At 38.3% G+C, this 70,579-nt stretch overlaps 6 protein-coding genes across 6 annotated transcripts; 3 read left to right on the forward strand and 3 right to left on the reverse strand.

The window, feature by feature from the left end:
• The first annotated feature begins 3,179 nt into the window (after nucleotides 1–3,179).
• LOC104243973 (vacuolar protein sorting-associated protein 35A-like) lies at nucleotides 3,180–24,001 on the forward strand. Its single transcript, XM_009799260.2, has 22 exons — nucleotides 3,180–3,367; nucleotides 3,448–3,544; nucleotides 3,647–3,770; nucleotides 12,333–12,518; nucleotides 12,689–12,776; nucleotides 12,975–13,031; nucleotides 13,131–13,220; nucleotides 13,314–13,436; nucleotides 13,921–13,995; nucleotides 14,070–14,129; nucleotides 14,805–14,921; nucleotides 15,197–15,436; nucleotides 15,522–15,587; nucleotides 15,734–15,823; nucleotides 21,694–21,783; nucleotides 22,069–22,158; nucleotides 22,333–22,401; nucleotides 22,481–22,561; nucleotides 22,672–22,779; nucleotides 22,871–22,974; nucleotides 23,112–23,225; nucleotides 23,317–24,001. Exons 1-22 carry the CDS (start codon nucleotides 3,275–3,277, stop codon nucleotides 23,540–23,542), a joined length of 2,388 nt encoding a protein of 795 aa, XP_009797562.1. The 5' UTR covers nucleotides 3,180–3,274; the 3' UTR covers nucleotides 23,543–24,001.
• LOC138886510 (uncharacterized mitochondrial protein AtMg00820-like) lies at nucleotides 15,830–21,649 on the forward strand. The gene is made up of 2 exons (XM_070167997.1): nucleotides 15,830–18,364; nucleotides 19,984–21,649. Exons 1-2 carry the CDS (start codon nucleotides 18,169–18,171, stop codon nucleotides 20,292–20,294), a joined length of 507 nt encoding a protein of 168 aa, XP_070024098.1. The 5' UTR covers nucleotides 15,830–18,168; the 3' UTR covers nucleotides 20,295–21,649.
• A 2,820-nt stretch (nucleotides 24,002–26,821) lies between the features above and the next one.
• LOC104243972 (ubiquitin-conjugating enzyme E2 10-like) lies at nucleotides 26,822–28,366 on the reverse strand. The gene is made up of 4 exons (XM_009799259.2): nucleotides 28,176–28,366; nucleotides 27,733–27,860; nucleotides 27,517–27,621; nucleotides 26,822–27,226 (listed from the first exon to the last, which is right to left on the reverse strand). The coding sequence occupies exons 1-4, from the start codon at nucleotides 28,243–28,245 to the stop codon at nucleotides 27,083–27,085; spliced, it is 447 nt and encodes a 148-aa protein (XP_009797561.1). The 5' UTR covers nucleotides 28,246–28,366; the 3' UTR covers nucleotides 26,822–27,082.
• A 4,316-nt stretch (nucleotides 28,367–32,682) lies between these two features.
• LOC104243970 (rac-like GTP-binding protein RHO1) lies at nucleotides 32,683–35,629 on the reverse strand. The gene is made up of 7 exons (XM_009799258.2): nucleotides 35,071–35,629; nucleotides 34,289–34,376; nucleotides 34,032–34,141; nucleotides 33,886–33,949; nucleotides 33,324–33,388; nucleotides 33,155–33,220; nucleotides 32,683–33,063 (listed from the first exon to the last, which is right to left on the reverse strand). The coding sequence occupies exons 1-7, from the start codon at nucleotides 35,167–35,169 to the stop codon at nucleotides 32,962–32,964; spliced, it is 594 nt and encodes a 197-aa protein (XP_009797560.1). The 5' UTR covers nucleotides 35,170–35,629; the 3' UTR covers nucleotides 32,683–32,961.
• Nucleotides 35,630–47,634: 12,005 nt separating this feature from the next.
• Nucleotides 47,635–53,168, reverse strand: LOC104236824 (3-dehydroquinate synthase, chloroplastic). Its single transcript, XM_009790839.2, has 8 exons — nucleotides 52,739–53,168; nucleotides 50,387–50,537; nucleotides 50,130–50,297; nucleotides 49,616–49,842; nucleotides 48,986–49,109; nucleotides 48,544–48,606; nucleotides 48,246–48,389; nucleotides 47,635–48,165 (listed from the first exon to the last, which is right to left on the reverse strand). Exons 1-8 carry the CDS (start codon nucleotides 53,056–53,058, stop codon nucleotides 48,034–48,036), a joined length of 1,329 nt encoding a protein of 442 aa, XP_009789141.1. The 5' UTR covers nucleotides 53,059–53,168; the 3' UTR covers nucleotides 47,635–48,033.
• Nucleotides 53,169–59,415: 6,247 nt separating this feature from the next.
• Nucleotides 59,416–62,340, forward strand: LOC138885085 (uncharacterized). Its single transcript, XM_070165982.1, has 6 exons — nucleotides 59,416–59,659; nucleotides 60,255–60,612; nucleotides 60,698–60,863; nucleotides 60,948–61,142; nucleotides 61,252–61,437; nucleotides 61,630–62,340. The coding sequence occupies exons 1-6, from the start codon at nucleotides 59,416–59,418 to the stop codon at nucleotides 62,338–62,340; spliced, it is 1,860 nt and encodes a 619-aa protein (XP_070022083.1).
• The last annotated feature ends 8,239 nt before the right edge of the window (nucleotides 62,341–70,579 follow it).

A 70,579-nucleotide genomic window follows, 5' to 3' on the forward strand; every position in this document is an offset into this window, starting at 1 on the left:
TCAACTAAAAGCATCAACATGTCTTAAAATATTATCCAAACTTGCTCCAAACGTCAAAACACCTCAACTAACGCCAAAATCATCAAATTATATCGAATTCAAGCCTAAGTTCTTTTAAAACTTCTAAAACACACATTCGATAAAAAACCCGACCAAACGATGTCCGAATGACCTGAAATTTTGCACACATATCCCAAATGACACAATGAAGCTACAACAACTCTCGGAATTTTATTCCGACACCCGGATCAAAATCTCACCTATCAACCGGAATTCGCCAAAATACTAACTTCGCCAATTCAAGCCTAATTCAACACCGAACCTCCAAAATTACTTCCGGTCCTGCTCCTAAGTCACAAATCACCTCCCGGAACTAACCGAACCGTCGAAATTCACATCCGATCCCTCTAACTCATAAGTCAACGTCCGGTTGACTTTTCCAACTTAAACCTTCTTAAAAGAGACTAAATGTCTCATTTCTTATCAAAATCGCTCCAAATAAATTCTAATGCACCCAATACCGATAATGAAACATGAGGAAGCAGAAAATGGGACGAACGAGACAGTAACTCATGAGACGACGGGTCGGGTCGTCACAGGTTTTTAATGAGGCAGCAAGCAATGCATATTATAAATAACTATGTACATCCCAATATTTTTTTGTAAGTTTTTAATGAGGCACATTATCTTACATGGACATCCAAGGGGGAGTGTTATGAATAGTTTGTACATTGGATACTACTTTGGATACTACATTGAATGCTACATTGGATGCCCATGTTGTGAATAACTTAAAAATTAAATTTCCTACTTTATGTCCATCATCTTTACTTTTTATGCCTATAAAAGGCCATGTAATTGCAATGGAAAAATACACCAAAGTGAAAGAAGAAAACACTTCTCCCTTCTTTCTATCTCTTCTTATTTACATTTTACTGCATTACTTTTATTTTATTACAATAGAATATTTTTTTGGACTAAAAAAATGGAGTAATGGTTGGAGTAACTTTACTCCATTTTGGAGGAGAAAATGGAGGCAAGGGTTGGAGATGAACTTAGAGCCTCAAAAACCAAAGCGACTAATTACAAAATCTTTGCAGTAAAGAACTACACCTACGTGCTCTTTTTGAGCTCTTACTAAGTTCTATCCTTTCCTGAAGTTCCTTTTATATATGTGTGCTCGTGACCTCTATCTTTACAGTTGTCGCCTTAAAATATTTTCAGTTTCTAGCTTTTCACACATGATATATCTCAGCTCCAAGAATTGCTGCTGCTGTCTCTTTTTTGAATTACCTCTAATGTCTTCTTTTGATCCACCGTATTGATTGCAGTACTTCTTTCCCTTGTATTTTGACGCCTAACCATGTTTCCATCTTGTCTTTCAGCTCTATTGTCCATCCATATTCATAGAACCAATGTCTCTGTATTTCCTCCTGCAAATCATCACATAATTCACATATTGTGAAGTCTAATTGTATCTGCAATCTGCTCAACCTTTCCTTCGTTAGTAATCTTTTGTGACTTGCTAACCACAAAATGAGCTTGTGTCTAGGCAGCATCTATGAGCTCCATATCATATTTGCCTCGTTCCATCATGTACATTGTTCAGTAATGCTTGATAGTTAGTTGACATTGAATAATAAATGGATTTAGAGAATTGTTTCAACAAAATTAAAATAAGGGAGGTATGTGTAATATCGTAAACCTCAAGGGAAGTGACCTTAACGAGGCCAAACCCGAGGAGATGTCTTTAAAATTAACCCAATTCTTTAAATATTTTTGCTAATGCACCTTCATTTGATCCTGATCCTCATGTGTGGATCGAATGGTAGACTAGACTAGACTAACAGTTGCGTGACCACATACAATGAAGGTTGATAAGTTAAACATCCTTCATCAAAAAATTATACCGTGTATATAAAAAATTATACTAAGTATATAAATCAAAAAATTACTTTTTACACATGTATATAGGGATGTACATGGACTGGGTTGATTCGATTTTTTATCAAAATCAAACCAAACCACCTATATCAGTTTGGATTGGTTCGATTTTGTCGGGTTTTCGGATTTTTTTATTCTGTAAATATTATTTCAATCTTATTTTTGTTAAATTTTTTTATAAGTAAATATATGTTTAGTAAAAATTGAAAAAAATGACAAATATATGATCTATTAGAACATTCTTATTGAAGAATTTTCATAGTAACACATGATAGTTATTTTTTAGTCATCTAACAATAATTTTACGTTGATGTACACTTTCAAGGTTAGCCGAATTTAATAGTACATAAAAATAAATATGAACCTATATAATGATATGTTCTATTTAATTTTAAATTATCTAAATAACATTTCAAACTCGAAAAAGATATAAGAATTTAATAGATCTTAACATATAAATATGGAAGAACAAAGATATTGACTCATTTCACTAACACTTGATAAGAAAGTGATCATACAACCTATTATTTAAAGTTCCTTCATATTTAACTAAATATTACATCCCATAAGAGAATCACAAATATTTCTAGATATTTTTGAAGAAAAACTCTATAAAAAAGCTTAAAAGTATATATAAAAATTATACATTTATATGTCGGTTTGGTTTGGATTTTTTTACTCAATACCAAACCAAATCAAACCAAACCTGATTGAGTTTTTTAATCGATTTAATTTAACTTTTCGTTTTGGTGCGATTTTTCGGTTCGGTTTGTACACCCCTACATGTATATATTAAATCTTGAACACTCTTTGCGAAATTTCTGACTTCGCCATTTACTTTAAATATGTATCTCGATTATTTAGATCGACTATGAGTGGATGTCATTTCAAAGTGTAATGGAAGCCATCAACTTAAGCAACAGATCTAATTCATAGCATCGACCCTCTAGATAATTATAGTTTTGTATCTAAACTTAGGCATGGACAAATAAATTGACTATTACTAAAGTGTACAAATTTACTTTGTGATATCGAGAAACTAATACTTCTTCAATCCCTTTTATCTTATATATTATTTGACATTATTACTATTTAAAGAATTAAACAATATTTTTTCTATGTATTTTACAGACTTATAAATATCTTTATTTTCAAAATTAATACTTTGATGTAATTTTGCTTTTGACCCCTGACCCGGTGGAAGGGAAAATTGGAAATGGGATTTTAACGTTTAATAGAGTTCCAATCAACTTCGAATTGCACGACCACTCCAAAAAAAGAGAAGGAAACAAACACGAAGGTCCCCCAAATTTGCTAGGAACAATCCAATATGATACCTAACGGAGTTGAAGACGAAGAGAAGTGGCTTGCCGCTGGGATCGCCGGCCTTCAGCAGAACGCTTTTTACATGCATCGCGCTCTTGTATTTCCCCCAAGCCTCTATTTTTTACTTGTAAAATTTGAGCTTTTTGATATTCAAAACCCCTAATTTGGAGTTTCCAGGACTCGAGCAATCTGAAAGATGCATTGAAATACTCGGCTCAGATGCTCTCGGAGCTCCGAACTTCCAAGCTTTCTCCTCACAAATACTACGAGCTATGTAAGTGATTTTCACTGATCTAGATGCATATTTTGCCTCTTAGTGTGTAAGTTAGAATTTGAAGATCCTTTAACCAGCAGTATTGGAATTGTGCTTTGTTAGATATGCGGGCATTTGATGAATTGAGGAAGCTAGAGATTTTCTTCAAGGAGGAGAGTAAGCGTGGTTGCTCTATTGTTGACTTGTATGAGCTCGTGCAGCACGCTGGCAACATTTTGCCCAGATTGTAAGTTGTTATGGCGATCCAGTCCTTATTCTGAATCCTTAATTGTGTTAACTGGAGTATGCAAATAAGGCTGAACTTTGTAAGATACTATAGAGTCCTTATTAAGACAGGCTAAGATATATCAATTTTCTGTTTCTGCTTTTTAATCCTATTGTAAATATTACATAGTGCTGTTTGGTCGTTAATGGCATATTAGTTTACTGATAAGAAAAGCATTTGCTCAAACTTTGCAGTCTTATTCTGTTTAAATATTTCAAATGCTAAATACTCAAATAAGTAGTAAAGCACACACTATCTGATAACTCTAAAATGGGTTAGATCCAATTGGGCTTCACCCTATATGAATCAAGGAAAAGGCTACCAGTTGGATTTTTGGGTCTTACAAACTCAGTGTCTAATTAGAATAGCAGGAAAAGCCTAGTCCACAAACAACACTTCCACAATTAGCAAAGAAGTTACCACATTTGACTAAACCTCTTAAGGTGTTTGTCACAAGGAGGACCTGGTCAAGTGATTGCTTCACCACAACTTGGGAAGCAAGCACCGTTGGCTAAGTAATACTAATCATGTGCTCGCGAACGTGCACTACCCCACCTATACTTGATCATGCCCAAGTTATTGGGATAAAATTTGGAGCAACAACAACAATAACATACCTAGTGTATTTCCACAAGTGGGGTTTGAGAGGGTAGGGTGTAGGCGGCCTAACCCTACCTGAAGCAGGTAGAGAGGCTGTTTCCGGTAGACTTTCAGTTTATGGCACGCATAATCAAAGCAGTAAGAAGGAAATATAGTAGTGAAAAATTCATGAAAAAGAACAGGAACAACAGCAAGATAGCAACAAATCATAATTTGGAGCATATCAGATAATAATTTGGGAATAGGAAAGGTCCAACCTTTCTTGTATTACTAGCACACCCTTGTACAATGATGGATATAATCCATTTTACACGCAATAGTCAATCCAATCCAATTCACTTCACTTCCATGTTCTCTTTATTAATTTAGCCATTATAAGATTTATTTACAGCACCTTCAGCTGAAGCTGCAGTGACATGTGCTTTGACTTGGGAAATGTGCCGCCTATATTTTTTCGTTTCTAACTTTTTTCCGATGATTCTTTTCACCGGTGATTTTTCTTCTTACCACGGGAAGGAAATCTTTTTTCATAGTTGGCAATAAATCTTTCGAACTTATTGAAGAATGTGAGGGACTTGACAGATGGTATGTTTGGATTGAGCGTGGCCATAGATTCACTAGTCAGATTAAGATCGATGAAAACAATTTGAGATGGGTATGCGAACAAATGCAGCATGCTTCACGGGGCTATAGTAATCTTTACAGAAGATGGGGGAGGAAGATTCAAGCGTACATCTACAGAGTCTATCAAAACTATAACATTCATGACATATATCTTAGAATTGAAACATGGGTTGGGGAAAGGAAAAAATCAATCATCATACCGGAAGCTGATTACAATAAGGGTTGGGGTGACATAGCAGGGAAGTTATTACAATTTTTGGGGAAGCGTCAAACTACAAATACAAGGAAATTACAGACCTGCGAAAAAGATCCTTCTTGACGGCTGCAACAATCACAAAATGGCCTACACAGCAAGAAGATGGTGAAACCTCCTATAAAGCTACTGTAGAGAGCTCCCAATTTCTAGCAAAATGCTTGGTTGGCTGTTTCAACGATCCTTTCCACTCCAGCCCTATTCCTGACGTCATCCAGAAATGGTTCATCACAAGATGGCAGGTGACGACAGGTCTTAGAATCACTCCTATAGCACACAATCAATTCCTCTTTGAGCTCCCATCCAGTCAAGAGGCAGCCAGAGTTAAAGTAGGGGATTGGTATTGGAATGGTAGGCAGTTATCTTTAGAGTGGTGGTCACCGGAGGCAGGGTCGTCTTCGGCGAAGAATGAAGCTGATCAGAAATGGGGTGAAGGCATTTGGTATTCCATTGCATGGATGCACAATGAACACCTTTCGTTACATCGGTGACCTATGTGGTGGCTTTGTTGGGATAGATGAAGATACAAAGCACGGATCTAATCTTTTTGGGCCCGAATCTGTGTCCATGGCAGGGAAGTTGACCCCCCAAAGGAATTGGATCTGGTGATTGACAAATTGAAATACAGAATATCATTTCTAGAGGACCAAACAACCAAGATAATCCAAGATGAAACAAAATTGTTGGGGTGGAGAAAAGGAAGACGGCGGAGATATGGCAGAATGAGTCGTTGGTAGAGGCTTCTTCGAGCTTCTCGAAGATGACATGGGAAAACCCTCTGATCAATAGTATAGTGCACAGACGTCAGAGTCACTTTAATTCAAATGTAATTAATGTGACCCAAATCAAAACGGGTGGCCCGCCACGTATGAATCTCCCAAATCTTAATAATAGACGTGGTAAAGAAGTGGAAAAGAAATTGGGCCGCAATCTGGACCAGTCATACTATACAAAAGGCCCAAAGGGTAAACAACAAAGGAAAGGCAGCTTCTATAGACAAAAATGGCTGGCTATTGGGCCACTCTTTGACCCATGTTCTAAACGTAATAGCCTTCTCCCACAGTCAAATAGATTTGACCCTCTCTTTGTTGAAATAGAAGCAGCAAAAGACCAGATAACAGAGCAGCAGATTCCGCCCTTTGCATGCGATTCTCCATTGGATGCAGATGACGAGGCAGAACCAATGAATCAGATTATTCCAAGACCTCCGTTGATGAAGCAATTTGAAACTGTAAGCAGCTCTGAAGCCGATATTTCTTCTTGAGATCTCTATCTCTTCCATGGTATGGTATGGGTCATTCGGATTCGCAAGATATCGGTGCACCAACAGTTATTGAAACCTCAAGATGGACCAAGTCGGTGATGCTCAAAGCTTGCAAGGTTTTTGGGGTAAATGTTGTGAGGTTCGAACATGAAATATTTGCCATGGTCCTTCGAATGGAACAAAAAAGACAAGAGCATATTCAGAACCAGAAAACATCAATCAAGGCCATCACAAAAGGGAAGAAGAAGCGGTCATTAGAATTGGAATGGTTGAGATAGGGAATGAATTATGATGGTAAGAAGCAATGTTATTAAAAGCGCTCGCTTTTTGGTTTAAGCGCTGAAGCGACGCGGCGCAGGGCTATCGCTTTTCTGCTACAAAAGTGACTCACATTTAAAAAGCGCTCGATTCTCGCGCTTAAGCGAGAAGCCCCTCAATGGAAAAGCGATAAAAAGGCGTGCTTAAGCGAGCAAAAGGCATCTGCTAGGGTTTTTTTAAAATTTTTTGGCAAATAAGCCATCTGTTAACAAATAAACATACGCTCTTCAACGACTTCTTCTCCAGCGAACTCCAGCGACGTCGAAGGTTTCTTCAACTTCTTCTTCTTCTTCTTCTGTTTTTGTTCTTCTTCTTCTGTTCTTCTTCTCTTCTTCTTTTTTGGTTCTTCTTTCAATTTTTTTCACTTTTTAAGCGCTGATTTTGTGCCCTAAACGACTTCTTCTTCTTCTATTCTACTTTGTGCTCTGTTTTCTGCTTTATCATCTGCTTTATGCTCTGTTTTCTGGTTCGTGTGAATTAACTGTTGTTTTTTTTTTGGTTGTTGATTGTAGTATCTATTATTTACTTCTTGATTCAAGAATTGAAACATTTGCTTAATATGTTATTTTTAATGAGTTCTTAGCCAGTTATCTATGCCTATTTTTTTTTATTTATGTGTTAAATTGCGCTTCACATGAAAAAAAAGCGCGCTTTGCTTCTCGCTTCGGTGAAGCGAGGCGTCGTCGCTTTTTTGCACTTAACGCTTTCCAAAACACTGGTAAGAAGACGGGGGAAAGGGACAGGCACTACAAAGCCTTTTCTGGATGAAGATCAAAATCCTAACCTGGAATGTACGGGGTCTAAATGAAGCGGAAAAAAGCACAATAAAATCATTGATTCATAAATGGAAAGCAGATATAGTTTGCCTCCAAGAAACAAAAATAGAAGAGTGGTCACCATACTGGATTAGGCAAGTTTGGGGCAATAGATGGATCGACCGGGCAGAACTCAATTCAATTGGAAGAAGTGGTGGTATCATTGTTCTTTAGGACAAAAGACAGTGGCTTAACAGAGGGGTACATCAAGGCTCTTATACAATTTCATGCATGTTTGAAAGCACCCAAGAGAACTTTAGATGGTGCTTCACAGGGGTTTATGGGCCTCACACTAACCCAGAGAGAGAGAGACTCTGGCATGAGCTTGCAGCCATCAGAGGAACATGGGAAGATCAATGGGTCATAGGGGGTGACTTTAATGTTTGTAGGTATGAGAGTGAAAGATATAATTCTATAAGGAGATCCAGGGCCATGAAATCCTTCACTGACACCATACAAGATCTGGGTATCATAGATTTGCCTCTTTAGAGGGCTCATTACACTTGGTTTAGAGGTGAAGAGTCTTTGCAGGCATCCAGAATAGATAGGTTCCTCATTATCCCCAAGTGGAATGACAACTTTAAAGCAATCAAGCAACTAGCCCTTCCTAGAGTTGTCTCAGATCACAGACCTTGTTATTAGAATGTGGTGATTGGGCAGCCAACCCCTCATATTTTAAGTTTGAAAATATGTGGCTTCAGGCTGAAGGCTTCATGGACAAGGTTAAGGAATGATGGCTTAGTTATGCAGTTGATGGTAATCCAGACTTCATTCTACTGTAGAAACTAAGATGTCCGAAAAAAGACATCACAGGATGGAATAAGGAGTCCTTTGGTCAGCTGGAAGCAAGGAAGACTACCGGAAGATCTAGCTCTACTGGAACTAGCAACTGAAAACAAACCGATGACACAAGCAGGAAAAGAGGAATCAATGCACATGAAGCTTGAGCTATAGCAGATGGCAAAGGCAGAAGAGGTTTCATGGAGGCAAAAGTCTAGGTGTCTATGGCTCAAAGAAGGAGACAGAAACACCAAATTTTTTCAGAAAATGGTCAACTCTCATAGAAGAAATAACTGCATAGACAAACTGATGATTAGGGAGGAAATTAGTGAAGATAGTGAGGAAATTAAAGCTGAAATCCTGACTTTCTATCAAGATTTGTACACTGAAAATGAAGCATGGAAGCCTAATGCTAACTTTGAAAATCTAGCTACCTTAACAACAGACGAGAAGGTATGGCTAGAAAGAGCATTTGAAGAAGAGGAGGTGAAGGCAACAATTAACTCTTGTGCACCGGACAAAAGTCCAGGTCCTGATGGATACACAATGGCTTTCTATCAAGGAGCTTGGGATATAATTAAAACTAACATAATGGGTGCTCTTAACCACTTTCACCAGCATTGCTACATGGTCAGATCTAGTAATGCTTCTTTTATCACACTAGTCCTCAAAAAGAAAGGTGCAATTGAACTCAGAGACTTCAGGCCCATTAGTCTCATTGAAAGTGTATACAAGATCATAGCTAAACTCTTAGCAGAAAGGTTGAAGTCAGTCATTTGGAAGTTGGTCTCAAAAGAACAAAATGCATTTCTGAAAAAAAGTAAACATATCACAGATGCTTCACTTGTAGCAAATGAGTTGCTGGATGGGAGATTAAAGAATGGGGCCCAGGCATTCTCCGCAAGCTTGATGTAGAGAAAGCATTTGATAAAGTCAATTGGTCATACTTACTCTCTATGTTGAAAGATATGGGATTTGGTGATAGATGGATTAGATAGATTAAATTTAGCCTGTCGACTGTTAAATACTCCATTCTAGTCAACAGAACTCCAGTTGGTTTTTTCTCTCCACAAAAAGGGATAAGGCAAGGAGATCCCCTATCTTCCTTTTTATCATCTTAGCCATGGAGAGATTGAGCAGATTGACAAGGCAAAACAAAGGCAGTGGATTGAAGGGTTCAAGGTGCGCAACAGTGCATCTACCTCAGTCATAGTATCTCATTTACTGTATGCAGATGACACTATAATATTTTGTGGGGCAGAGAAGCTACAAGTTCAATATCTAAACCTGACACTACTTTTTGAAGCCATCTCAGGGCTGCACATTGATATGGAGAAAAGTTTAATTTACCCGGTGAATGAGGTGCCTAATCTGGAGGAATTGGCTGGAATTATGGGTTGTGGCATCTGCTCTTTCCCAACAACATATCTAGGCCTTCCTTTAGGAGCAAAGTACAAAGCAACTGAATTTTGGAATGGAGTCATTGAAAAGGTAGAGAAAAGACTGACAACATGGAAAATGCAGTATTTGTCAATGGGAGGGAGATTGACACTGATCAATAGTGTTCTGGAAGTTCAAAAGCAACTGGACAAAATTAGAAGATCTTTTCTATGGGAGGGCAACAATGAAGGACATAAATTCCACCTGGTTAAGTGGTCCAAAGCAATCATGCCAATGAACTAAGGTGGACTGGGTATTAGAGATTTACAAAAGCACAACAAGAGCCTTCTATTGAAGTGGTGATGGAGGTATGCACAAGAAACCACGAGCATATGGAAGAAGGTGGTAACAACAAAGTATGGGAAGCTGGACACTTGGAGCACAAAGCAAAGCAGAGCTCCATATGGAGTAGGGCCATGGAAACATATTAACAATCTGAAAGAGGAATTCTTTCAAGAGGTATCTTTCAGAGTAGGGATTGACAGCTCTGTCAATTCTGGAAGGATAGGTGGCTCCAAAATCAACCTCTAAAAGCCTTACACCCTGGCATATATCAGTAACTAGTATATTTTGATATATGGAGATGTCTGTTTATTGATGTCCTGGGGAAGGGGAGTAATGAAATCTCGTAAACCATCTCTTCTAGTTGAAATGTGCTTCTGTTTACTTATGCAGAATCAGTAAACCATCTCTTCTTGCACTGTCCAGTGGCAACAGATATATGGAATATTTTTTTAGCAGTTTTTGGTCTCAGTTAGTCTATTCCTCAGGATATCAAGGAAGCAGTTGAAGGCTGGTGCTCGTGGAAAGTTGGCAAAACCATCAAGAAGACCTGACAAATAATCCCAACATGTATCTGTTGGTGTATTTGGACAGAGAGGAACACCAGATGTTTTGATGGCATTTCAACTTCCATCAACCTATTGAAATCTAAGTGTCTAATGAACCTGTTTAGTTGGAGTAACCTTTCCCCTGTAAATGATGTTATTCCCTTCTTAGATTTCGTTAGCTCTCTTACTATGGTTTAATAGTGATACTTTTGGTTCTTGGTCTTGGTCAACTCCCAGCTTTATAGGTTTTTGTATTAGGAGTTAACCAAGGGCTTTCACTTTGTACTTTTTCTGCATCTTCTTAATGCCTTTAATGAAAAACTTTACTTCATAAAAAAAAAAGATTTATTTACAGCTTTCCCAGTCTAAATTTTATCAAATGCTAGTGTAGATACAAAGTTCCACATAAAGCTTCAGCACTTGACTTGTACAATTATGATGCTTTCGTTACTAAGACTGAGAGCCTATAGAGGAGAAGCATTGTCCCCCCTTCACCGTGATAAATTATCTGATCACAAACTTGGAATCATGTGGTAGTGAAAATTGGGTTACTTTTTAGTCCGGTCCTGGATGGTCTGTCTCTTTTGGGGAGAAGATTTTCTATCCCGCCTGCCTATGAAGAACTACAAGACTATTGACAATAAAATCTGTCACCTGTAATACTGTTGAATCAGAATGTTTGGATGCTGTTCCATTTGACCTGTAACACTAAAGTTCTTTTAAAATTTTGTTCATATTCTCTTAAACTGCTCACTGACATCACTCTCCATGTTTTGTTTAGCACTCAGTTGAATAAACCTTTTAACTCACGTGAATGCAAGTTTCACAGTTCTAGCAGTTTGGAAACTGGGAATCTGCTGACATTGCATTTAGAGTATTTGAAGCAGGAAAATGTCCAATATAGATATGTGAATTTATAGGAAAGCAAAGCCATCCTGGGTAATTAGCAATAGGCCGGTATCCTTTTATGAAGTGAACTTCCCAAATCTTTTGTGAACTGGTGATTGCTTTTCAAACAGGGAGGGATTGTCACAAGTATAGCTGAAGCTCAAAGTTCCTATCCAGGAATGCTGAGATACCAAGTTCAATTTGTCTCAGATTTGCATTAACTAGTATACTAGTATATTTTGATAAGGTAATGATTTATTGATGTCCTGGGGAAGGGGAGTAATGAAATCTCGTACACAAATTGTGTGTCAAAAGTAGGGAACCTTGTACACACAACGCTGAATGGTGGAACAGTTATAAGGACTCTTGATTCCATTGTTCCTTTGCTCTTCAGTTATGTCCCTTTTGATAAGAAAACAAAATTAATAGTCTTCGGTTATGTACCTTGAGTAAAAAGAAATGTTAATGCTGTTATAACGTACCTGATTTCATTTTCCTCTGCCCTTCAGTAATGTACCTTATACTAAAAAGAAATGCTAATACGGTTATAAGGACACTTGATTTCATTTTCAGTCAAGAGAAATGTAATGCATTCAGATTTCTATTACTAGTATATAAGCCACTGATTGCCTTCTTAAGCATATGCTAATTCTGCTCTTATATCAATTGCATGTCAGTATCTTCATGGTTTTTATCCCTTCTTTTTCTTAGGTATCTCCTTTGTACAGTGGGATCGGTGTACATCAAATCAAAGGAGGCTCCTGCCAAGGATATTCTCAAAGATCTGGTGGAAATGTGCCGTAGCATACAGCATCCGTTACGTGGGCTCTTCCTAAGGAGTTACCTTTCCCAAGTCAGTAGGGATAAACTGCCTGATATAGGATCTGAATATGAAGGGTAAGGGCATCACCTAGCTGCATTACCAGCGATTTAGGTACATTATTGTGTCAGATGCCCAAATTAGCTGGGTTACCTTAGCAATGGTCTAATTGCAAGGTTTACGCACACTGGAAGAAAATTTACAAAATGAACGTTTAGTTGGATACCCTGACATGCTGTTCCCACAGGGATGCTGACACTGCCATGGATGCTGTAGAATTCGTGCTCCAAAATTTCACAGAAATGAACAAACTTTGGGTGCGAATGCAACATCAGGTTGGTTCAATTGTCTGTGAATGCTGTAACTGCTCTCGTACTTTGACATGAATAATGCCACAACACCTGCATGTCATGAAGGTAAAAGAAATCATGAGGACATACTTTGTGGTCATGCAGGTGTTTTAATGCTTCTGAATGATACATACTCTTTGCTGATCATGAGTTGAGGGTTGCGTCGGGCTTTCTGGTCTGCAGGGACCTGCACGGGAAAAGGAAAAACGTGAAAAAGAAAGGAGCGAGCTTCGCGATCTTGTAATGAGCTGTTACTTAGGCATGATTACTAGCAATTGAAATATGCCACGGATGTGCACACTTATGTGAGGATTTTCGTTTTGCTCTTATTATTGGTAGGTGGGGAAAAACCTGCATGTTCTAAGTCAAATTGAGGGCATTGACCTTGATTTGTACAAAGATATGGTGCTTCCAAGAGTTCTAGAGCAGGTAATTTGCCTCTGGTGGCCTTCCCTATCGTAATTATTTAAGCCAAAATCTTTACAATATTCTCACTCATAGTGTACCGCATGTTATGTTTAGGTTGTCAACTGTAAAGATGAGATTGCACAGGGATATTTGATGGATTGCATCATCCAAGTCTTCCCTGATGAGTACCACTTACAAACTCTTGAAACATTACTAGATGCTTGCCCCCAGTTTCAGGTATGTCAGTATTGTTCAATCATAGATTGGGATTTTCTTTAACTGCAATAGCAAAATGTAGAAGCAAAACTGTCATACCTGGTGGGACACCACGGGCGTGAGGTTGATTTACTGTCTGCAAGAATGTTTAAGATAAACTCGGCGTTATAAATTCAAAAATTAGGTTATGGAGGCCAATGAATAATGCAGTTCGTGTCTAATGCTAGAAGATAGGCTGGGAAACTTAAGAGATTAGGTATGCTTTTGTTCGATAATTTTTATACCTGATCAAAAAAAATCTTGGACCAAATCTACATCACTTATGAAGTCATTGTTGTAAAGTAAATTCTTGCCACTTGTTTGTTTTAAACTATCTCTTTGACAGTTCTAGACAGTGGACAATCAGTGGTCCTTTTTTATCAGAACTTAACTTACCAAGCATTATTTGCTATGTCATTTGTGTTTTTAGATCATTTGCTATGTCATTTATGTCTTGTGTCTTCAGCCATCTGTTGATATCAAGACAGTGCTTGCTCGTCTGATGGAAAGGCTTTCAAACTATGCTGCTTTAAGTGCAGAAGTTAGTAACAAATTCAATCTTCTTCAGAATTAGAGATTTACACCTTGCAGTTTCTGAATAATTTCTTCCTGCAGGTCTTACCTGAGTTTTTCCAGGTTGAAGCTTTCACAAAACTAAACAATGCCATAGGCAAGGTAATTGAGATTACTGTTCTTAAATATATTAAAACTGCTATATGGATTCTAGAATGCTTTGGGGAGAAACCTTTTTTATATCCTGGATTTCTACCTCAACCGAGTAGGGATTTAGTGGATATTGCTGATGTTTTGGAATTTCATAAAGAGATACTTATTGACCAGCAATTTTTGTGTTTGTTGGAGATTCAGATAAATCTTAGAAATAAAGTAGCAGAAAGATTCATTCAGGGTGATTATCGCTTGTGAAAATATAGATGGTAACATTGTACTGTAATCATGACCTGATGATTCTGATCTGTTCTCCATTTGAGAAATTGGACCAGAAAACTTTCCAAGATGTTCTTGGTTGTTTCGTTTCCTAGAATAAACAACAATTACTGTTGTTTTCTGGAAAGGAATTATTTTGGTTTTCGAAAAAATAAACCTTAACGAAAAGGCTGTTAGTAATCCACAGTAAACCGATACTTGCAGAATCATATCGAATGACAGGTATTTTTCCAGAGAAAACAAAACAAAAGCAAACAAAACAGACATCCCAAAAATGAACCAAATAACACGACTTTAAAATCCTTGCACTACGGTTTTTTCCTGATCAGTAATGAATTTTAGTTATGTATACTTTCTTTGATTATGATGATGCGCTTCGTTATGCATGTCTCTCTGTTGATGCAGGTGATAGAGACTCAAGAAGACATGCCTATTGCTGGAGTGGTGACTTTGTATGCATCTCTTTTGACATTTACTCTTCATGTCCACCCTGATCGCCTTGATTATGTAGATCAGATTCTGGTAGGTTCTGTTTCTCTCTCTCAATAAGTAGTTGCCATACACACTACGGTTCTAGGTTTTATGTTTCTGGGTAAGTTTATTAGTCTGTTGTGTTTTCTGGATATATAATGAACATGTGAAATTTGTAGAACAGAAACACAATAAGTTGAACGCAAAAACAAGATAAGTTGAACGTGAAACTTTTCAAACTTTGAAGGCTATGTCAATTTAGACGGCTTTCTGGCCTGCCTGGTTTGCGTGGAGCCTGTAATGATCACACTCTTTTTCACATGCAGGGTGCATGTGTTCAGAAACTTTCTGGGAAAGGAAAGCTCAAAGACAATAAAGCAACAAAACAGATTGTGGCCCTACTAAGTGCTCCCCTGGAGAAGTACAAGGATATAGATACTGTGCTAAAGCTGTCAAATTATCCTCATCTTATGGAGTATCTTGATGATGCAACTAGTAAAGTGATGGCTAATGTTTTGGTTCAAAATATTCTGAAAAATAAGACTTGCATTTCAACTGCTGAAAAGGTTTGATGTTAGTTAATTGTGTGTACTTGAATTTATTGCTTACAAGTGTTTCCCATTTGTTACTTGAAATTGCTGGTCTTGTCAGGTTGAGGCACTTTTTGAGTTAATGAAAGCACTGATTAGAGATTTGGGTGAGGATGTTAATGATGAGGTGGACTGGAAACTCTACTTGCTTTAACATTTACCTTAGTTCTTAATCTTATATTTCCCTTGTATCCTCACTGGCATCTATTTTTAAATTAGTTTGTCAATGCAGTATGCAATTGTGTCTTAGTTTCTTCATCCTCCAATTTTCAGCTTGATGAAGATGATTTCAAGGAAGAGCAGAATTCTGTTGCACGGCTTATTCAAATGCTTCACAATGATGATCCTGAAGAGATGCTGAAGGTAATTATGATTTACTTTCTTTTAAATTACTTATATACTCCTTTGAGGGACAGCCTCTGTACTTGTTATTGCTGAAAAATCATGCCCTTGTAGCATAATGCCTTTTCGGATTGAGGTTGGTCAAGTGTACTCTTATGCATGTTCCTGGTGGACATGTGTACTTACTTTCTTCCCTTTTCCTGGTCAAGGTAAGGTCGCTTGAGATGGTTTGGTTATGTCCTGTGTTGACCTACATATGCACCGGTCCGTAGGTGTGAAACTATGGTTGGGGAAGGTGTTAAAAGGGGACGGCATAGACCTAAAATCACATGGAAGATAGTTGTCTCAAAAGACGTACAAATCCTTGGAATCAATGCAGACTTAGCTAAAGATGCACAATGGAAGAGAAAAATCCATATAGGTGATACATGCTAGTTGGGAATAGGTTTTGGACTTGGCAGAGAAATTCTTTTGTTGTTGTTGTTGTTATTATTATTACTATATTATATATATATATATATATATATATATATATTTATCTTTTTACTTGCAGTTTTATTTTATTTTGGTAATGATGTTGATATGAGTTGAGCTAATTGAAAGGAATGAGTATTCATATCGCCGACCCCAACTTGTTTGGGATTGAGACATAGTTGTTGTTGATTGCCCTTAGCTTATCGTCAGCATCTAGATTCAGGAAACATTACAAAGGTACTTGTTTTCTAATAGAATGATAGTTTCTAATCCCTTCACCAAAAGTTGAACGTGGTGGTTTGATTGGCAGAAAATAAAGTAAGAAAGCCGTTAGTTGTTTCCATTTGTATTTCTTTTGTTTCTCTGGGTAAATGGTGTAAAAGTAGGTTGGCCACAGCCTTTCATATTATAGAATATTCAAACAATAGTCTGTACAGTGTCAAATATATATTTTCCAGGATGTGGTCATGGTTGTTTTGACATCCCAAAGAAGTAACCAGGAGTATGAACTTGGGATAGAATACCATGTATTATCTTTTTTTTAAGTCATTTTCTTCTATCAAGTAATCACTACCTCTTGCAAGAGAAGATACTGATATTCCCTATTATCCTCTAAGTTTCTAACCAGAGAGATGGATGGGAATGAGCTATAGAGTCTTAACATCAGGTTCAACTTGCAGGTGATGAGTTGGATGTCCTGATATTGATGTATAATTCCATTCTCAAAAAACGATATTGATGTATATATGATGATCTACTGCGAAGAGTGTTGATGTTTCACTTTGTTATTAAGAAGGGGGAAAAAGGAAAATGATGAGAAACCCAATGACTGCCAACACTGGAAGAGAACTTTAAGATGACCATGTACAAGCCCAGCTTGTAACCAAAATGAGCAGTTCATGCCTCGTGGCTCTGTGGTTCACTTTTTTTTTATATGATCGTTTATGCTCAAGACAAGGCATGCATCTGATGATAATGTTGTATGGTTTGCTTCTATGTGGCTGCAATGTTTGTTTTCCTAGTTGTAAGTGTTGTTTTCTTGCTTCCGAGAGTTGTTACCGTTAGATATGTACATAATGTAGTCTTGTCCCACATTGGAATATGAGTAGTATGTCCTTGTATAGAATAACTATAAATAAGGACCTCTTGTATTGTATTGAACACACAATATCAATATATCATATTTTCTCCCGTGCCTTCCACATGGTATCCGAGCTATCGTGAGAGATTTATCGCTGTGCATAAATTCCAGCGATTCCGGGAAGTGAATTCAGTCATCGGAACCCTTTTTTTCCGGTGACTTTTCAAAGTTGTTTTGCATCTGCTTTGTCTCGGTTAGTGTTGTGCAAAATCCAACACTACCACAAGAGTAGTCACTGTCCGGCGACCAAACCCCAGTGAAAATCTCCGGCAGTAGTATAGCGGTCGGAAGAAAATTTTCCGGTGAAGTTCTGACGTCGCGTGGGCCACCTTGCGGCCATTTTTTGGTGAAGATTCTTCCGGATAGATTGTTTCCCTTGCAATTCCGAGCCTACCCATCCAGGTTACACTAAATTCCGACACTTTTATATTTTTCCGGTGTGAACAGTGATTTTAAAAGTGGACTTCCGGCCATTTTTTGAAAAAGTTTCTTCAGATCAGTTGGGTCGTCTAGTAATTCCGATCCTCCCTACTGTTTTTATTTCATTCCGACCACTTTGAATTCTTTCCGGCTGCTACAGTAATATTCCGAGAGCTACAGTATTTCGGAGTGAACACTGTTTTCCGGCGCAGAACAATGTTCTGTTTTCCTGCTGTAAACAGTATTTTCTCAGCGATTTCTTCAGTTTTCCCAAAGGAGTTACTAATTTTCACTATTTCAAGTTAACCTTACTACTATTAATTGTAGCGACATGGGAACCGATACTTCGAATAGTCGGATGGTTTCTTTAGTAGATTATTTTGAGTTTCTTCAGTACAAAGCAGGTAAGCAGACATCTTCTGAGATAGCTTCCGTTGTTCAAACAGGTAATAGCGTGACTTGTGTCTCTCAATCTTCATCCTCTGAGTCTTGGGTCATTGATTCAGGTGCATCGGATCATATTTCTGGTAACAAATCTCTTTTCACTATTTTGTATTCTCAATCTCTTCCAAGAGTCACAATGGCCACTGGGTCTCAAACCATGGCAACTGCAATAGGTCAAGCAAGCCCAATTCCTTCCTTACCTTTAGATTCAGTTCTTTATGTCCCTAATAGTCCTTTTAATCTCATAGCTGTTAGTCGCCTGGCCAAATCACTTAAATGTGTCGTTTTATTTCTTGATGACCAGTTTTATACAGGAATGCAGTATAGGGCGGATCATTGGTACCGGGCGTGAATCAAATGGACTTTATTACCTTATCCTTGCTAAATCACATGGACTCACATCTTGTCTTCCTTCAACAACTTGTTTTGTTACTGATTCACCAGATTTATTACATAAACGGTTGGGACATCCTAGTTTGTCAAAACTTCAGAAAATGGTACCTGGTTTATCTCACTTGTCAGCTCTAGAATGTGAGTCTTGTCAGCTCGGTAAGCATACTCGCTCTCATTTTCCTCGACGTATTGATAATCGAGCAGTCACCTTTTACTTTAGTCCATTCAGATGTTTGGGGTCCTAGTTGGGTCAGTTCTACCTTAGGATTCCGCTACTTTGTTAGTTTCATTGATGACTATTCTAGGTGCACCTGGATATTTTTGATAAAAAATTGATCTGAGTTGTTTTCTATTTTCCAGACCTTTCACGCTGAAATTCAAAATCAATTTGGGGTTTCTATTCTCACATTTCGTAGTGATAATGCCCGATAGTATTTGTCTTTCCCATTTCAGCAGTTTATGAAATCTCATGGGATTATTCATCAAACATCTTGTCCGTACACATCTCAACATAATGGGGTAGCTGAAAGAAAGAATAAGACATCTTATTGAAACTGCTCGTACCCTACTCATACAATCTCATGCTCCGTTGCGTTTTTGGGGGAATGCAGTTCTTACATCTTGCTATCTTATTAATCGTATGCCATCTTCAGCTATCCAGAACCAAGTTCCATTCTCTGTTATGTTTCCCCACTTACCTTTGTTCCCTCTTCCACCCCGTGTCTTTGGAAGCACTTGTTTTGTCCATAATCTTACTCCAGGAACAGATAAATTAGCTCCCCGTGCTCTTAAGTGCGTATTTTTTGGTTTCTCGAGAACGCAAAATGGGTATCGATGCTATTCTCCTGACCTCCAGCGGTACCTTATGTCCGCTGATGTTACCTTCTTTGAAACCCAATCATACTTCACAGGTCCAGGTAATCACTTAGATATTTCTGAGGTACTACCAGTCTCTTCTTTTGGAGATTCAGTCACTATCTCCCATCCATCTTCCTCTACATCTCCAGCTCCACCACCTATAGGTCCAATTCCTCCACATAATCTAGTTCAACCTTCTGCAGCTCCGCCACTCTTGACTTATCATCGCCGTCCACATCTAGCATCAGGCCCAGGTGATTCACGTCTTGCATCAGATTCTGCACCTACTGCGGACTTGTCTCATCTTAGTCAACCAATTGCACTTCGCAAAGGTGTACGGCCACACTTAATCCTAATCCCCACTATGTTGGTCTAAGTTATCATCGTCTGTCGTCACCTCATTATGCTTTTATATCTTCTTTGTCCACTGTTTTTATTCCTAAGTCTACAGGTGATGCACTATCTCATCCTGGATGGCGACAGACTATGATTAACGAGATGTCTGTTTTACATGCGAGTGGCACTTGGGAGCTTGTTCCTCTTCCTACAGGTAAGTCTACTGTTGGTTGTCGTTGGGTTTATGCAGTCAAAGTCTTCCCGGATGGCCAGGTTGATCGGCTTAAGGCTCGTCTTGTTGCAAAAGGATATACTCAGATTTTTGGGTTTGATTATAGTGATACTTTCTCTCCCATGGCTAAAGTAGCATCTGTTTGTCTTTTTTTGTCCATGGCTGCTGTAGTCATTGGCCTCTTTATCAGTTAGACATTCAGAATGCTTTTCTCCACGGTGATCTTGGCGAGGAAGTTTATATGGAGCAACTACCTGGTTTTGTTGCTCAGGGGGAGTTTAGTGGTTGTGTATGCAGATTGCGCATGTCACTATATGGTTTGAAACAGTCCCCTCGAGCCTGGTTTGGTAAGTTCAGCACAATTATTCAGGAGTTTGGCATGGCTCGTAGTGAGACTGATCACTTTGTGTTTTATCAGCATTCTGCTCCGAATCTGTGTATTTATCTGGTAGTTTATGTTGATGATATTGTTATTACTGGCAACGATCAGGATGATATTACTAATCTGAAGCAACATCTCTTTCAGCACTTCCAAACTAAGGATCTGGGCAGACTGAAGTATTTTCTAGGTATTGAGGTCGCTCAGTCTAGCTCAGGTATTGTTATTTCACAGCGGAAGTATGCCTTAGACATTCTCGAGGAGACTGGAATGATGGGTTGCAGACCTATTGACCCTCCTATGGATCCGAATGCTAAGCTTCTGCCTGGACAGGGGAGCCTCTTAGAGACCCTACGAGATATAGGAGGTTGGTTGGAAAATTGAATTACCTCACAGTGACTAGACTTGACATTTCTTTTCCGGTGAGTGTTGTAAGTCAGTTTATGGATTCTCCCTGTGATAGTCACTAGGATGCAGTTGTTTGTATTCTTCGGTATATAAAGTCAGCTCCGGGCAAAGGATTACTATTCGAGGATTGAGGCCACGAGCAGATTGTTGGGTACACAGATGCTGATTGGGCAGGATCACCTTCTGATAGACGATCTACATCTGGATATTGTGTTCTAGTATGAGGTAATTTGGTCTCGTGGAAGAGCAAGAAACAAAATGTAGTTACTCGATCTAGCGCCGAAGCGGAATATCGGGCCATGGCTATGGCAACGTGTGAGTTAGTTTGGGTCAAGCAGTTGCTCAAGGAGTTAAAGTTCGGAGAAATCAACAGGATGGAACTAGTGTGTGATAACCAAGCTGCTTTTCATATTGCGTCAAATCCGGTGTTCCATGAGAGGACTAAACACATTGAGATCAACTGTCACTTTGTTAGAGAAAAAATACTTTCAGGAGATATTGTTACAAAGTTTGTAAAGTTGAATGATCAACTAGCAGATATTTTCACTAAGTCTCTTACTGGTTCTCGTATTAGTTACATGCGTAACAAGCTCGGTACATATGACGTGTATGCACCGGCTTGAGGGGGAGTGTTAGATATGTACATAATGTAGTCTTGTCCCACATTGGAATAGGAGTAGTATGTCCTTGTATAGTATAGCTATAAATAAGGACCTCTTGTATTGTATTGAACACACAATATCAATATATCATATTTTCTCCCATGCCTTCTCACAGTTACAATTTGCTATTTCATTGTATTGCAGATGATTTGTGCCGTGCATAAACACATTTTGACAGGAGGACCAAAGAGGCTTCCTTGTACCATCCCTCCCCTTATTTTTAACTCTCTTAAGGTTTGAATCTGCAACTTAAGGACTATTAGAGGAGTTTGGTGCTCAATATTCCTTGTTTTCCCTCTGTGCTAAGCTAAATGAAGCAGACTTGTGAATATGTAGCGTGTCAGCATGATCCTTCACCTATGGAACTACTCGTTCTAAGAAGAGAACATAAAAAATAGTATATTACCCCCTACCCCCACCCCATGTTCCCCATTAAAGAGAAGAAAGAGAGGAGAGTTCCTTCACAAATAGATTGACCTACTTTGTTGTACCACTGATGTATTTTCCCTTTGTTTCTAGTTTGTTAGGCAACTGCATAGTCATGATGAAAATGCTCCTGAGGATGAGGCATCTGCTATGCCTGAGAAATTTTTTCAGATTCTCAATCAGGTATTATAACAGAATGGGGATGTTATTAGTGTAAATCTTGTTTTATGAGTTGTGTTCTTCTATTCCTTCTTTCTTTAGCTTGTCTTCCTTCATTTGCAGTCATTCTTACAATTTTACCATTCTTATGAATGTCCTGAGGTAATTCTGTTACTTATGAGCTACACCTTGTTCTAGATTATTGAGGCTCTCTCAATTGTTCCAGTACCGGAACTAGCGTTGAAGTTGTACTTGGAGTGTGCTGAGGTACATGATTTCCGTTCAAACTTGTGGAAGATAGCTCGCATCTGTTTTTTACTGACAAGCAGTTGTCTCTGTTGCTCAGGCTGCTAATGACTCTGGCCTAGAGCCTGTTGCCTATGAATTTTTCACTCAAGCTTATATGCTATATGAAGAAGAAATCTCGGTAGTATCTGCTTTTTTGTCTCAATTTTATATTCTGGAATTCCTGGCATGCTATATGTTTGCGTGGAAGCTTTAGTTGATTTTTCTAATGTTAATTCAATTGTTTGGCAGGACTCCAAAGCACAGGTGACTGCAATACACTTGATAATAGGGACTCTTCAGAGAACGCACATCTTTGGTGTTGAGAACAGGGATACATTAACGCACAAGGCCACGGGGGTAATTGTTTTAGCATCTCCTATTTGCTTTTGCTGATTTTAATATCATTACAAATAGATTCTAACTGCTCTGTCCCCTTTGTATCCTCAAGTACTCTGCAAAGCTCCTTAAGAAGCCTGATCAATGTAGGGCTGTATATGCTTGTTCACATCTTTTCTGGGTTGACGATCAGGACAATATCAAGGATGGAGAAAGGTTCATAGCTATCCCATGCATATTTAGGGGATAAATTATAAATTTAATTTAAACTTACTAAGGCTCTTTTGAGTTCCTTTTGGTTTCATGCTTTTGTGTTGCCTTCTTCTCATGTGTTACTTTTTTTTTTAATCCAGGGTTTTGCTTTGCTTAAAGCGGGCCTTAAGGATTGCAAATGCTGCTCAACAAATGTCCACTGCAACCCGAGGAAGCAGTGGATCGGTCTTGCTCTTTATAGAAATTCTAAACAAGTAAAACCAACTCTTCATTCCTGCTCTTTTTCCTTCTCAAATACTGTTCTTTTGGAAGTCATTAACAACAGAACCATTTGTATGTTAACAGGTATCTATATTTCTTTGAGAAAGGGGTCTCGCAGATTAATGTTGCCTCCATCCAGAGCCTGATTGAACTAATCACAACTGAAATGCAAAGCGAAAATACAACAGCAGATCCTGCAGCAGATACCTACTTTGCAAGCACCCTGCGATATATCCAGTTCCAGAAGGATAAAGGTGGTGCAGTTGGTGAGAAATTCGAGCCCATCAGGCACCAAGTCATAATCAAATAGACATTCTCCCAAGGATTTTGAATTTTTGGTGTCAGAGAAAGCAACACATTTTTGTTCAAGTACAAAATTGATTCATTTTCAACTTGCTCTAGAGAAAAATGTATTCGAAACCGGGCTAGCAGAAGCAGCTGCAGAGACGTGTATATCCTGATCACGCCTTCACGGCATATCCTAATAAAGATTGTGAGTGATTGTTGTAATAATTTGCTCTCCAGTTATGACTTTGAGCGCTTGCCACCGGTAATTGTTTTAGATTTTTTTGGAGGTTTTAGACTTTTCTTTTGAGGTGGAGAAAGGTGGGGAGATAGTTCGTGAATATCTAGTTCAAATATGTGATTATGATAAGCACTGGAATAATTTGTCCTGTATTTTTGTATAACATGCCCTATCCCATTTGAATTTGCCTAAACATTTCTCAAATTACCAATGACTTTTAATCAAATATTACTCTTGAAGCAACTCTGTTGGTGGAAAATGTGATATCATAAGGAAGCCAATCAATTTTGTATCAGGCTATTGCGGCCGATTAATTATAAATAAGCTAATATTCAGAAATTTTAAAGTAGGCTTTTCATAAACTATGGCCTTTTACTGGCCTAACATTAACACTAATATTCCATATCTCGTTGATAACCAATGAACCCAAATAAATCAATCAGGGTAATTGCCGACCCGTATGTTCCATCAGCAATGAAATGATCATGAATACCAAAATGTGTTGTGCTTGATTCTAGCCCTTCGGGTGCGAATTACATGTGGTGGTCCTTCTATGGCCAAAGGTTTAAACTCGACAATTTGAATTGGCAGTGCTTGATGTATAATACGGGGGTTCAAGTATGAAGAGTGTGGTTTGGGATTTTGACAAATAGTTGCTCAACTTTTACAAGCATGCCAACAGGGGTCTGGGCCATGGCACATGAGTTGTGTAAAAATTGCACGGGCCGCCTATTTGGTCGCCCCCATTTAACATATACCCATTTTTTAAAATTTTTTTAACTTGTACCCACTTTTTAAATAATTTCAGCCCTCTTTCTCCTGCTCTTTCCCCTTTCTCCTCCTCTTAACTTTTACCTTTTATGTAGTACGTATTTATTTTTGGTGCTCAGCACACATTAAAACAATTTATGTTTGCTTTAAATGTACATCTGTATTCTGTAATATAACACCTTTGAAGTTGTTGTTCTACTCATAATAAGAATTTATGCTGAATACACTTGTATATTGATAGTTCTTTATCTTTATCAGGTAGGTTTAGAAGGGAACTTGTTTAAAATAAAATTTGAATTCAAGAGTATTAATAATTCAGCAAGCAAGAAATAACTGGAGTTTAAAATTACAAAACGAAAGACAAAAAAGCGGAAGTTGAAGAAGAAAGAAAAGAACTGGAACACACAAGCACTAGAAAGAAAAGAGAACTAAATAACTTCAGCTCTAGAGCTGAAGTTCGACAGTTATAAAACAAAAACTTCAGCTCTAGAGCTGAAGTTATTTAGTTCTCTTTTCTTTCTAGTTGATCAACCGCGAAACACCAAAAACAGTAGTGATTGCCTCAGACTTCAGCTCTAGAGCTGAAGTTTCCCAGTTACAATACAAAAACTTCAGCTCTAGAGCTGAAGTTTCCCAGTTACAACACAAAAACTTCAGCTCTAGAGCTGAAGCTTACAAACAAAAATTTCAGCTCTAGAGCTGAAGCTTACAAACAAAAACTTCAGCTCTAGAGCTGAAATTCAACAGTTACAAAACAAAAACTTCAGCTCTAGAGCTAAACTTCAGGCCCGACTACTAGAATGCTGAAGTTTTGGGTGATTGTCTATGCAACTTCAGCCCCGTATGCTGAAGTTATGCGAAAAAGCGGGTACTCTTGTAATATTTTTTGTAAAGCGGGCACAAGTTAAAACGTGACACAAAAAGCGGGTATAGATGCAAATGCCCCATGAGTTGTCCATTCAGAAATTTTTATAAAACACTATCTCTTAGTGGTAATTAGTTATCTATAGATATCATTTGCTATATTACGGATTGTAGATACGTTTTCTGTTGTTATAAGATGTATTAGATGTATTTAAGCTACTGTATCCATGAATACAGTAGCAAAAATAGGCGTGAATCAGGGAAGTCCGGCTAATTAGTTGACTGTATTCATGGCATGAAATATGGGATTACAGCTGGACAAATTATTGTATTCGACTGTATTCACGGCGTGAAACAAGGGATTACACTATTTTTAAACGGAAAGTGAATCAATTAACATAATAGACTCCTAATATAACTCAACAAACTCAATTATAACACACAAATTTTGTATTTCCAGTTATAAAAAAGATTCTCAACCGAAAAATACCCCAAAAATATAGCAATCTTCAGAGAAATTATATAATACATCTGAATGCATAAATTATATTAGTTAAAAAACATATGAATACATTCATGGCATATAGCGAGACAGTGAATACAATGAAATAAATGGAATACAGCGAGATACATTGAATTACAATGGGAAAAAAACAATGAATACAATGAAATACATGAAAATACAACGTGATACGTTGAAAATATATTGAAATACATCGTGATACGTTGACAGAGTAAACGACAAAAATCTGTTGTGTTTACTTTGTTAAGAAGAAGAGATATTGATTGAGAAAATCCATTTACAGTTAACAACTCCACCTACCAATATCCAAAAATAAACGACAAAACGCCGTCGTTTTAATCTTCTCCGGTCACTGTTACACTGGTGAACGGTTACATGTAATTGCTAACTGGGTTGTTGAATAAACTCATTAAACAAAGTCTCTATTTGAAAAGTTGAATTTTTCAGTTGTTTGGTGGAAGCAAAAATCTTGAATTGCTTATCCTAACTAATTTTGAATTGAGGTTTAGTTTGTTTGTAGGAGCAGAAAACGTTGAAGCTTTGTAGGGTTTAAGCAATTGGGGCTGGCAGAAAAAAAGGATGAATCCAAATTGGGAACTTAGGGATTGTTGTAACCATGATCAAAAGATCTTTCTTGCTACCATTGGTGTCTTCACCGTCGTCATTCTTGTCGTTCGTCTCTCTTTCTATACGTTTTTTTGGTTTTTTACGGGAAGAGAATGACATGTATCAAAATAGAGAGAGAAAGAAAATAGTGTAACTGAATAGCGTATTTAGTGGCTTAGGGGTAGGAGGTAACCAAAATTAGATATTTTGCTATAAACATTAAAAGGTATCTATAGAATATAATTTTTTTAAATGGTATTTATTTAAAATAAATAAGGTGTTAACCTTTGCTATAGGAGTTAAAAATTCCTTATCCACATGGCTTGAAGGAAGGATTACAATTTACATCATCAAACTTAATCACAATTCTCTTGTTTAATATGAAGACAGTAAAATCTCCCTTTTATTTAAAACAAATCCCGAGATTTAAATACATCCAACTGTCACTCAGTCTCATTTTTTCATAAGAGTACCAGTTTTCCTGAACATTTTATATATTGCTCGATAGCAAGAAATTCATGTTTGTCACAAACTAGAGTTTTTTCTTGATGTCTTCAGACTCAGTTCATAGCATACTTTTGAGTCCAACTACGAGCCATTGATTCATACTTGTTCCTATCAGTCTTGCACATATGAGCAATCTCTGGAACCAATGGATCATCTGGATTTGGATCTGTTAGCAGTGAACATATGGAGAGCAAAACCTGTATCGACAAAACCAACAGCAAATGCATCAAAATTGTTAGAACTATAAAAGCGTATACTGTATTATGCTCAAGACTATTGTCGCTTGTTTAAATGTCGGTAATTAAAGAATGAATTTAGCATATATATACTGACAGTCTAAATAATTTTTACTTAGCAAATTAACCCGTTTTAACAAGTTACTTGCCTTATGTCCAAGGATCATTTCACCCTTTTGATTCATGTAGTAAATCATTAATACAATATACTATATGGGAGTTGAGGAGAAATAGGTAGAAACCAATAGTACCTTGGATATGGTGAGGGCAGGACTCCACTGATCCTTAAGAATGTCCAAACAAATATTTCCATTATTGTTTATATTTGGATGGAAAACTCTTGTCCTAAAAGCCACCTGCCAATATATATATGAAACTTAATATCATCTAGTCGTTTGTTATTTCCCCTTCTTTAATTTTCTTTCTTTGGGGGGATATGATTGTGTGAGATTAATTGAAAACCATACCTTGGGAGGTTTGAAAGGGTAATCAGGGGGGAAATGGATGGTGACTTGAAAAACACCACCAGCATAAGGGCTATCATTTGGACCAATTATAGTTGCTTGCCAATGGAACATATCCTGAGCTACTGGACCTGAAAAATTTACAAAAAATCTTGAAAATAAGTTTCTACTTGAAACTATCTTTAAATTTGGCAAGAACTTCTTACAATACTAGTTTGACTTGGCTAATACCACTACTAAATATTTTTTTTTGGTTTCCCATCCGGTGTTCAGTATCCACATTGGGGCCCGACTAAATCCGGATTCTCCGGTAAATTCCATGTTGGTAAGTAAAACGCTCCCTAACAGAAGCGACTTCATACCCAAGGCTCGACCTCTGGTTAAGAATGAAGGAGTACTTATTACTCTACCACAACCCTGGTTGATTACTGCCAATATGTTTATACCTGCACTGCATGAAGTGGGAGGGTCTCTTTGCAAGTCCCTTAGCTCCTTGAGAATTCTCCTGGATGCCATTAATTAATACCACCACTTAGTTCAAAGAAGAATGAAGATGACAAGATTATAGAAGTTATGAGGAGAGGAGAGAAGAGATAAACTTGATGAAAGATGTTGATTTTTTGAGTTTTTGATATCCTCATAATAAGTGGAATGGTAGTGTTTATATAAAGGAGCAAAGAGTAGAAAGAAAAACTTTCTTTTTGTTATGTGGTCACACATTGACATTGATATTAGATTCTGTAGCAGAAAGCAATGCATCCACTCTTCAACTTTAAAAAGAACGATAGAATGATTTTCAGCCGTGTGAAGAAACACAAAAAGATTATTCTTCCGCATAATTTTTCTTGGTTTCCCAAACAGACTTTCCAATTTGACAAGGATAAAACTTTGATTAGTATTTCCCACTTTAAGGCTTCATTTTATACATTCGCAATATGCTGTATCCACTTCTCAAGAAACTGCTATACTGGCTCCTATTTTTATTTTTATTTTTAAATTTTTTTTTTTTTTGTGGGGGCGGGGGGTGGTTACATTAAACTTAGTATTGCACTAAATCGAAAATTTTAAGTGAAAAATCGAACCAAATTGAACCGTGAAAGTACATTTTATACATTAGCAATATGCTGCATCCAGCTTGTTTTCTTCCCCTTTTTCACAGGAGGTCCCAATTATGGAGTAGTATTTTTCCCCTTAATTTTCTTGCATTTTTAAAATTTCCTTTCAAGTGGAGGATGTGCAGTGGCAAAAGAAAGATTTCTTGATGCATGATAACGTTAAACCTATTACAGCGTACTCCAATTCAGATCTTAACTATTTCACTTACAAAGATTTAGTCCAATATAAGATATTTTAATTGATATTCTTTTAGAAAGGGAGTGGGTGGGGGAGGCATAATTTGGTTAATGGACGGTATACATTATTCAATTAATGTGAGGCTAGAAAAATTTCACACCATTTGAGTGAATATACACCTTTTCCCACCTTTTTGTCTCATTGCCTTTTGATTTTGATAAAAAAGAAACCATAATGTTACAGAGATCAATCAAACTTAGCTCATCTTTGACCAAAAATGAGCTCCAACTTGCCCTTTGTAACAGTATTACAGCATCCAAATGTTGAATATTGACTGTAAAGATCATTGAAATCAATAATGTAATCTTGTGATAGCATTCTAATCCTATATTGACTAGGTTACCAATACTTATTATAGATATTTATTTGTAATTATGTTATAAGTGATATTATTATAAATATCTTTATATTGCCAACCGCATTGAATTTAGAGGAAACTACACTTTATACCCACAAAAACCAAAATATTTACTCGCTTTTACCCATTTTGAAAATAGTTACAGTATTTACCTGCCCCACCTATATTAATTACCCGGCCTCCCTATCACTGTTTCTGTTTAAAATTTTCTTATATGTTCCCCTGTTTTTCTCCCTATTTTCTCTTTCTTCCTTTTACAACATTAATTCTCATATTCTTCCAATAAGCAATTCCTTTTATTCTTAAATTCTCTCTTCCATATATCATTAGCAAGAAAGTTAAGTAGGAAAAAGCTTTCAGTGAGTCTTATCCTTTATCCAATAGAGAAATATTACAAAGTAGTGGATCCAAATTTAGATCTGAAGAAAAAAAATTGGAACTTTATGTGTATGAGTTCAAACTTTTAGGTTTGAATCTTCAATAGATCGATCTTCATTAAGATGTTCAACCCAAGCTTTCCTTATGATTTTTGTGTGTATGAAGACCCACCATTGTTGAGCTTGAAGCTTCTAAAACGGAAATTTTATTTTGAAGATTTATTGTTTAATTTGATGTGGGTGCTATAAAATATTGCTTAAAGTACCTTCGTGTAGCTTCCCAAATCTGAATTTTTATGTGTGTTTGAAGATCCACCATTGTTGGCTTGAAGCTCAATTTTTGTTTTTGAAGATTTCTTATTTTATTCAAAGTGGGTGTTATTAAATATTGCACATAGTATCTTCTAGAAATTCATACTGAAATTTGATCATATTTGAAGTTGATTTGAGATGATTAAGATCGAATATTTTCACTGAAAATAGAAGAAGAACACAGTTACTTAATAGTATACTGCTACGGTATACAATATGTTGTAGGGGTATATAGCTATATTGTAACAATATAATGTATTGTATACTCAAATAGTACAAATATACCATTTTAGTATACAATTCATTTCAACTATATACCCTATTAGTATAGCTATATACTATATTGGTATCATATGCTAGTTGAATTATTTTTTGGTTGTGTTAGCTGTATTTAATTGGTACAATATTTGATGTTCTTTTAATAATAGTAATATAGTACAATATCTTGAAATACCTTATTATATTAATATGTGATACCCTATTTTTTTTCTCTTTATGCATGTGTGTTATGTAATAGTAGTATAGTTATATAGTTGCCGAAAATTAACTAGTAAAAAGGTATACTATGTTGGTATAGTTATATGCCATATTGGTATCATATGGTAGTTTGAACATTGTTTTGGTTGTTTTAACTGCATTTTAAGTGAATTGTATTATGAAATTATTTATATCAACATGAGTTGCAATAATGCTAGATTTTTTGTGTGCCGATGGACATAAATTATGTGTATTAATAGTTTTTATAGTTATAGGCAATTGTTGGAACGACCCCATACAACTATATACCCTCTTAGTATACGAAATGAACAAGTTGTTTTGTGAATATTTAGCTTGCAATACGAGCATGTAATTTTCTCATACTTTTATTGTGTCCTTTAATGTTTTGGTAGAGTAGTATAGTCGCAGATAGTTGTAGCAATATTCTAGAGTAATCATATGCTCCGTTGGTATACATATATACCATATTGGTATCACATGGTACTAGAAGTATTTTTCGCTACTTATACTTTTGTTCTATTTTTAAATATTTTATTATCATTTTTATTCTAACGAGTATATACGGAGATTTGGTTGTCGTAGATTATGTTTTCTTGCTCTATAACTGATTGTATTACTGCTAATGATAGAGTGTGTACTGATATTTATAGGGAAGGATATCAAGGTTTGCATGGCAATCACGTGTTGATTCTTAAAATCTAATTATGTAATTTATGGTGCTCAACAGCAGTCAATGTGATACTTAAAATATTAGATCAAGTGACAACTGATATTATTTCAGTTTAATAATTAAATTTAAAAAATGAGAAAGAAAAATAAAATAAAAGGTATATTGTACTAGTTATATTTTAAAAAATGTGAAAAATATTTACTAAATATTTCTTATTGTATAAAAAAACAATAATAAAAAATAATAAAAACGGTAAATAAAATTAGATTATGAAGAAAAAAGCAATATAAAAAAATTAAATAAGTTAGAAAAGGCAAAAAAAGAAAAAAAAAGAAGAAAACTAGAAAAAAGAAAAGCAGAAAAGAAAAGAAAAAAGAAAAAGAAGAAGAAAAGAAGCATAGAAATAAAAAAGAATTGAAGAATAAAGAAAAAATTCCCTACAAAAACTAGTATGGATAGAAAATGTAATTAGTTTATGGGTAGAAAAACAAATGGGTAGACAAGGGTAAATAGTTTTATTTTTGTGGGTAATTGTGTCAAAACCCCCTTGAATTTATACTCTATCAATAGTAGCAAGAATCTCTTATTCCGTTATAAAATATTAAAAGGTCATAGGATGGACATATTCTCTTAATTAGAATAGGAATTGTACCTCGCCAGCTGAGATATGACAAAGGAGAATCTAATCAAACTGCAATTTTGATATCTGGCAATCAAGTTGCCACTTCATCTCATGTTTGTAGAGCCGTCATTCCCCATTTAATTTAGATTAAGAAATGAAAATTATCATAGACTAGGGTCAAGTCAACTGCTAGTATGCAATTTATTTGTTGTCCACCACCATTATAGAAAGAGGACCTTAGTAGTGGATCACCTCGAATGAATTCTGCTATCTTATCTTTTTAGCTTTTTCAACTTCACAAACTTTATTCCTTTTCCCTTCTTTTTTTCAAAATAAGAAGAAAGCCGAGAAGAGCAACTAGGAATTCAAATGACAGGTAGAAGAGTAGCTTCATCATCAGGCCAAGAAAATAAAGTAGAGTCATAACATTTAAATTCAGAAAAACATTCAAACATTTGTTTTTCCTAACTTCAATTTCTTTTTCGCTACCAGATACACTATGAACTTAAAGAAGCAACTGAAAAGAAAATGTAGAAGAAAGGGTGGAACAGCTTGAGAGAGTATTAGGTTAACTGTAATATCAAAGAAGGTTTATGATGTTCAAAGTTTTAAAAAGTAACAACAACAACCCAGTGAGATCTCGCAAGTAAGGTCTGGGGAGGGTAATGTGTACGCAGACGTTAAGGCAAAGAGGTCGTTTTCAAAAGACCCTCAGAGGAAGAAAAATTTTAAAAAGCAAATTCAAAGAAATATGAAGTCAACATTGCGGGAAAATTTCTTTTTTCTAACTGGATCTTTCAATCATTAATACATAAAGCAAATGAAAACAGAGAGGGCACAATACAGTGGCCTACAACAAGGTGCTGTGACTCAACAATTAGAGATGACAGCAATACAAAAAACAGAGCCACCTGACAATTCAAGAGATCACAAGTAAATTTAATGAGACATACATGGACCTCCTACTATCTCCGAGACAAAGGAATATTAGGGAGATTACAAGGAGAACTGTGACCCGTAATATCGTTGGACCTACTGTTGATCACAAAATCGAACATGCCTTTTGGGCCTTCCCCTTCTTTTTCTTCTGCTTGGGTGGCTGGAGCACGACCTTAATAGCAGCATCAAAGACTGCTTTCACATTCTGCAACAAGGACATTTCAATCATACGCTTAACAAGAAGCATCTCAAAAGAACTTCAGGGCAAAGAATAAGATGCTCCACAGAAAACTTACCTGTTGTGTTTTTGAACTACATTCAATGTAAGCAGGTGCTCCAATCGTTTTCCTCAGCTCCTCACCCTAAAAATTGAAATAGGGGAAGTCAAAATAATAGCAAAAAGAGAGAGCAAGGTATAATATCCAGCAGAACATCAAAGGGAGGAAGGGTGCGGGTGATTCTTACCTGAGCAGTAGTAATTGGCACAGCACCAGGATGGTCTATGAAGAACTGCTTATCATCTCGAAGATCTGCGTCCAAAACAGGTGGAAAGTAGATAACACAACGTCAGAACATATGAGCAAAAGCAACAAGATACCCCAACTACTACCCACCAATCATTCACCAGCTCCACAGGATCAAATGCCCACCATTCTCTTTGGTTGCTCTTCGGCAGTTTACTTGAAACTTTATCAGTTACTAAGATCAGTTAGATCAATCAATCAAAAAACTACAACTTAATCCCTAATCCATCGGGTATCTCTGCTATATGAATCATCTAGATCCGTTCCACTGTACTAGGTTCATTTACGACTACAAACAATCAAAGCTCACTTAATCAAGCAAGTTAGGTCATAGGTTGCTGCAACATCCTTCTATTACCACGGCAATTTTCTCTCTGATTTAGTTCTTTTTACCACCCAGAATTGAACAACAAATAGTAAAGATTGAAGAGATAACTTGATCACCACCATGCGTAGATATATGAAACAAAACAAGATCAGATCATGTTTAATGGAATTCTCACCAAGTTTTGTTCCAACAAGCACTATTGGAACACCGGGGGCATAATGCTTCAACTCAGGAATCCACTGGAAACATATAAACAAAACAAACTTAATATTGGATAATCAGAAAACTCAGTAATGCAAACAAACAGAATCAGAAGCGCACCTTCTTGGAAACATTTTCATAGCTGGCTTTACTAATGAGAGAGAATGCCAAGATGAAAACATCAGCTCCACGGTAACTCAGAGGTCTTAACCTATTGTAATCCTCTTGTCCTGCAATCCGTATAAACTCATCAGGGTCAATAAATGTGGACAGCAAGTTTTTCATGGTAGAGATATATGCATCAAAATACATTAATATGTCATAGTAATCAGAAGCTCAGTAGCAAATGCATACTAAATGGCATCTCAAATATTTACCAGCTGTATCCCACAACCCTAGATTGACAGTACTCCCATTGACGACCACATTTGCACTGAAATTATCGAACACAGTAGGCACATAATCCTGTCAAATATTTCAATAACCATGGGAAAACGATTGATATCAGTCTCAGAATACAGAAAACATATGAAATCCTGATGATATGATAATACCACAACTTTCTCCAAAGACAACAATGATGTAAATGCAGCAGAGAGTGAATATTAATTGAAGCAATCCAAAAATCATCAAGTTAACGTTACAGAGCATTATATTCCTCAGTTTTCTCACATTTACAGCTAATTATCACCGCCAGACTGTAAAAGGGGCATGTAAACTTCGTAATAATGGAATAACTCAATATATAATTACAAAGGTGGCCTGAAGCAAACAAATGGTGGGAACCAAAAACTTTCTCCAAGAGAATAAAGAAGATGCAATTTTTATTAACATAACAATGATTTGTAATAAGGCATTAATTAGTATGCATTAAAAGGTGGCTTGAAGCAAACAAATTTGTGAACTCAGAACTCTCCAAGAGAACAAACAAGATAGAGTACCATTTTTATACACCATATAGAACCTAAATTACAAAATAAAGAAACCACAGCCCATTTCATTTTCATTACTCAATAAGAGGAAAAACTAGAAACCGCAATAATTTTACAATGGCTACCGTATAAATAGAAATGCTACTACTTTTTTTATCAATCTATTGGTAAAACAACAGCCACATTAAGGGAAAAGATGCAAAATGAAAAAAAAAAAAAGGACAAACCGTGGGAAAGGTGTTGCTGGTGTAAGAAATCAAGAGACACGTTTTTCCAACGGCACCATCACCTACCGTCACACATTTTATAAACCTCGAAGCACTCATTTTTCTTCTCAGATCTTCTTGAGAAGACCTGATTCCCAGAAAAAAATTAAAAACAAAAAAAGAAGATGGAAATGTGGTATGTGGGGAGAGCTACTTGTTTTTCTTTTTAGTCTCTGAAATTGCTTTCAGTGGCGTTGTACATATATAATGGCATGAAAACCCAGCAGAGAAAACCGAGACATGTCAAAATGCTGTTTCTTTTTTCTGTTGGCCAAACCCTAACCCTAATTCTACGAAGAGGGGGAATTCAGAGAGAAATGTAGAAGAGGGGAAAGGGGAAAGGGAGTAGGGTGGTGAAATGAAAATGAGAAAAAGGGGAGAAATGGTAAAAGAGAGAATGGGGAGAAATCGAAATTTGGGGATCCCAGATCTAGACAGAGAAAATTAGAGGTAGAGAGAGAGAAATGGGTCTTTTCTTTGTTATAAGTAGCCCTTTCTTTTAGCCGGGAAATAATGCCGTTGAAGTGTTCATTCAATTGGAGTATCATTTTGGCTATTTCTGCAAAATAGAGAGAGAAAAATAACAATGTTTAGTATAAAAGCATATTAATTTATTTACTATAATTAAATGACAAAGTAACATTAAAAAAAGTATACTACATTAACTGCTGTGAGGTGATAAGAATATATGCAAAAGACATTATAGCATGTATTTCAATTAAATTGGTGTAATTAGGTTTCTAAGTAATTCTTACATTCACATTAAAGTTGACTAAACAAGTTTAGATAATACTTAGGGACAACTTCAGCTCCATTGCTATAATATCAAATTTTGGATTTATGGCAAGTCTTTTCTGTCGTAAATTTACAAGGTGTATTAAATTTTAGCTGTCTTACTACCTTATCTCCATCGGATAAAAGTAAATGGAGTATACTATTTAAGAGTACTATAATTATCATTTTTTAATTAGAATAAAAGCAAAAAAAAAAAATATTCTTTGTGTTGCTAAATATTCTTTTTAGACTTTAGCTGGGCCATGATCGTTGTTTCCTCTTTTTTAAACGTTTGCCTCTTTCAATTTTCAAAATTGAGTGAAGTGTCTCTCACTTGAAAAATATGTCTAAACTAAAGTTTTTGTTTCTTAATTCTTACATAGCGAGGTGGGCCACGAAGGAAAAGTTCTACTATATTCTTAATTCTTACTGACCAACATGAATTCCTGAAATGAGGAAAAAACAGATCTCACCCTATACATCTTTTTAAACAAAATTACAATACATATTGAACAGTGTTATAGGTAATTACTATCGACTAGTTTAGTAGCCTTGTATCATAGTAGCAAGCTGGAAACTGTATTACCCAGCATTATGTAGCTAATATGGACTATATAAGATCTATTATATAATAAAACAAATCTTAGTTGGAAATTTATAGTTGGCCTCCAAACTACGTCAATGATTGGAGTCAGAAAGTACCTGAAAATCCAAAAATAATTATTGCAATATTATGAAATTGATTCGCACAACCTAACCATAGTTACTGGTAGAAATTGGAGTTCAGTGGCGTAAAATTTCGGAAAAGACATGCACCTATCTTTTCTTTTTTGTTCCTCCTTGGCTATTCTTCCATTAAAAAGGATTTGATATGAAAGTAACAAAAAATTATCTAAAATTTAGTAACTTCTTGTAGAATTATCATTTATATATTAGGTGGAATTTCAGAAAGCAGTGCATTAAGCAACAACTCTATATCTAAACATTTTTGAATTATCAAAACATGCTTATTAATGGCATATAGTTAAAAGTTGATGATTAACAGAAACAAATGACCAAATATTGATGTGTACAAATGATCTGATAAGAGATGTGGTGACGTGGGTGATAAAATGACGGAGTCGAAACTTTTTTTGTTTTTTTTTGGACAAAAAACACGTTTCTAATGCAAAAAAAAAAAGTATGTACTGCGTATTATTAAAACGCAAACAACATTTTTTTTTGCAGTTAAAGTAAAACGCAGTATAGTACTGCGTATTATTTAAAAAAATTTTTTTTTTACTAATTCGCAGTACTATACTGCGTTTTACTTAAACGCAATACAGTACTGTATTTCATTTAGGAATGCAGACAACATTTGTTTTTTTTACACTGAAACGTACTATTATACTGCGTTTTACTCTGATTTTTGGCCCCACCAATTAACTGACATACCAATAATTTAAATACATAAAACGTAGTATTGTACTGCGTTTTACATAGAAAAATTCTACGCCCCAAGCTCGGACTTGCCTTATTTAAAGGCGTTTCAATTTTATGAAAATCCATTCAATACTTTATTCAAACTTACGTTCATACTTCTCTCTTCTTCTTATCATTCATTTTTTTACAATGTCTGAAGTGCCAAAAATAAGGGTTTCACTATATTGAGGGGTGAGGTTGTGCTGGAGAATAACTCTATGAGGTATAGCTCACCTCCACAGTGTCATGTTAAATTGCCGCTTACTATGGAGTACGATAAATTGGTATCGTTGTTACGTAAAAAATGAGTGATAGGAGGCGTTCGGTTAACCTTAAAGTAACCGGTAGATTTTTGTATTCAGTGACTCCGCAGGGGTTTGCTTATTATTCTGAGTTTAACATCGAGGATGATGAAACTCTTAGAGATTTTTTGCGGAGTCCGAATAAATACAGGGAATTTATTGATAAAATTATTGGAAATGTACGTCAAGGTGGAAGACGTTCCCAATAATGAGGGCGTGCATAGTAGGGATAACCCCCAGTCATCGGGTGGTTATTCTGGAGCAGTTTTTGCCGGACAGATTGTTGATGAAAGAGCTTGCCTTGATTTAAACTTGTCACCATCGGCGAATGAGCAGCCACAAAATAATTTTTCGACTTTATATAATCAACAAGACGACTGGTAAACTTCAATTTTACTATGCTTTAGCGATGTTTATTTTATGTTTTAATTGAATTTGTATTAACACTCATATTATTCATAGGGGGTACTGTCCGGATATGAATTTTACAAGTTATGACCCCGCCCCTAGTTGGAATATGTGTAGTTCTGGAGTATTGGATCACGGTGGTCCATACGGGAGTCATCACCAACAAGAAAATATCCATCATGAAATGTCAAGACAGTACGACTTGTAAGTAAAGTGATATAGCTATATCTATAGTATTTATCTAGTTGGGTAACTTATGATTTTGTTCTTTTTGTGCAGTGAAAACGAGCTTCTTGAAGCTCCTGACCTCACACAGTTGTCCATAGACGACGTATTTACTCGTGATTTGGCAGATGCGCAGAGTCAAGAAGATGATAGTGATTATGACAACAATGTGGATGGGTTTGGGGATGACACACTTTTCCATAATGAGGGTGATGATGAGGAGGAAGTGAATGTTGAACCTGAGCTAACGAGGGAGCATGTTCCTCCACCTCCCGCTAGACCAAGAGTGTATGAGTCCCACGTGCTATTTCATGAGCGGAATATTCCCTACCTTGATAATTTGCAAGCATGCTGAACGTGGATTCCCTCACAAGAGATGATGATGAATTTCGGTCAACGATGTAGGATGAGTCTAGACTAGCTGTTCTAACAAAGGGCATGTATTTCCCCAATAAAGCTCGCCTAATTAGGGCTGTAAAAATTTATAGTATAAGAGAGTGTCGTGAGATAACGGTAAGTGAGTCAACTATGGAGAAATACAAGGTTGTATACCGTAGAGACTTTATAGGTTGTCACTGGATGTTGCGTGCCACCAAGCAAAAATTAGGTTTGTGGAAAGTGGGTAAATTTATTAGCGAGCATAGATGTGAAATGGACACATACAATGAAAATCACTTCAACTTGGATGTGGACTTGATTTTTCTTGTCTTGATTCCATATTTGGAAGTGTCCATTAGGTTCAAGATTAAAGAGTGTATTACAGTCGTCCACCAGGAGTATGGTTGTACTATAACCAAAAGAAAGTCATATCTCGGTCGCAAACGTGCCTTTGAACTTATTTATGGCGACTAGGATAAGTCTTTTTCAAATCTGCCCAGGTACATGGCTGCACTGCAACACTTTAACCCTGGGACTGTTGTTGAATGGAGGCGTGAGCGGAGTCCGGACAGACCCGAATATATTTTCAACTATGTGTTCTGGTTATTTAAACCAGCAATTGATGGTTTTGTGCATTGTCGTCCTGTTATTTCCATAGATGGTACTCATGTCTATGGAAAGTATGATATTAAGCTTTTGATTGCAGTTGCAGTAGATGCCAACGGGCAAATATTTCCACTAGCTTTTGCCATATGTGCCAACGAAAGCAAAGAGACGTGGACGCTTTTTTGAACCACTTGAAGTAGCACGTTGTCAAACAGCGTTCAAGTATTTGTTTAATATCTGATCGGCATGGTGGTATTTTAAGTTCTGTACGTCACTTGCCTGAATGACAGGAACCATATGCATACCACCGTTACTGTGTGCGTCACCTAAAGGCCAATTTCTAGAAGAAATATCCTGACAAGGCCTTGCAGGACTTAATGTGGATGGATGCAACTGAGCACCAGCAGTGCAAATTCACGAGGCACATGGAAGCGATCCGGTAGTTAGAACCACGAGCCTATACTTGGTTGATGGGGCATGAGCTTCATATGTGGACATTGCATGTTGATGGTAGCAGACGATGGGGAGCCCTCACTACAAACGTGCCGGAGTCATTCAACGGCTTATTGAAGTCTGCCCGTGGACTGTCTGTCACTGCCATGGTCCGCATGACATTCAAACAGAGCGCGGAGAGGTTTGTTGAAAGGCATGCAGCTGCATCAACATTGATAGACATGGGTGTTCAATTTATGCCAATACCCATGAGAAGATTTAAAAGGTCCAGGAGGCGAGCATAGTGGCATTCATTTCTTCAGTACGATCATGAACGGGGTGTTTTTGAAGTTAAGACTGCTATCCGCGGACACCGTGGGAATAATCTACAGATGGTGAATGAAAATAGAAGGTTATGTTCATGTGAAAAATGGATCATCTACCACATGTCATGCGCACATGCGTTGAAGTGTTTTCAACAAGTTGTATATGGGGCAACAAACTATATTTATAGGCAATATAGTGTTGCTGCATACGTAGACACGTATAGTGGGAAGTTGCAGCCATTAGGTGCTGAGCATTATTGGCCGCCGGAAACTTTTAAGATGGTATGTAACAAGGACTATTTGCGCAAGCTGCAAGTGCAAAAGAGAACGCGTATACAGAACCAAATGGATATTGGTGACACCGTTTATGTACGTAAATGTGGCATATGTTCGCAAACAGGACACGGCCGTCGTAAATGTTCTTCAGGTGGTGTGCGTGGCGGTGGTAATCCGGCTCCTGGTGCAAGTTCATCGAATGTACCCAACTATCAAGGATACCCCTAGTCTTTTGTTTTGGTATTGTTTTTTGTAATACGTGTTTGTACTTGTGTATGTTGCAATATATATCAAATAAAATTATGTTCCACAATCTGGAATGAGTGAAGAAAAAGCTGTTTAATTATAGGAAAATGTAATATGTAAAGCATGGTTTGATAGTTTCATATAACAACACAAGCACCTAAACTTAACTTTCACTTCAATGAAAATAAAATTTAGGACACATACATGCCAATACATGCCACTTCAATACATGCCATACATGCCACTTCAAATAAAATAAAACATTACTACAACACAAACACAAACATAACAGGCCAACATAATAAAAATACATGAAATATGAAAAATACACTAAACATATACACGCCAATGTTTAGTCCCGGTTGCCATTTATTCTCCATTCCAACTACTTAAATCGTTCTTCCATTTGTTCTTTTTCTTCTTCTACCTCTTTCAGTTTCGCCTTCACCTCCGCAAGTTCCCGTTTATATTTTTTTGTACGTTCCTTTTGTGCTTCACAATTCCATTGTGCTTTCCATTTTTCTTCTCCCACCTCCTTCAGTTTCGCCCTCATTTCTACAATAATTCTATCGCTTTCTCTTTGTGTTTCCGGTTGGCATAAACACATATTATGAAGAAACTGCAGTTGTTCTCTGTAGCATTCCTGATAACATGGTTCATCAACCCATTCCTCAAAATCACAAATAGGTTTGTCGGGAACCTTGTATAACTGGTTCATACAGCACCAGTAGCGGCGTCCAACTTCACCACCGTCCCAACAATTTTGCATCGAGCATTCTTTTCCACAGTTGCACTTTGGTGGACGAAGAGGTTGAGCCATTTAATGAAATATTTGCTTTTAGTAAAAAAAAACCTTACTTTTAATAAATATTTGCTTTTACTAATTTTTGAGCACACAAAATAACTACAATGAGGCCGTTATTTATAGGCGAGACAAAATACATAAAGCGTGGTATAGTACTGCATTTTATGGAGTTGTCTTGTCGTTCTGAAAAAGATAAAAACCATGTGAAAAAGCTGCTTTATTGCAGAAAAATTTAATATATAAAGCGAGGTATAGTACTGCATTTTATGGAGTTGTCTTATCGTTCTGAAAAAGATAAAAATCATGTGAAAAAGATGCTTTATTGCAGAAAAATTTAATATATAAAGCGTGGTATAGTACTGCATTTTATGGTTTAAGTTATCCTTTGTGCAGTGATGGTTTTAGTTCTACTATTTATTTTTGTGTTATGTTTGCAATGTTTGTGTTTCTTGTATACTGTTTAAGTAAAATTGTTGTTCAAATGCAATTAAAATAAAAATGTTGTTAAAAGATAGTTGTTACCATTATTTACATAATGCACTATTTACAAAAAGTAAAAACATAAGTAAATCAGTGAGTCCCGCAGCCTGTGTGCTTCAGTGCTGCTGCTGGCCTAAGTCGCATCCCCTGCCGCCTGGGTACACTATCTGGATCATCATCATCAAGCCGCCTTTTTATGTGAGGATGTGCAGCAGCATCGACACCACAGTTGGCAGGATCAGAAGAATATGTCGTCAAGCAGTCAGCAACCTACAAAACAAGTAGTAATCTTAGCATGTGAAAAAGTATATTTGTATTGTACGTGTTGAGTCAAAAAACATTTTCTCAACGTGGTCTCGTCGGCCGCCTGAGTATATGCATCTGTGGTGTCCTCATCAAAGCATGTAGTGGCCTCAAAGATGGGCTGGGACAAAACCTACATAAGAAAGTTAAAAATTAATTAATGTCAGCTCATTAAGGAAAATAAAACAAATTGAGATTTTAAAGTAATACAAACATACTTGCGCCTGTGGTAGATCAGCATCAACCGCCGGGGATGAGGCATAACTCAACCTGTGCCCGCCATCCACGTCCCGGATGGGCCGATCCTCAACTGCAGTAGATGGGCATGTAAAGTACTGGTCTACATCCCCGTCGAATGTACCCGTGATCGACAATGCTCCTGACGGGGTGACCTTCGATGCTGGCAGAGATAACTGAAGGTTGTACGAAGGCATGCTGCTGGAAGGCTCATCTACCCGAGGTATATAACCTGGATGATCATCTCCAAGCACCTCAACTTCAAAGTCCTCATCATGTCCCTCAACAGGTGGGTCGACAGGTGCCTCAACGCCCCCTTGCTGGGGACCACCTCCTCACCGTCCTCCGCAACCCCCGTGACCCTGTGGGTCACCCCTGCCTAGTGGGGCACCTCTCCCTTGTGCCCTACCTCTGCCTCGTGGGACACCCCTACCCCGATGGTAGTCCTCTGGCGCCGCATACTGAGCCTCGTGGTCCAACCTCGCGGTATCTCTCGCCTGAAACAGGGTCCGACGGTCCAACTGTGCCACCGGCCGGCCATAGTCAACGACTGCAGAGATGTCGGTATGCTGCTGCATCTCCTGTCCCAACTGGTAGAGGTGATGATGCCCAATAGCATGTGAAACATTTAAAATATTAATTAAATAATGCTATATCACAATTATACGATATTAATAAACCAAAAAATATACCAGTGCCTCGTGCCTCCCGACGTATGGTCTGTAGTGCTCGCCAAGTACATGAATGGGGTTCCCGATAATCAGTTGGGTGTGACAGCGGTACCATGACGCATACAGATGAATAGTGGCCTCCTGGGTAAATGTAGGTGCTGGCGGAATACGGTCAGCTCGCTCCTCCCAAATATGGACCTGCTGCTCTAGCCATCCTATATATATATCGTCCAGCCTGGCCCGGTCATCCCGCTGATAGTGTGTAGCCACCCATCCAGGCTCCCCCGGTATAGGCTAGGGACGGTGAAACTGGCGAAGCACATGCTCTGTGGCATGATACTCAACCATATCGAAGAAGATCATCGGGACGAAGGTGCTCCAAAGCAGTCGATCGACTGAGCAATAAACGGGCAGCTGAGCTAGCAACTCATCGCTGTAAGGAGTCCAGATGAACTACCAAATAATAACATAAAAGTGAGTATGCGCAACACAACTCAATTTAAAACAAGTAAGTGTAGGTACATATTTACCTGTCCGTCCACCAGCATATCTAGCACATCCCTGACAAGTGGGAGATTATGATGAACATCGGTCCCTCAGTAGTTCCCACGCCGGAGAATCCACCTAGAAGCTAGAGGGAGAAACGGATAAGCCTCACCGGACGCAAGTGGTGGTAGAGGTGGCTGCAACGGCATGATCCACTGCCAGGCCCAAACCTAAGATAAAAGATTGATGTAAAATTTATGAGTCATTTCGACCATATAGAATTCGGAATAATGAATAGAGTATTCGAAAATGTTGTCACCTGTAGGAGGGGCAGAAAATCACATATGTCCATTGCTAGGCCCATGCTCGACCGGCCCATGCTCCTATACATGTATGCGAGAACAGCAGCACCTCAGCTGTACTGTGGTAAATCATCCAGCTACTGAAGATGATGGAGAAAACGCATACTCAAGAGACTCCCCGAAGTGTTCGGGAACAAGACACACCCGAAAAACAGGAGCAGCGCCAACCACGTGTACCTCTCAATATGGAGATCCTCCGTCTCACCGGTAATGTCTGGGTGCAAAACAACCATATTATCTTTGATGACTGACAAAGCAACGCGACTGCCCCCAGCGTCGCCCTGAGGTCTATAACCAGTAAACTGCCCCATCATATCCAAAAATTGTGCACGCGTCATGGATCTAATGTACTGGGGCAGTGCCACGGCCCTTCCATCTACGCGCAGCCCGTACAAAACCGGAACATCCTCCATCGTGATGGTGGCCTCTCTAGTGGGAAAGTGAAAAGTGTGTGTCTACGGTCTCCACCGCTCTACCAAGGCCGTGATGAGAGACCAATCAAGCTGCATCCGTCCAAGCTCAAAAATCGTATAGAAGCCCGTAGCCTGTAGGCGCGCGACTACGCGGGCATGGAAATGATGCTCTACGATGAACTCCCACAAATCGTCGGGTCTCCAAGGGTGGAGAGCCTGCATCGATAGCTATCCCTCCCATACAAAGGAGGACCTATGGTCGCCCTGCAACACTAGCAGCTGATCCTTGGCAGGTCCAGGATGCGCAGGCGGAGGAAAGTCCCTGTCGTCTACTATAATTTAAACAAAATTAATTGTGTGTGTTAGTTTAAGGAATTAAATAATTAATTATGTTTAATATTGGACTGAATAATTATGTATGGGTTCCAGGCTCGATATTTGAGGCCCGGTAGCACCAAGTTATCCTTAATTATTATGCGTGTCAATTTCAACATTTTTAGAATTTTGTTAGTCTTAATAAATTAAATAATTAATTATGTTTAAAATTGGACTGAATAATTATGTTTGGGTTCCAGGCTTGATTTTTGAGGCTCGGTAGTACCGAGTTATTTTTAATTATTATGCGTGTCAATTTCAACATTTTTAGAATTTTGCTAGTTTAAGGAATTAAATTAAAAATTATTGAATTGGACTGAATAATTATGTATGGGTTTCAGGCTCGATATTTGAGGCCCGGTAGCACCGAGTTATTTTTAATTATTATGCGTGTCAATTTCAACATTTTTAGAATTTTGCTAGTTTAAGGAATTAAATTAAAATTATTGAATTGGACTGAATAATTATGTATGAGTTCCAGGCTCGATATTTGAGGCCCGGTAGCACCAAGTTATCCTTAATTATTATGTGTGTCAATTTCAACATTTTTAGAATTTTGTTAGCTTAATAAATTAAATAATTAATTATGTTTAATATTGGACTGAATAATTATGTATGGGTTCCAAGCTCGATATTTGAGGTCCGGTAGCACCAAGTTATCCTTAATTATTATGTGTGTCAATTTTAACATTTTTAGAATTTTGTTAGCTTAATAAATTAAATAATTAATTATGTTTAATATTGGACTGAATAATTATGTATGGGTTCCAGGCTCGATATTTGAGGCCCGGTAGCACCAAGTTATCCTTAATTATTATGTATGTCAATTTCAACATTTTTAGAATTTCGTTAGGTTAATAAATAAAATAATTAATTATGTTTAATATTGGACTGAATAATTATGTATGGGTTCCAGGCTCGATATTTGAGGCCCGGTAGCACCAAGTTATCCTTAATTATTATGCGTGTCAATTTCAACATTTTTAGAATTTTGTTAGCTTAATAAATTAAATAATTAATTATGTTTAAAATTGGACTGAATAATTATGTATGGGTTCCAGGCTTGATTTTTGAGGCCCGGTAGCACCGAGTTATCCTTAATTATTATGCGTGTCAATTTCAACATTTTTAGAATTTTGTTAGTTTAAGGAATTAAATTAAAAATTATTGAATTGGATTGAATAATTATGTATGAGTTCCAGGCTCGATATTGGAGTTAATTTTACAACATATATTAATTTGTTACTTTTGTAAGTTTATTGTTATAAATTAAATAATTAATTTTGTAAAGTGTAATTGGATAAAGTTTGCAGTTACTACATACTTAAACTACATAGACTCTACGCTAAAAGGTTATACATTTTACTACGCTAAAAGGCTCTATATTTTACTACACTAAAAGGCTCTATATTTTACTACACTAAAAGGCTCTATATTTTACTACGCTAAAAGACTATTTATTTTACTACGCTAAAAAGTCACTATTACATATAAAAACAACTAACATAAAATATAAATATGAACAACAAACAAAATAAATAATATTCATTTTTTAACAATACAAATAATTTATCAAATTTTAATATTTTTTTGTACCAAAGCTAATAAATCAATCCGGGTATAAATAAGATACAAATTTAAACACAAACATAACACAAATTAACATGGAAACACATTAAACAATACAAATATGCATGTACTATACGAGTTTCGACATAAACAAAATCGAAATACCTCGATTTAAGTTTTTTGAATTTGATTGAAATCGAATTTTTGCACCTGAAAGAAGGAATCCAAAGCTTGTCTTGTGTGTGGGACCTACACTCCTTGCTTTTTAGGTGACGGGTGGGGCCCAAATTTTTTTTTTTTTACTTTGACACGGGAGGGGGGGACGACCAACAGTGCTCGATCAATTTCTTTAATGGGGGAGGGTTCTGTCGTTGTCCAAGGAGGAAGAAAAGGCTTTATTTTATTAAAGCAATTCGCAGTATTATACTGTGTTTTAGTTAAATGCAGTATAGTACTGCGAATTGCTTTAATAAAATATAGCTGGGCCCAAATTATAAGTAAAACGCAGTATAGTACTGTGAATTTGTAAAAAAAAATATTTTTTTACTAATTCACAGTACTATACTGCGTTTTACTTTAACGGCTAACCTTCCGTTAAAGTAAAACACAGTATAGTACTGCGTTTTACCTAATTATGTAATTTTTTTTTTTTTTTTTTTTTTTTTTTGCATTAGAAACGTACTCTTCTTGTCCAAAAAAAAGCATAAAAAAAGAACTCATAAAATGACAAAACGCTTTTATGACGATTGCGACCACTGCAACAATATTAAAAATTGACGCTACAAGTAGGTATCCACAAATTTATTAACTTTTGTTAGGTACAAACATTTTAGAATGAAATTTGGTACAACTACTACAACCATGTTCCCACCGATTTGTTTGCTTAATTTAATGGCCAAATTCCAGCTGTTTTAGAGGGGGTTATATAGCAGGTGGATATTGGCTCGCAAAACTTCCCAACATAGAGGTATTAATTGAAAAGGAATAAAGGAGCCGCCCAGTGCAAGTAGATCTCACGTTCACGGATTAAGGGTAAGGGCCGCATTTCAAGAGGTGTGATGTGGACAGCCTACTCTGATATCGGTGGCTGATTTCACAGCCCAAAATCGTAACCTATAAGTCACTTAGAGACAACTTTACCATTGCTACAAGACTCTACTTTTAATTGAAAAAGAATCAGTCATTAAATTCAAGTCAGTTATCTAATTGAAGTGGCCAAAATTGCAAACTCATGCACAAACGATATTATTCCCACGTCTCGAGCTGACCCCCTCCATAATTGGCTGTGTTAGCTGTAGGAGCAATAAGTTTACATGTTTGACCAGAAATATAAGTACATGGGACTAGTTTTATCATCATTTCTGGAATAAACAGCTAAAGAAGAGAGTAATTTGATTCAGCAAGTATATTAATTGAAGAGACAACTCATCCATTATGAATATTCTTAGTACAACAGTTAATGGGGCTCCACTATTAAGCTATTAAGCCAATATCCAACAAGATAATGCCCTACAAGTATAATGAACAATTGACGGCATAGAAATACACACACAAATGCTGTATACAAAGATTTGAAAGCCGGACAAAATATTACACTAACCAAGGGTAAAAACTAGCAAAAAGGCATCTAGTATTTCATGGAGGGCCTGCGCATACCTCCAAGTGAAACCAGAGCTGCCTACAACCTTGAGCAACCTTTTCAGAGAAAGGACTAACGGTTGTTTGTAGCAGATCACTAGGGCTTCGTTTTTTAACCGAGCATTTACTTGTATGTTACATCCGCGACTGTTTAAGATTTGGAAAATGCACGCAGTGTTTCATCGAGGGCCTTCTGGTCATAATCACCGGTAAAGACACAGTTACCTAGCGGACCTTTTAGAAGGATGAGTCTTAGCTTCCCATCTGCCACTTTTTTATCAACCTGACACCAAAAACAACAGAATTAATGGTTGAAGCAATGACTTCTAGCTATTAGGAGCTCAACAAACTATTGACTCTTACAGCCATGATAGACTTGAACATCTCTACAGTCATAGTTTCTGGAGGTGCAGTCGGCAGCTTTGCCTGTTGTAAGATATTGTGCACTCGCTGTACCAGTGAATCATCAATCCAACCAAGGCGGCGTGACATGTCAACAGCCATGACCTAAAAAAATAGCACCTAGTTTATGCATCACATATAGAAATTGATCCCTAATTATTTTCTTATGTTTTCTCCTTCTTTCACATTTCTCTAAGGAGCTGTCCAATAGGGGAAGGGGCCACTTGCATATGAGGTGACAAAAGTATGAGACCTATACCGTGCCAGCAGCAACTGCTTCTCCGTGAAGCCACTGCCCATAGCCAAAGCCAGTCTCAACTGCCTGCAAATAATAGCTCTTCCAGTGAGAGGATATTAACTCATAACACGACTTTACGAAAAGAATACGTAAAATTTGATATTTTCCTTAAGATACGAAGATTCGCTTGTTTGCGCATAAAAAAAAAGCATTCTTTTCCAGACGAGGAAGTAGAGACTTCCAGAAGCGTCAAAGTCCCTCGAGCGTTTTAAGATGAAGACAAATAAACAAGATTGAAACTTACAAACTAGCATAAAGTTGTAATGACACAAAGCTAGTTTCCCTAAACTATGAGAGTCTTAAGAGGCAAACAAACTATTAAATGATGAGACACCAAGAGATGGTCATCGAGCTCCCGTAATACAGCAGCAAAAGGATTGTGCAACAACTGTCAAGCACTTACATGACCAAAGGTATGACCCAAGTTCAAAGTTGCCCTCAGTCCGCTTTCCTTCTCATCTAAAGAAACAACCTCTGCTTTGTTTTCACAGGAACGCTTGATAGCATAGGTAAATGCAGTAGGGTCCCTGGAAAAAGGATAACCATTTTCAATAACGTGTGAAATAGCATCAGATAGCTAGCTTACATTAGTCTTAGAAAGTACGAAGCTTAAGGTTATGACATGGATCACTCAGTTCGAATGATACAAAGCTTAGATGCACATACTTTTGAAACCAGCTTGGCCATTAGAATGACAATTTCAATTTATCGAGAAAAGGTTATGATATGGGAGAATAATGCCATTTATATTTATCAAGTGAATGCTAACAACAAAAAGAAGACTAACTTCCAATTGAAGCCCAATATAAAGCTCAAAGGCTTTAATATGTTTCCAAAAAAATGGGCGGGACCCTTAACTCCTCCTCTTAGATTCCCCAATTTCTCATCAGGGTATTCTCTTACATTCTTAATGGGCCAAATAAGATGGTAGTAAACCTAAATTTTGTGCCTATGTAAGTCTCTTTCTAGAGATGAAAGCTGGACAAAGTAAAAGTTGACAATTCAACTACTCAATACCATACTATTCTTTTACCTTGCTAATAATAATGGCATATTCTGCTCTTGCCACTCAAAGAACTCAGCGTCTCTAATGAGTCCATATTTTATCACCTCTGCGAGGCCGGATGCTAATTCTCTATCTGGTAATGTATCCAGGGTGTCCGTGTCTACAAGCACACACTGTGGTTGGTAGAATGCTCCAATCATATTTTTACCAAGCGGATGGTTTATTCCAGTTTTGCCTCCAACTGAAGAATCTACCTAAAGACAGTGGACCAAAAGAACAGGATACAAATTTTAGCATCACTAAAGAGCAGAATCCATAGTCATATCAAACTAGAAAAGATAATGTGTAATTAATGCACATCTCATGTCGCATGGAATTGATTATTTAAAAGAGAAAACCTCAGATAACTATGGCCAAAGAACAGGATACGCAAGTTAGCATCACTAAGTGAAAAATTCATACCCATATCAAACTAGATATGATAGTGCACATTTCAAGTCACATGTAAAATGATTATAGAAAAGGGAAAAATTCAAAGAACCTGTGCCATAACAGTCGTAGGAATCTGAATAAAATTAACTCCACGGAGGTAGGAAGCGGCAGCATATCCACACATGTCACCTATGACTCCACCACCGAGGGCGACGAATGTACAACGACGGTCCAGCCTTGATTCGATGGCCTTATCAAAGACTTTCATAAGAGTATCCTGAGATAGCATATTGACAACGCCACATAAACATTAAAGATAAAATGTTTCTCTTGAAACTCATATTCTTGGAACCCATTGCTGCTTACCATGTTTTTAAATTGCTCACCATCTGGCAAAATGACACTTTCTACAGTAACATTAGGGTTTCCGTCTGTCAAAGCACTTATTGTTTTATCAAGATATAGAGGGGCAACTGTAGTGTTAGTCACTACAAGGACTCTCTTCCCATGAATATGTCTGCAAAAAAGACAGGGAAGAAATTAAACACGGGAATTCACAAGAAGCCGTAAACGAATATAAAGACAGACACACACACACAATAAAAAAAAAGTTTCCTAAACAGAACTGGAAACAACTCCAAGTTAGGCAAAAAAAAAAAATTATAATGATCAATCAAATTGATTTCTTAATTTCCTTTGAACAAGTAAAAGCAACCAACCAACAGATGAATGAAACCAAAATTCTAAGGTTATCATATTTCTTTCTGAAACCTTATCAATTTACTAGTGCAGCTACTCAATACCCACAAATCAGCAAATGAAACCACAACCTTGAGAGTGAGAAATATCTTATATTGGTGTTGAGCAACCCCGACTAGCATAATCCAATCTCACTTGGCTCTCCAAACCAGTTTGGACCTCTTTTAAAGGAAAGTCGTGCTCACAGTGACTAGCAGCAGTAACATTTGTTCACCTCACTGCCTTTCCATTTTGTTATTTTTTGTGTTCATTTATACTTAGGCACTTACTACAGGAAACAAAACCTATTGCTGTAAGTCTGTAACATCATCCTAGGTTTTGCTGCTTGGATGTCAATAAGTTGATTTGAATACATCTCATGTTGCAAGCTGGCAGATTAACTAATTGTGACTCACTTTTGATCCGTAATAGCTTGTAGTGGACTATGTTTTCATGAAAATCTTTAGCTCAAATAGAAAAGGTTTGTCGAGAAATGGTTAATGTGCATTTACATGCACCTTCACCAACTATTATTACATGCATCATAAATAAATACTTTATGAGCACATTGTTGTCTGCTTTTACATACAAGGAAGACTATTGATAAGTGAAGCTAACCCATCATTTGTAACTTGCGTTCGCATGTACACTTTACCAATCTCTGCTCACTTTTTGTTACATAATAGCACAGGAATCCAATATTCATGAGTTTTGATAAGACTACCATTAAATTGTGAAAATGCATCTAGTTAGCTTACTCAATTAAGAAGTAGCTAAAGTTCCAGTTGAATCCAAACTACAGGAGCAGGAATGAAGAACTTTTAGTAGGCACTGGACTCATTGCACGGCAAGTAAGCATTTCTCTCTCCTGCTTAAATGTAAGCTGGTGTTGCAGGTGCAGGGAATACACGGAGGATGGTGATCAGTTGCTGTCACACTGTAATGTGTCCTTACAGTTTTGGGGGGTCGTGTTCTCTTTGTTTGACATCGAGTGAGTGCACAGATAGGCCGTGTTAGAAGCTATGACAAGTTGAAGGTTAAGGGTGTTTGGGGAAAGAATCTTGGAAAACTAGTCCACTATGCCTTTTTGGACTAAATGAAATGAAAGAAAATGGAAGGATATTTTGAGGCAATGGGAGAAGCTTAAATAACACCTTCTTGTATAATGTATACTTTGGTGTGGAAAGAATACCATTTCGTATAAATTGTTGCATAGGCTTGATAGGAGATCACAATTAGCCTACATTTCTACTTTGTACTTGTTTCTTTTATTTACTGCGCAACCATCTTGGTCAATTAGTCAAGGGTATTTCACTCATCAAAAAAAAGAAACTTCTGCACACTCAACCACAACCACCAAAAGGGAACTTCCCTCTTTACAGACTATGAAAACTGAAAGATATCGGCAATGACGAGTTAACTCCTAAAAGCATAAGACATGTTGCATATTACCGAACATTAGAATTGAGCCAGACATATGATTATACCCTCTATACCACCTAGGACATCATGGGAATGGCAATTGAGAACGTCATAAAAACCTGTCATTATGCCTTTAGAAACAACCAGACTCAGAAACAATCAAATATTCTTATCCCGTACTCAATCCTGATTCAGCAGCTTCATTTTCCTTCATAAGATGTTTAAGAATTCTCCTTCTTTCTCACGGGATTTTCAGCTAAAGAATTATATTTCTAACTTCACTTAACATCATCCACATATTTAATTAGAAATAGTTATCGTCTCTCTATCAATTAAACTGATACTAAAGAATGCAAAACTTTCTTTCCTTTTGTATTAAAGAAGAGTTTTTAACTCAAATGTTAAGCTTGAGGCCTCTATCTAGTTTCATCCTTCTTATATACTCGATTTAAGTTTACTAAACGGTGCAACTCGGTCGCCGAATGGATATCATTAAACGTTCGAATGCATAACGAGTAAAAGCTAAGCAATAGGAAGCAGATAGGACAAGTAAAGTACCTTTGAAGGAGGTCAGGTTGATCAAGAAGTCCAGACCCAATATAAATCGGGTAGCTCCGATTACCCAGATCCACTTCAACAACTGTAGGAGCCTCAGAACTCGCTTTACTCGGCGACTGATCCATCACTTTCGTCGCAGAAGTTGCCAGCACCTTAAATCGTGCGGCACTCGACTTCACCCCACACCTGGAAGAAGAAGGTAAAGAGCCAGAAGAAGGGAAACGCACGTGGATGTCACGTGGAATTGCTCTGGATTGGTGAAGTTGGTGGGCTGAACTGGTGAAAGATAAAGCCTGTTTTGGGCAGAAAGACGACGCCATCGAGGTTTGGTTTGGCGGAGGGGAAGGAGAAAAGTTGTGGCGTCGACAATTTGTGGATGGTTTGGTGGTTAAGGGACTTCCAATTTCGTAGTGTTTGTTATAAGATTGTTTAGGTGGGAATAGCGATGGAAGGCGTGGTAGGTGGAAATTTGGAAAATGCTTTTCTGGTGCAAGATTTTTGAGGCCCCACTACTGTAATACAAACTTCTCACATTAAAATGTTTTGCACCATCAATTAAGTTGATCTATAGATACTAAGTAATAAGTTCTAGAAATAAAGTAATAATTTGCTCTTATTGGTTAAATAAAATTAATTTGTAGAAATAATTTATATTTTTTATAATAAGCCTAGTTGCACGCATTCTCACTTACAAATACTTCTCATCAAACACCTGCGTTAAAGTAAGTCTTCTTTCTTCTTGAAATGACAGCCTTTTGTTAGGAAAATGCATGTGTACTTCCCACCAACATAAGTATTTGAATACAAGAATTAAGGTACCTAATTTTCAACGTAAGTATTTGAGTTCTTTGCATTTTGAATCCTTAATATATTTTATCTTTTGCGATTTGCACTATATCCTATTATTTTTAATGGTTTAAACTTGTCTTAATTTTATGTAAAAAGTAATTTATAATTTATTAATTTGGAAATCAGGGTGGACTTATATTTTATATTTAAGAAAAATAAAAAAACACTCCTTTAAAAGTTGTATACTGTAATTTCAGTTAATTCCCTGGATGGTCACCTAGGTTTTAGGAATTGCCTACAAAAATCATCTTTGTTTCTTTTAGAATAATAAAATCACTCTATTCTCACTATTTTCCTCAAATTATGCTAAACACCGTAAGATCCTCCTTCTCTCCTAGTTGGCATGCCATGTCATCAAAGCCCTCTAAAAATAAATTTCGTTCCTTTGCCGCTTTTTAACCGGGTCATATTTGATCGGACATGAGACATGAGAGAATAGGCTTATTATAACTAGCACGCAATGTAAATGAATTTGAATTAAAAGATGAAGTTTTTAAATCTGTAGGTAAAATTTTAAAATTAAATTTAAAATACAAAAAAAAACTTGAGTTTGAGTTACTTTAGGGCTTCAGATTAACATATAGCCAAATATTAATATGACAAATGGGAATATCTGTATCTTAACATGAAATAGACTAACAATATATTATATTTCATATAAGACTTAATAATATAATATTTCAAAATAAAATATAGGAGTAATAATATAATATTTTAAAATATATATTATACTAATGGAAATTCTATAAATTCAACATGAGAAATAAAAAGATCTTGATGGCACGAAAATAGAAATACGAAAAATTACACACTACTGTATACGGTCAAAATCGGGCCTACCCGATTTTACTATTTGATCGAGACAAGGGGGTTGCATCGGGGGTAGCCTCGTAATGAATTAGGCCCAAACTCGGAGACGAGGCATCGAGTCTAAAGATCGAAGTATCCGCTGAGACCCGAGACCAGCAGCAATCGGGATTAAGCATAACCGACGTCGAGTGAAGTGCAATAACGGAAAGGCGAGATATCCGTAACCGGTCGAAGATCACGGCGAAAATCTCGCAACAGATCAAATCAAGGGCGGTTATTTGTACCAATCATGAAATTTACTTCCGTAATTAGGATTCCTCGAGTATATAAAAGGGGGTCTCCATCATCTCTAAACACCTTACATTCACGAATATCAAGGCAATATAATATTTCTTTCTTCTGCTCATCAACTTACTACTCTTTAACTATTCTTACTTCAATACTCTCGAGAGTTCATCAGCTCGAGGCATTGTCCAAGCATTGATTTGTTTTACATTCTTGTCAATCCCCATCATTTATCTCTGAGTTAATCAATTGGTATTAAGTGAAATCACGTATCCTTAAAACCACATTACAAGTTTAATTGTTATTCAATTTTTAGGGTAAACAATTTGGCGCCCACTGTGGGGATAAGGATAATAGTGATTGCTTAATATTTTAACCTTCATAACGTACACTGCTTTTACGCTTGTTCTTGTGAGTATTTTTTTTATTTCAGGAACCAACATGTCGAACTCTCAAGCAGTACCCACTCACACTGATACCAGCCTTATCTTCATGGCGAAAACGAGCACGTAGTCGTCCTGGGAAACAGAGTACCTCCAATCAATCCCGACGCACCACAAGCCGTAGATCCAGTTGATATCAGTTCTCGTGTCACCATTCGTGGAGATTTAGGTGTCGACCCTGAAAATAGCATCCACAGAGATGCTCGGGCAGCCAATCAAAACGCCCAAAATGGTGAAGAAGGTGAAATTAGCCTTTGAATGATATTTGATATGCTACAAACTCAGCAGGCTGCAATAGCGCAACTCCAGAATCAGGCACCAAGAAGAATCGAACGCGATACGTCACAGGAAGTTGTTCATACGGTCGAGCCTGTATATGAGAAACTGAACGATAATGTATTAGGAACTGACCCCGCCATCATGAGGATGCTCGAGGAGCTCACTAAATGGATAGAATCAGGTGAAAAGAAAATCGAGGCCAATAAAAAAAAGGTAGAGACGTACAACTCACGATTTGACCAAATATCGGGGGCACCCCCGATCCTAAAAGGTTTGGATTCGAAAAAGTTCGTGCAGAAGCCTTTTCTTCAAAGTGCGACTCCGAAATCCATTCCTAAGAAGTTCTGTATGCCGGACATCCCCAAGTATAATGGGACCACCGATCCTAATGAATACATCACTTCGTACACATGCAGAATAAAGGGAAATTACTTAGAAGATGATGGGATTGAATCTGTTTATTTGAAACAATTTGGAGAAACTTTATCGAAGGGGGCAATGATATGGTACCACAATTTGCCGCCCAATTTCATCGATTCTTTTGCCATGCTCGCCGATTCATTCTTACAGGCACATGCCAGAGCAATAAAGGTCGCGACCAGGAAGTCGAACCTCTTCAAAGTGAGACAAAAGGACAATGAAATGCTAAGGGAATTTGTATCTTTATTTCAGATGGAATGTATGGACATACCCCCGGTTACCGACAATTGGGTTGTCTAAGCCTTTACTCAGGCTTTGAACGAGCGAAGTTCAGTAGCATCACGTCAACTAAAGCAGAATTTGATTAAATATCCAATGGTGACCTGGGCCGATGTGCATAATCGATACCAGTCAAAGATCATAGTGGAGTGATAACTAGGGATTCTAGTCTATTTTATGCTCCTTTTTGCTTGAGTTTTGGATTAAAGTGTGTACACATATTTTCAAAAGCTAACTTATTGTGCTTGTTTACAGTGTTTGGTAAAAAAGAGACAAGAAAGTCAAAAGCAGCTCAAAAAGGAGTGAAACCTGCATAAGTTAAAGTTGAGTCACTTGAGCACTGACATCAGAAAATCAACCGCAGACGCGGAGGATCCACTGCTGAGGAGGTCTTGATCTCGCGGTCTGCGGTGGCAAATATCAGAGAGTTTTAATTATGGGCTTATCAAGTCACCGCTAACCGCGGTGGAATTACGCGGCAATGGTAGCTTTAGCGCGGTCGTGGTGCATTTACCGCCCTCAGCGGTAGCCAAATTCAAAGAACTAAGTATGGAGCTAAAAGTTGAAGACTGCGGTCCGCGCTTGATTTTATACGGCCGCGGTAGTCCAAGCGACGCAGCGGTCCATTTTTCGCTGTCAGTGGTACCTTCGTAGGGGCATTTTTGTTCGAAAAATTTAGCTGTGTATAAATACTTCTTTTTTAGATTTTTAGGTCATCTTTTGTTTAGCTGAGCACGTGAAACCGCCATTTTTACTTTTTAAGTAATCTTAGAGCTTGTTTAACAATTAATCTCAGACTTTTATCTTGTAATTAATTTTTATGGCTTCTATTTCATCTCAATCTATGATTTCTTCTTTAATTATGAGTAGCTAAACCCATTAGCTAGGGTTGTGGCTCAACCCTAGTGTGGGTATTTAATGGGTCTCCTATTTTAAGGTTTAGATGTTTATGAGTGATTGATATTTGGCCTGATGTGTACTTTTTATGTTGAATTGGTGGTTGCAAATACTAATTTGTACCTTTTTGACTTAGGCTCTTCTTGAGAAAGAGAGCTTAAGTCTAGGAATTCAGGCCAACAAGGAATTAGGGTGTATTCAAGAGATTGATAGCCCCAATTAAAGGGTTAAACCTAGAGATAGTAATACCCGAATTGAGCCAACTTTGCTTGCACAAATTGAACACCCAATTGGGCTTGAGAAAGCTAATTAGGGGAAAGTCACTCAAACTACCAAGAGGTATAGAGTGAGTAGCTACATGCATTGGCTATATCACGATCCCAACTATAACATTATTGCCCTACGTTTTAGATTTTGTTAGATACTCACCTAGGAGTAAGTCACTTTCCTAGTGCCTTTTTACCAATTTAGAAAACCCTACAAAAATATCTACTTAGCTTAATTTCGTGCATCATTAGTATTAAATTAGAAGTAGCAAGCAAACCAAGAATGATTGGAAGTGCAATCAAGAACACTGCACATTGCTAGATTAGATAGGAATCCAACTCCAAACATATCTTAGCTCCTTGTGGATTCGGTCCCAACCTTTTTGGGTAAAAGCTGTATCAATCGCTCTTGCCACACTATAGTGGTGTTGGGTTGGAGCCGATCACTTTTTGGCACTGTTGCCGGGGAGGTAAATGGTTTTGGCTATCTATCTGACTAGTTTTGTGTCTTGTTTTTCTTTCCTTCTGTGTTACTAACTTGTGTGTGTCATCAATTAAGTAACAAAATGGCAAACAATGATCCTCTTGGAAATGTTCTACCGGGGGAGGAGGTAGATGATAATGGTGAGAATGAGGTGCCTATAGTACCTCAAGGTCAAAGACGAGGCCGCCAGGCCAATGATAATGTTCCAGACCCCCTTTCTCCCGCCACCTCCAAGAGTGTCTCCTCGGGTGCTTCCAAATGAAGGATACGCAAGTGCAATTGTCCCACCCTGAATACGGGCGGGAAATTTTCAAATTACAAATGTGATGTTGACTTTATTGGAGTAGCGAGGGTATTTCACAGGTGCTCTCCATCAGAATGCATATAAATATCTTAAGGGCTTTGTGGATACCTGTTGGGGAAGCAAGCAAACAATGTGTCAGAGGATGCATTGATATTGAGATTATTCCTTTTCTTACTTAGAGGGAAAGCTTTGGACTGGCTTGAAAGGCTTCCCAACCATTCCAGCACTACGTGGGATGAGTTGGCAGACAAGTTTATAGCTAAGTTTTTCTCGCTAAGGCATATGACGACTTTGAGAGATGAGATTTTGGCCTTCAAACAGGAACCTAATGAACCACTTCATGAGATCCGGGAGATATATCGGACAATGGTGAAAGAATGTCCGAATAATGACATGACCGAAGCAATGATCCAGCAAACATTCTACCGTGGCATTAAAACCAATCATTGTGTATTGAACCAGCTAGCAGGGGGAAATTTTATGAACACACCTTATGCTGAGGCGTGTGAGATATTGGATGAGATGGCAGATACTTCCTCATCTTGGCAAAGTCGAGCCAATGTGCCACAGGGTGACCCCACTGTCATCCACTTGCACAAAGAGCTCTATGATCATGGTCAGGCAATAGTAGAGTTAACTACAACAATGAACCAGTTGGCAAAAGCTTAATTGCAACAAGTTCAAACTCCTAGACAAGTAAATGCTATGGAAGGTATCAACATGTTGGTCAACAAGAGGCGACAAAGAGGTCAACAAGGTCAAGGTAGTCAGGATCAATATGAGCAAGGTAGTGGTGGTTTCAATCAAGATGATGGCTATGATAAGCAAAGTAAAGAAGTGCAGTACATGAACAATTACCAAGGACAAAAGGGCAATGCTCCTAACCAACAACAATAATGGAGATCTCAAAGAAATTGAGGGAATCAAAACTAACAAGGCAATACCAACTAGGGGAACAACAATCAGAATTGGGGCAACTAGAATAACCAGGGCAAGTGGAGTGGCAACAACAACAATTGGGGAGGAAACAACAACCAATTGGTTGGAACAATGACAATCAAGGGAATTAGGGGCAAGGCTTCAAAGGTCTCCAATGTATCAACAACCAAACAAGACCTCCACTTCCGTCCCAAGGTCCTGGCTCATCAAATAATGAGATAGGAAGGATCGAGATGATGTTTGAACAAATGATGAAGAATAACGCTGACCCTGATGCCCAGTTGGCATCCCACAATACTTAAATCTGAAATTTGGAGGTTCAACTTGGCCAGATTTCGCAATCTTTGAATACTCGCCCTAAGGGGGCTCTACCTAGTGATACGGTAGTAAATCTGAAGGGTGGGAACAATATCGGGCATGCAATGGCGGTGATTACTAGAAGCGATCGAGGTGGTGATGTGAATACCTCCAAGCAAAAGGAAATTGTGAGTGATGAGGTTAAAGTACAAGATGATGATGTTCCTATAGTTGATGAGCAAGTGAGTGAAGAGAATTTGAATGCGGAAGTGAGAATTGATATTAATGATAATGAGGGGGAGACTCAAGATGACGTGAACCCGTCTAGGAAACACGTAATAGACATACCGAAAACGGTAGTGCCCAAGGGTAAGGCTCCCTTGCCAAGGCCTCCTCCACCTTACCCTTAGAGGCTTGCAAAGCAAAAGAATGAGAACCAATTTAGGAACTTTATTGACATAATGAAGAGCTTATCAATCAATGTTCCTTTGGTGGAAGCTCTTGAGCAAATGCCGGGTTACGCCAACTTCATGAAAGACTTGGTGACTAAAAAGAGATCCATGGATTGTGAGGCCATCAAAATGACTCATCAAATAAGTGCAATTGTGCACTAAATGGCTCCAAAACTTGAAGATCTCGGTGCTTTCACCATTTCATGTACCATTGGGAGTGCGAATTTTGCAAGGCATTGTGTGATTTGGGATCAAGTATCAATTTGATGCCTTACTCTATGTTCAAAACTTTGGGTATTGGTCAACCGAGAGCTACTTCAATGAGGTTGCAAATGGCAGATAGAATAATGAAGAGGTTGTTTGGTATTATTGATGATGTTCTTGTTCGGGTGGACAAGTTTATTTTGCATGCTAACTTTGTGATTCTGGATTACGAGGTCGATTATGAGGTTCCGATAATATTGGGAAGATTTTCCTTGCAACTGGGAAGGCATTGGTTGATGTGTAAACAGGGGAGTTCACCTTCCGAGTGGGTAATGAAAAAGTGGTCTTTCATATGTGCAAATCAATGAAGGATCCGAATAGTACTGAAGTGTGCTCTTTTGTGGATCTTGTCACGGAGGTGATAGTTGATGATACTAGTGCAATGATCAATGTGGATGATCCTCTGGAAGCGGTCTTGTTGAACCTTGATGTAAATGAGGATGAAGGTCGGGTGGAGTGTGTCAATGCTTTGCATGGAGTGGGCTCTTACTCTTTTGAGCCTCGAAAGCTCTCTTTGGATCTTGAGAACAGAAAGACTCCACCAACAAAGCCCTCAATTGAGGAACCTCCTGTTCTGGAGTTGAAGCCTTTGCCTTCATACCTTAGGTATGAATTCCTAGGCCCTAGTTCAACTTTATCTGTTATTCTTTCATCTTGTCTTACTAACATGTAGGTAGATGCAACACCAAAGGTGCTCCAAAGAAGGAAAAAAGGCAATTGGATGGACTCTAGCTGATATTCAGGGAATAAGCCACGTCTTTTTCATGCACATGATTATACTTGAAGATGATGCCAAGCCCTCCGTGGAACATCAAAGGAGGTTGAACGAGGCTATGCAAGAGGTTGTCAAAAAGGAGGTGATCAAGTGGTTAAATGTAGGGGTTGTGTACCCCATCTCGGATAGTTCTTAGAATTCACCAGTGCAATGTGTACCGAAGAAGGGTGGTATGACTGTGGTTACCAATGAGGAAAATGAGTTGATTCCCACCAGGACTGTCACCAGATGGAGGGTGTGCATGGACTACCGCAAGATGAATAAAGTGAGTCGCAAGGATCACTTTCCATTTCCCTTTCTTGACCAGATGCTAGATAGACTTGCTGGGCGTGCCTTCTACTATTTTTGGATGGGTATTCAGGTTACAACCAGATTTTGATTGCTCCGAAAGATCAGGAGAAAACCACCTTCATGTGTCCGTATGACACCTTTGCATTTTCTAGGATGCATTTTGATTTATGTAATGCCAGGCTACCTTCCAGCGGTGTATGATGGATATATTTATCGACATGGTGGATGACTTCTTGGAAGTGTTCATGGATGATTTCAGTGTTTTGGGTGACTCTTTTGATGAATGTTTGAAGAATCTTGACAAGGTGTTGGCCCAGTGTGAAGAGAGCAATCTTGTGCTTAACTGGGAAATATGCCACTTTATGGTCTAAGAGGGCATTATCCTCGGCCATAAAATCTTAAAGCATGTTATAGAGGTGGACAAGGCTAAAATTGAAGTGATATCAAAGCTTCCTCCTCCTACTTCAGTCAAGGGGGTTAGGAGTTTTCTTGGGCATGCAGGGTTCTACCGAAGATTCATTAAAGACTTTTCTAAGTTAGTGAATCCTTTGTGCAAGTTATTAGAAAAGGATGCCAAGTTTGTGTTTAATAAGGAATGTATGAAAGCTTTTGAACTTCTCAAGTACAAATTGACAACCACTCCCATTATTACCGCACCCAATTGGAGCTTACCTTTTGAGCTCATGTATGATGCAAGAGATGTTGCGATAGGAGCAGTTTTGGGTCAAAGAGTGAATAAGATATTTCACGCGGTGTATTGTACTGGCAAATTAATGAATGATGCTCAAGTAAATTACACGATGACAGAAAAAGAGTTGCTAGCAATTGTGTTTGCAATGGAGAAGTTTAGGCCTTATCTTATGGGTGCCAAGGTGATAGTTCACACTGACCATGCAACACTCCGCTACTTGATGACAAAGAAAGATTCTAAGGCTCGGTTGATGAGATGGGTTCTATTGCTTCAAGAGTTTGACCTTGAGATTGTTGATAGAAAGGGAAGTGAAAACCAAGTGGCGGACCACTTATCCCGCTTGGAGGAGGAGGGGAAGCCCCGTGATGGCCTCAAAATTAATGATTCATTCCCTGATAAGCAACTCCTCTCTGTATCTGTGAATAGTATGCCTTGGTTCGTGGATGTTGCCAACTTTCTTATGATCGGTATTGTTCCGTGTGAGCTCTCTTCTAACCAAAGGAAGAAGCTTAAACGGGATAGCTTGGACTACTACTGGGATGAGACCTACTTGTTCAAATCTGTAATGATAGTGTGATCTGGAGATGTGTTCCGGAAGATGAGCAAATGAGTATTCTGGATGCTTGTCATTCCTCTCCCTACGGTGGTCATCATGGTGGAGCAAGGACAATTTCAAAGGTGCCTAGTTGTAGTTTTTATTGGCCTACATTGTACAAGGATGCGGTTGAGCTTGTGAAGAGATGTGATGAGTATCAAAGAGTAGGTGGAATTTCAAAGAAGGATGAGATGCCTCTCACCACTATTCTTGAGGTTGATATATTTGATGTGTGGGACATTGACTTCATGAGACCTTTTGTGAGTTCATGTGGCAACACATACATTCTGGTGGCCGTTGATTATGTTTCAAAGTGGGTTAAGGCCATGTCTTTACCCAACAATAAGGCCCGGAGTGTTGTGGATTTTCTCAAAAAGAGTATATTTACTCGGTTTGGCACTCCTAGAGCAATCATCAGTGATAGAGGGTCTCATTTATGCAATAAGGCATCTGACACTTTGCTTGCAAAGTATGGTATCAATCACAAGGTTTCTACCCCTTACCATCCTCAAGCTAGTAGGCAAGTGGAGGTCTCCAACAGGGAGATCAAGAGCATATTGTCAAAGACGGTTAATGCAAATAGGACTGACTGGTCAAAGAAACTGGATGATGCTTTGTGGGCATACATGACTGTTTACAAAACTCCGATTGGTATGTCTCCGTACCGGTTGGTGTTTGGGAAAGCTTGCCATCTTCCAATTGAGTTAGAGCAAAAAGCCATGTGGGCCTTGAGGAAGTTGAATATTGAATGGGATGTTGCACCAAATCTCCGGGTGGAGCAACTCAATGAGCTTGATGAGTTCCGGTTTCATGCCTATTCCAGCTCATCCTCGTATAAGGACAAGATGTACTTACATGACAAGTATGTATGTAACAAGGAATTCAAAGTGGGTGATTTGGTTCTTTTGTCCAACTCCCGGTTACGACTGTTTCCGGGAAAGCTTAAGTCAAAATGAAGTGACCTTTTGAGGTGGTGCTTGTGACTCCGTTTGGTGCTCTTGATTTGAAAAACAAAAATGGTGAGATATTCAGAGTTAATGGGAACAAAGTGAAGCACTATCTTAGCAAATTTGATGACAGCCACGTGGTGGCAATGATCATCTCAAGTGATTGATGGTAATTTGCATCATGTCGCGACGTTAAATCAGGCGCTTCTTGGGAGGCAACCCATGTATTTTTCTTCTTTTTTAATTTTCTTTGTAGTCAGGATTTGTTGGTGAACTAACTGGTTGTGAGATGTGTGTAGGGATGTTTGATACAGTGCAGATCAAGTTGGAAAAACTTTGCTCTCTGAAGTTGGACCGCTGACAGTGGTCCTATTTTTTGCTGCAGCGGTGGCCCTATCGCGGGGGCGGAATTTGATGGCGGACGCGGGATTGAAAAGTCCAAAATGAGACTTCTCTGAAGTTTCAACTGCATCCGTGGTGCTTTTATTGCGGTCAGCGATGCCTCATCGTGACCACGATCGATTTTTTGCGGTCTGCGATCATTTCAATCGGGCAACCCTTCTGTACTTCACAAGCGCGGACCGCGGTGATTTATCGCGGCCGCGCTAGGTAAGATTGTGTGGATCCCAGCGTTTGTCTATAAATAGAACCTCAGGGCCCCTTTTATATTTTTCGCTCATTTCACTCTCAAACAACATACACCACTGTTCATCCACGCCCTAGTTTGCACAGACACAAGCACTAGCCTTCATTTTTCACCACTCATCTCACATCTGGTAATTCTACGCATTTCTTAGTCTTTAATTTTGTACTTATTTTCTTTTAATTGATAGTTTTTATTTTTTTCTTCTTCTTTTTTCTTTTAATTTTGACTTAGGTTTCCTTAGTGTTAATCAAAATTAGATTTAGAATGTTAAAATTGGTTAATGAATACCTAGTGTGGCTTAAAACTGCGTAAATACATGAACAACTGAAACCCTAGGTTTGCTGGGCCTGATTTTGACTTCCACGGCCGCGGTTGATTTTTCGTGGTCAGCGGTGCACCTACCACGATAGCGATGGATTTTTCGTGGTCCGCGATGATCAATTTCAGAGAGATAATAGATGAGGGTTTGCGGCCACTGTTGATTTTTCGCGGACAGCGGTGCAACTACTGCGGTCGCGGTCCTTTTTTCGCGATCCATGATGCAATAGAATTAGAGGGTGGGCAGTCTGATCCCCACAACTCCGCGGTCGTGATACATTTTCCGTGGTCTGCGGTGCAGGCTTCGCGGCCATGCTCCCTTTTCCGCGGTCCGCGATCTGTTGTTTTGTTCAAGCACTATCAACTGCTCTACTAATTTTCTGCACTGCTTCTTCTAGTATTCGTACTAACAATTTTCAAATCATTATACTTACAGACAATGGTTAAATCTAGAGGAGGAGGTGAAAAACAAAAAGGGAAAGTGGAGTCCTCTCGGGGTAGGGGACGAGGACAGATTAAATTGACCCTAGCAGTTCAAAAATCAATTGGGGAAATGAGGAAGAGCATCAGAGCTACAGATAGAGCTGCTTCCCATTTCGAGAGTAGTGAGTATTTGCCCTCTCGAGAGGCCTCAGAGTTTGATTCAATGCCAGCAGATGTACCCGACTTCCCGGAGAGACATAGGTTGAGAGATGAACCTATACCCCCAACCTCTCCTACTTCTCCCAGTTCCTCTTATGTTGAGTCGTCTGATGGCTCAGTAGAGGGTAGTGAGTCTACAGCTTCAACCTCATCTACAACTTCATCGCCTGGACAGGATCCCGTAGATGATGAGGTACCAGATGACGAGGGAGGGGGTGCCACCCAAACCGGGGGTGTGGAAAAGACAAGAACCCTGAAGTATGGCAAATGAGGTTTGTCAGTGAGCTGGCATATCACAAGTTCAGGGAGTGGTGGCCTCAAAAATCACTTATTCTTGAGTGCCAGTTCATGGAGCAGGATCTTTTGCCTCACAATCCCAACGTGAAGCAACACTTTAATGAGCGAGTTGGATGAGATTACTTCACTAGTAAGGTGTCAGAGGCTAATGAGCACCTAGTCAAGGAATTCTATGCTAATGCCTCCTATATCAAAAAGGACACAAAAGTGACTAAGGTGCGAAACCTAAAAGTCAAGTTTGATGGGAAAGCAATCAATGAATACCTGGGCTTCAATGATGAAGATGAGACATTGTACTTGGAGAATGTGGCGATGGATGAGGCATCCTGCCCGTGGTTGGCAACATACCTGGCTCTCCCGGATACCACTCCAGTATGGTTGACAACAGGGGTTCCTATCTTGAGGAACACCCTGAACTTTGAGGCAAAGGGTTGGGAGACCTTTGTATGCAGCAGACTAGACCCCACTGCTCACGAAAACACCTTGTCGGTCTCTCGGGCGATTATAGTGGAGGCTATTATGGTGGGGTTCCCGATCAATATCGGGAATATCATGTCTAGGGTGATCACCAGAGTGGTCAATGAGGGTGATAGATCGTACCCCTTCCCGAACTTCCTCACCATGTACTTGGAAGATTTGGAGGTGGAGAAAAGAAATTTTGATGTCAAGGTAAAACCCAAGATGCCCTTTTCATGGTACAGCCTTAAGGGTCCAGACAACCCCAAATCCAAGGGATCCAAGGGCAAACCTACTATTTCTACTGGCCAATCTGAAGAGCCAGTAGTGATATTCACTACTTCATAGCCTCCCACTACCATACCAGATCCTGTCTCCGGACCATCTACTTCCATGCCTTCAGAAATTCCATCCTCCTCAGCATACCCCATTGACTGCCCATATATTGAGCCAAACACTCTCTAGTATTAACAACTGGATGCAGGAAACAACTTCTAAGCTGTGTGTGCTATCTAGTTCAGTGACAGCCCAGTTAGTGCTCGCACAACCCCAGGTTCTAGCTTCGGTAGAGGAGTCTCTCAAGGAGCTTCTGGACAACCAGAAGAAGCTCCTGGACAACCAGAAGAAGCTCCTGGAGAACCAAAATATTATCATGGATTCTATTGCAGATCAAGGAAAACACTAAAGGAGCTGAGCAAGCATACAAGGAAACTAAAAAAGACTCGAGCCTCAAAGGAGTATGTGAAGGAATTGAGGGGGGAGGTGGAGAAGATGAAGGCATCAGATCACTTACCATTAGAGCTACTATTACATGACCAGCCTCCAGTAGCTCAGACAGAGCAGGTTCAGGAGCAGGAGATTGAGAGAGAGCCCAAAAAGAGGAGAGTGATGCCCCAGGTTGATGATGCAGAGATTGAGCTGGTGGAAACTGGGGAGTTGCTTCTGGCCAGCCACAGGCCCCGGAGACAGGTGATCCAAGCATCCAGACATAGGACCCCACCCAGCCACAGGACCCCATGCAGCCGCAGAACCCAATGCAGATGAAGGACCCATAGGGAGCTTCCTTTACCCTCTACCCTTCTTTTTGAGCTTATTTTTGGTTAGTTAGCATTGAGGACAGTGCTAGCTTTCATTTGAGGGGGTGGCCCTACTTTGGTGATTTGGTAGTTGGTTTGTAATGATACTATCTTCTTTCTTTATGCTTATTTTTAACTTTTGGTATGTATAAGACTTTACCATTTATTTCACTTTTCATTATTTTTCGATCTTGGTCTATATATAAAGTTACTCTCTCATGTATATAGTCATTCCCTCTTATGTATATTCATCTAAGCCCCCTATTGTACATATTTAGTTTACTTTCCACATTTTATTTCATAGCTTCTTTTGCAATTTTCCTTAATAGTATAGCTTCTTACTTCATTTAATAGTTTCTTTTTCGGTTCATAGCTTCTTATTTTACAAGTTTCAATGATCAATAAGTCTTTGGGTTTCTTAATGCCATGGTTCTTTCCAAAGGTGGAGTTTGTGTGAACCGGGTGGCTCTTCCCAATAATGGATGGCATGACAACCTTCTTAAGGGTTTGAGTATGTTTTTTTTTCTTTTCATTTTTGTGTAAATAGTTGTTAGTGAGAAATGGTGCCTCAAGCAAAGTTTCACTTGGGCCTAACACATTTACCTTTGACCTTATGGTGAAAAACAAATTGGTGTGTATATAATGGTGATAATTGTGACCTTGAGACTCTTGTGTTGACTAATCAAAAGATGCTACTCCAGCATGGTTGACAATAGGGGTTCCTATCTTGAGGAACACCCTGAACTTTGAGGCAAAGGGTTGGAGACCTTTGTATGCAGCAGATTAGACCCCACTACTCACGAAAACACCTTGCCGATCTCCCGAGCAATTATAGTGGTGGCTATTATAGCGGGGTAACCGATCAATATCGGGAATATCACGTCTAGGGTGATCACCAGTGGTCAATAAGGATGATAGATCGTACCCCTTCCCGAACATCCTCACTATGTACTTGGAAGATCAAGAGGTGGAAAAAAGAAATGTTGATGTCAAGGTAAAACCCAAGATGCCCTTTTCATGGTATAGCCTTAAGGGTCCAGATAACCCCAAAGCCAAGGGATCCAAGGGCAAAACTACTACTTCTATTAGCCAGTCTGAAGAGCCAGTAGTGGTAGTCACTACTTCATGGCCTCCCACTATCATACCAAATCCTACCTCTGGACCATCTACTTCTATGCCTTCAGAAATTCCATCCTCCTCAGCATACCCATTGACTGCCCATAAATTTAGCCAAATACTCTCCAGTATCAGCAACTAGATGCAGGCAACAACTTTTAAGTTGTCTGTGCTATCTAGTTCAGTGGCAGCCCAATCAGTGCCCGCAGAGCACCAAGTGTCAGCTTTGACGTAGGAGTCTCTCAAGGAACTTCTGGACATCCAAAAGAAGCTCCTGGAGAACCAAAAGATTATCATGGATTCTATTCCAGATCAAGGAAAAACACTAAATGAGTCGAGCAAGTAGACAAGGAAGCTGAAAAAGACTCGGCCCTCAAAAAAGTCTGTGAAGGAATTAAGGGGGGAGGTGGAGAAGATGAAGGCAACAGATCACTTACCATTGGAGCTACTATTACATAACCGAATATAAAGGCAGTATATCACTTACCATTGGACCTACTATTACATGACCAGCCTCCAGCAACTCAGACAGAGCAGGTTCATGAGCAGGAGATTGAGAGAGAGAGCCCAAGAGGAGGAGAGTGATGCCTCGGGTTGATGATGTAGAGATTGAGCTGGCGGAGGCTGAGGGAGTTGCTTCTGGCCAACCACAAGCCCCCGAGATAGATGATCCAAGCATCCAGCCACAGGACCCCATCCAGCCACAGGACCCCATGCAGCCGTAGGACCCCATGCAGACAGAGGACCCATAGGGAGTTTCCTTTACCCTCTACCCTTCTTTTTGAGCTTATTTTTAGTTAGTTAGCATTGAAGACAATACTAGATTTCATTTGAGGGGATGACCCTACTTTGATGATTTGGTAGTTGGTTTTTAATTATGATACTATTTTCTTTCTTTATGCTTAATTTTTTTACTTTTGGTATGTATATGACATTACCATTTATTTCACTTTTCGTTATTTTTCGATCTTGGTCTGTATATAAAGCTAGTCTCTCATGTATATATTCATTACCTCTTATGTATATTCATCTAAACCCCCTATTGTACATATTTAGTTTACTTTCTGCATTTTACTTCATAGCTTCTTTTGCAATTTCCCTTAATAGTATAGTTTCTTACTTCATTTAATAGCTTCTTTTTTTGGTTCGTATCTTATTATTTTACAAATTTCAATGATCAATAAACCTTTGGTTTTATTAATGCACAGTTCTTTCCAATGGTGGAGTTTGTGTGAACCGGGTGGCTCTTCCCGATGATGGATGGTATGATAATCTTCTTAAAGGTTTGAGTCTATTATTTTTTCTTTTTGTTTTTGTGTAAATAGTAGTTAGTGAGCAATGATGCCTCACGTAAAACTTTACTTGGGCCTAACATATTTACCTTTGACCTTATGGTTAAAACAAATTGGTGTGTATAGGATGGTGATAGTTGTGACCTTGAGACTCTTGTGTTGACTAAACAAAAGATGTCACTCCAACATGGTTGACAACATGGGTTCCTATCTTGAGGAACACCCTGAACTTTGAGGCAAAGGTTTGGGAGACCTTTGTATGTAGCAAATTAGACCCCACTACTCATGCAAACACCTTGCCGATCTCTCGGGCGACTATAGTGGCGGCTATTATGGCAGGGTTCCAGATCAATGTCGGAAATATCATGTCTAGGATTATTGCCAGAGTGGTCAATGAGGGTGATATATCGTACCCCTTCCCGAACTTCCTCACCATGCACTTTGAAGATTAGGAGGTGGAGAAAAGAAATTTTGATGTCAAGGTAAAACCCAAGATGCCCTTTCATGGTATAGCCTTAGGGGTCCAGACAACCCCAAAGACAAGGGATCCAAGGGTAAAGCTAATACTTCTACTGGCCAGTCTGAAGAGCCAGTAGTGGTAGTCACTACTATACAACCTCCCACTGACATACTAGATCCTGCCTTCGGACCATTTATTTTCATGCCTTCAAAAATTCCATCCTCCTCAGCATACCCATTGACTGCTCACAGATTGAGCCAAACACTCTCCAAATTCAACAACTGGATGTAGGCAGCAACTTCTATGCTATATGTGTTATCTACTTTAATGGCAGCCCAGTCAGTGCCCGCACAGCCCCAGGTACCAGCTTCGGTGGAGGAGTCTCTCAAGGAGCTTCTGGTAAACCAAAAGAAGCTCCTAGAGAACCAAAAGATTATCATGGATTCTATTCCAGATCAAGGAAAAACACTAAATGAGTTGATCAAGCAGACAAGGAAGCTGAAAAAGACTCGGCCCTCAAAAAGGTCTGTGAAGGAATTAAGGGGGGGGGGGTGGAGAAGATGAAGGCAACAGATCACTTACCATTGGACCTACTATTACATGACCAGCCTCCAGTAGCTCAGACAGAGTAGGTTCAGGAGCAGGAGATTGAGAGAGAGCCCAAGAGGAGGAGAGTGATGCCCCAGGTTGATGATGTAGAGATTGAGCTGGCGGAGGCTGAGGGAGTTGCTTCTGGCCAACCACAAGCCCCCGAGACAGGTGATCCAAGCATCCAGCCACAGGACCCCATGTAGCTGCAGGACCCAATGCAGACATAGGACCTATAGGGAGTTTCCTTTACCCTCTACCCTTCTTTTTGAACTTATTTTTGGTTAGTTAGCATTGAGTACAATGCTAGCTTTCATTTGAGGAGGTGGCCTTACTTTGATGATTTGGTAGTTGGTTTGTAATTATGATACTATTTTCTTTCT

The sequence above is a fragment of the Nicotiana sylvestris genome, chromosome 2, assembly GCF_000393655.2.
Source record: "Nicotiana sylvestris chromosome 2, ASM39365v2, whole genome shotgun sequence".
Taxonomy (NCBI): domain Eukaryota; kingdom Viridiplantae; phylum Streptophyta; class Magnoliopsida; order Solanales; family Solanaceae; genus Nicotiana; species Nicotiana sylvestris.

What these genes read in the sequence shown, in the direction of transcription:
- LOC138886510 (XM_070167997.1), top strand. Translation starts at nt 18,169, where the DNA reads ATGGGAACCGATACTTCGAATAGTCGGATGGTTTCTTTAGTAGATTAT. An exon ending in TGCATCGGATCATATTTCTG is followed by an intron (nt 18,365 to 19,983) that starts GTAACAAATCTC and finishes CTAAGTCTACAG; the next exon opens with GTGATGCACTATCTCATCCT.
- LOC104236824 (XM_009790839.2), bottom strand. Translation starts at nt 53,058, where the DNA reads ATGGCGTCGTCTTTCTGCCCAAAACAGGCTTTATCTTTCACCAGTTCA. An exon ending in TGGGTCATACCTTTGGTCAT is followed by an intron (nt 48,607 to 48,985) that starts GTAAGTGCTTGA and finishes TATTATTTGCAG; the next exon opens with GCAGTTGAGACTGGCTTTGG. An exon ending in TGTTCAAGTCTATCATGGCT is followed by an intron (nt 48,166 to 48,245) that starts GTAAGAGTCAAT and finishes TTTTGGTGTCAG; the next exon opens with GTTGATAAAAAAGTGGCAGA.
- LOC104243972 (XM_009799259.2), bottom strand. Translation starts at nt 28,245, where the DNA reads ATGGCATCCAGGAGAATTCTCAAGGAGCTAAGGGACTTGCAAAGAGAC. An exon ending in ACCCTTTCAAACCTCCCAAG is followed by an intron (nt 27,622 to 27,732) that starts GTATGGTTTTCA and finishes ATATATTGGCAG; the next exon opens with GTGGCTTTTAGGACAAGAGT. An exon ending in CTGCCCTCACCATATCCAAG is followed by an intron (nt 27,227 to 27,516) that starts GTACTATTGGTT and finishes TTGTCGATACAG; the next exon opens with GTTTTGCTCTCCATATGTTC.
- LOC104243973 (XM_009799260.2), top strand. Translation starts at nt 3,275, where the DNA reads ATGATACCTAACGGAGTTGAAGACGAAGAGAAGTGGCTTGCCGCTGGG. An exon ending in ATAGGATCTGAATATGAAGG is followed by an intron (nt 12,519 to 12,688) that starts GTAAGGGCATCA and finishes CTGTTCCCACAG; the next exon opens with GGATGCTGACACTGCCATGG. An exon ending in TTTATAGAAATTCTAAACAA is followed by an intron (nt 23,226 to 23,316) that starts GTAAAACCAACT and finishes GTATGTTAACAG; the next exon opens with GTATCTATATTTCTTTGAGA.
- LOC138885085 (XM_070165982.1), top strand. Translation starts at nt 59,416, where the DNA reads ATGGCGGTGATTACTAGAAGCGATCGAGGTGGTGATGTGAATACCTCC. An exon ending in GAAAACGGTAGTGCCCAAGG is followed by an intron (nt 59,660 to 60,254) that starts GTAAGGCTCCCT and finishes ATGTGTAAACAG; the next exon opens with GGGAGTTCACCTTCCGAGTG. An exon ending in CCTTTGCCTTCATACCTTAG is followed by an intron (nt 60,613 to 60,697) that starts GTATGAATTCCT and finishes GCAACACCAAAG; the next exon opens with GTGCTCCAAAGAAGGAAAAA.
- LOC104243970 (XM_009799258.2), bottom strand. Translation starts at nt 35,169, where the DNA reads ATGAGTGCTTCGAGGTTTATAAAATGTGTGACGGTAGGTGATGGTGCC. An exon ending in AGGGTTGTGGGATACAGCTG is followed by an intron (nt 34,142 to 34,288) that starts GTAAATATTTGA and finishes TACGGATTGCAG; the next exon opens with GACAAGAGGATTACAATAGG. An exon ending in ATGAAAATGTTTCCAAGAAG is followed by an intron (nt 33,950 to 34,031) that starts GTGCGCTTCTGA and finishes ATATGTTTCCAG; the next exon opens with TGGATTCCTGAGTTGAAGCA.